The 72,089-nt window shown below is 36.0% G+C and overlaps 1 protein-coding gene and 1 pseudogene across 1 annotated transcript; both read right to left on the reverse strand.

Moving 5' to 3' along the window:
* Window positions 1–17,034: 17,034 nt before the first annotated feature.
* On the reverse strand, window positions 17,035–23,784 carry LOC131642121 (probable LRR receptor-like serine/threonine-protein kinase At3g47570; annotated as a pseudogene).
* A 31,517-nt stretch (window positions 23,785–55,301) lies between these two features.
* LOC131642122 (serine/threonine-protein phosphatase 7 long form homolog) lies at window positions 55,302–56,454 on the reverse strand. The gene is made up of 3 exons (XM_058912406.1): window positions 55,932–56,454; window positions 55,393–55,852; window positions 55,302–55,309 (listed from the first exon to the last, which is right to left on the reverse strand). The coding sequence occupies exons 1-3, from the start codon at window positions 56,103–56,105 to the stop codon at window positions 55,302–55,304; spliced, it is 642 nt and encodes a 213-aa protein (XP_058768389.1). The 5' UTR covers window positions 56,106–56,454.
* Window positions 56,455–72,089: the final 15,635 nt, after the last annotated feature.

Below are 72,089 nucleotides of genomic sequence, written 5' to 3' on the forward strand. Positions count from 1 at the left end.
TTGAATAACCTCCATACACTGATTCATGTCAATCTCCATTTAGTTTCTCATCTCAGTCAAAACCCCACGGAGTTGTTCCATTATTAAATTTCAAGCACATAGCGGTGAGAAGTCAATTTTGTTGCTGAAGTCAGAATCTAATGAAGAAAGGGCCCGCACAAGCTTCTGATAGAACAATGAAATGCATGATAGTATGAATGCATGTTTCATTTCAGGGGAATCCTAAAGTCTTTTCACACTTTTGTTTCCCTTTTCTTCTCTTTCTTTTTCTTTTTTCTATTTTTGAAAACAAAGCTTTGTTTTGTATGGAAAATCATTTATTTTCTCTTTATGTTTATTTATTTCTTTTTTTTGGAAATAGACTTTAGGATCCCCCATAAATGAAGTGGATGAAGCAACGATATTATGCAAAGCAAAATCATGGGATCAAAGTCCATATAATCTTAGTAACCACTGTAGAATCCTCTGAATAACTGATGTAAAGCCTCTGCAAGTCAAATATCACAGGATCAAAGGTCGGACGCCTTTTTCAATACCAGGAAAACCAATAGTCACCAATAGAACATGTGCCTATACCTATAAAGAATATGATTCCCTCCCCACTCACGGGTGAATCTAGGTTAGGGTAGGTCAAAAGGCAACCAGCGTTAAGAGTTCTCCTGAAATACCATCATCGTTGCATCTACATGCCAATGACGATACCCCATTCGAACCTCAACTGGGCGTGGGTCTCATGATCGCACTAGACAAAACCTGACATCTCACCGGCGTCATGACTATCCACTCTATCCTAGATATCCTATGTGTCAACTCTGGCCTGGGTATTGGGCCTTTTACCTCATAGAACATCCCACCCACCTGCAAACAGAGAAATATGTGGCCCCCACGAAGGCCTAGTAGTGTAGTCCAGAATGCAAGAAAGTAAATATGATATGCAAGAAGAAAATAAACATGATAAGAAAACATATATATACAGGATGTAAACATATAAACAAACAAAGAAACACCCAATAAACGAAACAAACAAAGGCTAGGGTCGACTCGCTAAGTACGGACCCGCAATAGGTCGACGTCCCCAACAGAGTCGCCAGCTGTCGCACACTCGCGAAAAATAATCAGAGTTTCCACTAATATATTTATCCTATCGAGGGAAAGGAATATCAGAAAACCTAACTCGAAGAATAAGAACAAGGTTTTACGACCAGAGAACTGGGTACGGGAGTCAGTTACGCAAGGGGAAGGTACTAGCACCCCTCATGCCCATCGTACTCGATGGTATCCACCTATGTTTGTTTCTATCTAAAGGGTGTGATCTATATCTAAGCCTATATGTGAATGAATGCAAAAGAAACACGTGGAAAAGAAGAAATTATTTACAATTGTGCTCGCTTAGGCCCCGCGACCCAATGCCTACGTATCCTTTTCAGGAATCCGAGCGTCGTAGTTTGACTCACATGTTTTTTTTGTTTTGTGTTTTTTAGTTGGGCGGAGGTAACGTTCGCGCTCTTGCATAATGGGACGACCTACGATGCGATCGAGCGGAAATAACATGCCCTTAGATGTCTACGAGGCAAAAAGAAAAAGAAAGGATTTGGTTTGTATCTTTTAGCGTAATTCCATGATGAACAAAACCTACTACAAGGCTTTGCATCACTTCCTTACTTTGTTTGAATTTGAACCTTTATTAAGTATTTGTAGTGTTTTTGATTGGAGTCTTTTAAGGGGAATTTATGTGTGACTTTGATCATACCAAAAATGTTTAAGTATTTAGAGAAATACACCAAGGTCTACACCTCGATCATTTCTCTAAGTAGTAGTCAAGAAATACACCAAGGTCTACACCTCGATCATTTCTTTCCCACTAAGTAGAAAAGAAATACATCGGGGCGTACGCCCCAATCATTTCTTTCCCACTATAAAAGAAATAGTAGTATGATACTCGTCGATATTTATTAGGTTTTTTAAAGTTGAAAAAGAAAAAGGAATGAATAAGGGAGACTGTCCTAATCCACTAACCTAATTGTTATTTATAAAAGTCTAAATCTTAATTAAGAAATCTAATATCCTAAGGGAAAATACTAAGGGTAAAGGATGTGAAAAAGTCATTTAAGTTGACCAAAGTCAACTTTAACAACTAGGGGTATTTTGGGCATTTCACAAAGTATAGAAAACATTCACAAAATAAAAGAAATTAAATTCTAAACTAATAAGAAAAAAAATCACATGCACATAGTTATTTTCCCAAGTTTAGAACTATTTTCATGAATTAAAACTAAAACTAAAAACAATGTATTTTTTAATTAATAGAACCAATCAAAATTTAAAGAAAATAACAAAACCAATCTATAAAAAAACCTAAAATAAAATCTAAGTATTCTAAAAGTCCTAATTGGTCAAGAAACTATTTTTTATCATTTTTTATTTCTTGGAAATTGCATTAATCAAACAAAAATTAAAAGGAAAAAACAATTTTTAAAACAAATAAAAAACTGCTACAAACATGGTGGTGAATTAGCAAATGAAATATGAACTGAAATCTAGTTTATTGGCACAATGGGCCAGGATCAGGGAGTGTAAAAAGTAATTAGTGCTAGGCCCATACATCAAAAGTGTGTTGCAATCAGCAATATAGGGGTAAGGTCTGCAAAACGAACACGAGCCGAATTACCATCCAATTCGTGGCCCAACAACACAACTACTCCACCAATTATTCCCATTTATTCTATTTTTATTATTTTGAATTCACATATTTACAGCATGCATTTATTCATATCATATGGTTTTTATTCATGGAAAAATAAATAAAACGTGACAGTAAATGCAGAATGATGGTATCAATTGGTCAATTGGAGTATTAAGTGACTAGCAAACAGAATGAACTCTGAACCAATAAGAGCACACCATCTCATCCGGTAATCATTTGAATAGGACAAACTTGCAGTAAGATGGGAATAGGGACCGGTACATGTGCGCCACGTCATCACAGTGGAAGAGAAAAAGAAAAGAGACTCAGATGCCGGAGACTGAGCTCCGGTCGTCTTCTCCGGTGGTTGTAGCGGCGGTGATAAACTATTTTTCCAGAAACACAAAAAGCTGACACTTTCTTGCTCAAAAATTCTTGCTGGTTCCGAATATGAGTTTATTTTCTTCTAAATCTCACTCTACAATGCTAATCGAACCATATTCGAAAGCCCTAACATGAAAAATCCTCATCAAAATGCAAAGTAAACACAATCAACACGATCCTGGTGCAATGTAGAAAATGAACTTGCGATTTAAACACATAAACACGCATTATTTCAAATAAGCAGAATAAAATCCACGAATGAGAAAAAATGCACATAACTACATCAACCACACCATTACATATTGATGATGACCTATCCACGTGTTACTAGCATGTTTAGAGGATTCAGAAACTTACCTGCTTGTATCTTGAAAAAAAGAGATGAAAGAAAGATCCACGAATCCTGAAGATCCTTGGTGATGATGATGAACACTTATGGAGTAGATACAATTCTCTGAGAAATAAACTCAGAGAATCTCCTTCTTCTTGATGCTTGCAAACCGAGGATATTAGTACTCTCCAAATGAAGATGATGATGAGTATTCACTGGCATAGGAGGTGGAGATTGCACCCATGGTGGTGACTAAGATGAAGTAGAGAGTGGTAGAGGGAGATATGTGATGAAGCTTGATGAAGATGGAGGTTATGGTGGTTGTTGTGGTTATGGAGTTGGTTGAAGTTTGTTAGAGTTTGTTATGGATCAGTGAAGATAGAGAGAGAGAGAGAGAGAGAGAGAGAGAGACAAGGGAGATGTGTAACTGAAAAATGGAGAAATGAATCGTGTAAAGGGAAATGAGAAGCTTTTGCTCTTATATTGTGTGAGTGTGCGTGGGCTTATGGTATGGTGTGTTGTAAGGTATGATTTCCTTAGACTTAGTGAACAAGTTGTTGTTACTTATGGCAAGTCTTTTGTGAGCTTTTCGTATGCAGCATAGTGCATGGTTATCATGGGAATGGTTGGGTTACAAGAGTTTGTAGATTGCTCATTAGAATCACACTCATGGTACCCACTTTGTGAGCTAATAACTCTATCTATAGGTCCTCAAATGGTTCAATCTTGGATCCAATTTAAAGAGTTCATGGCATAGAGTCACTTTGGTGTTTGGAAGTATCCAAAATAACTATTGGAAGGAGGAGAAAAATGACTTGTAAAATGGTGTATTGTGGCTGCATATGGTACCTGGGTGCATGACCTGACCCTGGCTCATATTCTTCGAAAAACGTGACTTGGTCAGGGCATGACTTTCAGTCTTCATATCTTGATCAATACATGTTCAATTATCACACTCCCTAGCTTATTGGAAAGAGGACATGGCAAGGATTAGTTTGGCACAAAGATTGGCCCTAATGGATATTTGTAGCTCTCTAAAATGAATGTCCAAAATGGCATGCCAGGTGTTTGTGAGGATACACGCGCGTGTCCTGGAATTCTGCCCAGCCAGATGCCCAACTTTGATCAATGTGAGGGTGTGACTTTGGAGCTTCATAATTGATCCAATACTCATCCAAATGATTCAATTCTTGGCTTGTTGTGTAGAGGGCATGGGGGAAAATAGATTGATACCAAGTTTGAACCTAATGGATGCTTGTAGGTCCCTATAATTAATCTTAAAGTCAGCACACCAAGTGTTTAATAAAATGATTGTGTTGCCCAGAATTCTTGCCCAACATCCTGACTAGAACCAAATTAAAACTTCCAACCTTTTTTATCTCTTCAACCAAGCTTCAAAAGAAAAAGTGTTCAACTACAAATTTGTTCTCCTCCATGAGAGGAACAACTTTGATGTTGGATTTTTCCAAAAAAAATCTTCTAGCCACGTGTAAATTTGTGGTGAAGTTGACAGATCAACAAAGTTTCCAAACTTCGAAAAAAATATTCTAAGTGTCAAACTTTCCCTTTTTGGAAATTTCCTATTTCAACTACCTTTCACTTTTGGTAACTTTTGCATATTCTTGATTTTTCTTATTTTGTTGACTTTCTTTGATCAATTTTCCACCAAAAGTCAGTATCTGAGAGTTGACCCTGATTTTGACCAAAAAGTCAACTGTTTGACTTTTTCAGCTTCAGATGAATTTTCTGATTAATCGATCTCCAATCTCACTTCAAATCAATCATCAACCAAAGAAAATCAACTGCACACTTCTCCATGAGTCTCATTCCATCTCACACTATAGAATCATCTCCCGAATAAGTGTTGACCAAAAAGTCAACTATATTGACTTTGGTCAAAACCCTGATTTGGGAAGACCAGATGAACTTCAAGCCTACATTCTCCAATCAATGCCTTAAGGTGAAGATTGTGAAACCCTAATTCCAAGAGACTCTCAATGGAGACAACTCCACACAAATAGACCTCAGATCCACCTTTTTATCAGGAATCTCCTTCAATGGAACTCCCTTTCTTGTCAATTCTTTGAGCAGTGATCATGAAATGAATGAATGTATGGGAAGAATGACCTATATGAAATATGCACATGACTGTAAGCCAGATAAATAGGGTAGGACAAATTTGGGGTATGACAATATGCATACTGTTATAACATGATTGGATGGTTTCAAGTGTTATAGTCTGATGATGTGTTGTTGTTGTTGATGAATGTTTTTCTCAAAATCTGAATATATTATGATTGGGTGATTAATATGCTCATGAAATGTTATTGTTTATGAGTTCATAACATTTGTTAATTTTGATGAGACTCACCCTTACTGTTGATGTTTTTCAGATTAAAGGGTAGCTGCTTTAACTTTGGTGAGGATAGCTTATAGGCTAGTCCGTTATTCGTAGTGTCGGTGTCATGCTCTGATATGTAACACTGAGGATCGCTTGCTTGAGAGTTGTTTAATAACTCTTAATTTTATTTTGGTTGAATAACTTGTTAAGTTTTGGAGAAGATGAATGATGGTTTAATGTTATTCAAACTTTGAATCTTTTTCGCTGTGTTAACATATTTTCGATGAATGTTATTGATTGAGTTCCTCATGTTTGCATGACATGTGTTTTAAAAATATGTTTTGTAGAATTGTAGCATCCTTTCACATGTTACTCTTAACTAATTAATATATTCCTCGGGGTTTATAAGGGTGTAACAATAGTGGTATCAGAGCATAGTCGCTCGGTGTGACCAGAGTGTTGTTATTACTCCCTTGTATATGACTAGTGTGAGTTGACACTGTCGATACTTTTGTTCTAATGGAAATTGTTTTGTGAATGAGCAGAACAGTGGCTGGAACAGGTGGAAGGAATGATGATGATATTGCAGAGGCTCTGGGCATGATTGTTGGTGTGCTAGAAGGGAATGCCAATGGAGCTGGGATTGGTGCTAACAGGCAGTTGGGGGAATTTTAGAGGAACAATCTTCCATTGTTCAAAGGCACTCACGACCTTGATGGTGCTCATAAGTGGCTAAAGGAAACTGAAAGGATTTTCCGAGTTATCGATTACGCTGAGAATCTAAAGGTGGCTTATGGTAAGCATATGTTGTCTGAGGAAGCTAATGACTGGTGGGTTGCTACTAGAGCTGAACTGGATGCCGATGGTGTAGCAATCACTTGGGCTATTTTTCAGAAGAGAATTTCTAAGGCGTTACTTTTCGGAAGATGTTCGGGGAAGGAAAGAGATTGAGTTTTTGGAGATGAAGCAAGGTAATATGACTGTGCTGGAGTATGCTTCCAAGTTTGTTGAGCAGGCGAAGTACTACACCCACTACAACAATGATGAGGCGAGTGAATTCTCGAAATATATCAAATTCGAGAATGGCCTTCGCGACGAGATCAAACAAGGTATCAGGTACCAGAGGATTCGTCGGTTTGCTGATTTAATGGACTGTAGCAGAATTTTCGAAGAGGATAACGTTAAGCTGAAGTCATCTCACTCTCGCGAGTTGGTTGACAAGAAAGGTAAGAAGCCTATGGATCGAGGTAAGCCATATGGTAGAGGAAATCCTAAAGCCGGTGACTAGAATAAGTCTAGTAGGGGAGACTCTAGTGCTTTTGTTAGGTGCTATAACTGTGGGGAAGTCAGACATCGTAGGAATGAGTGTAAGGTTGAACAGAAAAAGTGCTTCAAGTGTGGTAAAGTGGGTCATGTTGTTTCTGATTGTAGAATGAAGACCGTGACTTTCTACAATTGCGGTGAAGAGGGTCACATCAGTCCACAGTACACAAAACCAAAGAAGAACCAATCTGGTGGAAAGGATTTTGCGTTGTCTGGGTTAGAAACTACTCTTGAGGATCAATTGATTAAAGGTACGTGTTTCATCCATGGCACACCTTTAATTGCAATTATAGATACTGGAGCAACTCGTTCTTTTATTTCTTTGGATTGTGCTAAGAGATTGAGCTTAGAAATATCTGATATAAATGGAAGTATGGTTATTGACACTCCTGCATCGGGTTTAGTGACTACTTCGTCTGCTTGCTTAAACTATCTGATTTCTATTTTTGGTAGAGAGTTCAGAATGGACTTAGTATGCCTTCTGTTGGAACAAGTTGATGTCATCCTGGGAATGAACTGGTTGGAATTCAACCGGGTTCATATTAATTGTTTTACGAAGACGGTTATTTTTCCTGAAGTTGTGAGTGTCGAGGATTTGGCAATGACTGCTAGACAGGTGAATGAAGCGGTTAAAGACGGGGCTGCCGTGTTCATGTTGTTTGCATTAATGGAAGGGAAAGGAAAAGCGGTGAGTAGTGACTTACCGATAGTACGTGACTATCCGGAAGTATTTCCAGAAGATGTTAGAGAGTTGCCACCTGAGAGGGAAGTGGAGTTTGCTATTGATCTAATTCCTGGAACTAGTCTTGTGTCAATGGCGCCTTATCGCATGTCGGTATCTGAATTGGCTGAATTGAAGAGTCAATTAGAAGAGTTTCTTGATAAGGAATTTATTCGTCCTAGTGTTTCGCCATGGGGTGCGCCGGTGTTGTTAGTAAAGAAGAAAGAAGGCTCCATGAGATTGTGCATGGACTACAGACAGCTGAATAAGGTTACTATCAAGAATCGGTATTTGTTGCCGAGGATTGATGATTTGATGGATCAGCTGGTTGGAGCATATGTATTCAGTAAGATTGATCTGAGGTCTAGATATCGTCAAATTCGTGTGAAGGCAGACGATTTTCAGAAGACTGCGTTCAGAACAAGGTATGTTCGTTACGAGTATACCGTGATGCCATTTGGAGTAACTAATGCGCCTAGTGTCTTTATGGAGTATATGAATAGGATCTTTCATCCTTATCTCGACAAATTTGTAGTGGTGTTTATAGATAATATTCTGATATACTCCAAAGGCGAAGAAGAGCATGCGGATCATCTTAGAGTTGTGTTGGAATTGTTGAAAGAGAATAAGCTTTATGCGAAGTTGTCAAAGTGTGAGTTCTGGTTAAATGAAGTAATTTTTCTTGGCCATGTGATTTCCAAGAATGGTATTGTCGTAGATCCTACGAAGGTAGAAGCAGTATCTTAGTGGGAAGCTCCGAAGTCAGTTTCTAAGATTCATAGTTTTCTTGGTCTTGCAGGTTACTACCGAAAGTTTATAAAAGGATTTTCGAAGTTAGTATTGTCGTTAACTAAATTGAAAAGGAACGGTCAAGCATTTATTTGGGATTCTAAGTGTAAAGAAGGATTCCAAGAGCTAAGGAGAAGGTTGACTAGTGCGCCGATCTTAATTTTGCCGAATCTGGTAGAATCTTTCGTAGTTTATTGTGATGCTTTGTTAATGGGATTAGGTGGTGTATTGATGCAGAATCAACAGGTAGTGGCTTATGCGTCGAGACAACTCAAGGTTCATGAAAGGAATTATCCGACTCATGATTTAGAGTTAGCAGTGGTAGTCTTTGTGTTGAAGTTATGGAGACACTATTTATACGGTTCGAGGTTTGAAGTGTTTAGTGATCACAAGAGTTTGAAGTATCTCTTTGATCAGAAAGAACTCGATATGAGGCAGAGGAGGTGGTTTAGAGTTTCTTAAGGATTATGATTTTGGGTTGAATTACCATCCGGGTAAAGCAAATGTTGTGGCTGACGCTTTGAGTAGGAAGTCCTTACATATGTCTATGCTAATGGTAAGAGAATTGGATTTGACTGAACAATTCAGAGACTTGAGTTTGGTATGTGAAGGTACTCCTAATAGTGTTAAATTGGGTATGTTGAGGCTGACAAGTAATATTCTTGATGATATTAGAGCGGGTCAGAAATCTGATGTTGATTTGGTTGATAAATTGACTTTAATTAACCAAGGTAAAGGAGGTGATTTCAGAATTGACGAGAATGGTGTTACAAGGTTTGGTGACCGAGTTTGTGTTCCTGATGTTGCTGAGATTAGGAAGAGTATTCTTAAAGAAGGACACCATAGTGGATTGAGTATTCTTCCTGGTAGTACCAAGATGTATCATGATTTGAAAAAGTTGTTTTGGTGGCCTGGAATGAAGAAGGAGATTGCCGAGTTTGTTTATTCTTGTTTGACTTACCAGAAGTCGAAGATTGAACATCATAAGCCGTATGGATTTATGCAGCCGTTGTTTATTCCGGAATGGAAGTGGGACATCATATCTATGGATTTTGTTTCTGGTTTGCCAAGGACAGTTAAGAACTGTGAAGCTATTTGGGTTATCGTGGATAGACTGGCGAAATTTGCTCACTTTATACCAGTGAGAATGGATTATGCGATGGAGAAGTTAGCTCATTTGTGTATTGAGAAGATAGTTAGTCTACATGGTATTCCTTCGAGTATTGTGTCTGATAGAGATCCAAGGTTTACATCCAAATTCTGGGAAGGTTTGTAGAAAGCTTTGTGTACTAACCTGAGATTGAGTTCTGCTTATCATCTGCAGACTGATGGTTAGACAAAGAGGACGATTCAATGGTTGGAAGACTTGTTGCATGCTTGTGTGTTAGAGAAAGGTGGTACTTGGGATAGTTACCTGCCTTTGATTGAGTTTACCTACAACAATAGTTTTCAATCGAGCATTGGTATGGCTCCGTTCGAGGCTTTATATGGTAGAAGATGTAGGACGCCATTATGCTGGTATTAGTCTAGTGAGAGTGCAGTGGTTGGACCGAAAATTATGCAAGAGACTACAGAAAAGATTAAGATGATTCAAGAGAAGATGAAAGCTTCTCAGAGTCGTCAGAAGAGCTATCATGATAAGAGGAGAAGGACACTTGAATTTCAAGAGGGAGATCATCTATTTCTGAGAGTGACTCCTATGACTGGTGTTGGTTGAGCACTGAAGTCAAAGAAGTTGATGCCTGCAAATTTGCACGATGTATTTCATGTGTCTCAGTTGAGGAAATACATTGCGGACCCTTCTCATGTGATCCAAGTGGATGATATATAAGTGAAGTACAACTTAACTATTGAGACATTGCCTGTGATAATTGAAGACCAAAAGTTGAAGCAGTTGCGGGGTAAAGAAATAGCATTGGTTAGCGTAGCATGGGGAGGACCAGCAGGTGAAAATGTTATGTGAGAGCTGGAGAGTAAGATGAAGGAATCTTATCTTGAGCTATTTACCTGAGGTATATTTTCGAGGACGAAAACTCTTTTAGTGGGGTAGATTTGTAACACCCCATATTTCAATTTATTAATTTAAGGTTAAATTACTCCCAAGGTCATTTAAGTTATTTAATTGTAATAGTTTGGTCCTTCAAGTTTTTTTTGTAACAACTTGGTCCTTTTGGGTGATAACTGCCTCATTTTTCTCTCATTTTAATCATTTAGAAATGTTTATTGTTGTGTTATTTTAAGCACTTCATCATTTTTACATCCCTCAAAATAGTTGCATCCACAATTATCACATTTCCTCGGTTTAAAAAAGATATTGGTGCACACATTTGATAACATAAAGGACCTAGTTGTAACAAAAATAACATGAAGGACCAAACTGTTACAATTAAATAACTTAAAGGACCTTTGGAGTAATTTAACCTTAATTTAATTAGAATTAAATTAATTATTGGAATTATTTGGCTTTATTGAATTATTGGAGATTTTTAGAAAATAATGTTGTTGGGCTTGTGGTGTAGTTAGTAGAAGGGAGGTTCTATTTGGATAGGCATTTACTAACTAATGACTCTAATTTCATAAAACAAGAAAGGAAGGAAAAATTGGAAAATTGGAAATCAAAAGAGTCAGAGAAGAGAAGAAAAGTACGTGAAAGAGAGCCTTGAAGGAAGAATGGAAAGAACCAAGAACACTTGCTAAGGTAAGGGGGAACTCTCCAATTATCATCTTTTATGTTTTCATAACTAATAGGATTGATTGGGTAGATTAGTTCTCTTAATTATATATGTTCTAGGTTTTGGGATTTTGAGGTTTTAGGTTCAATTGTGTGTTTTGATGCAATAGAATGTGTATGAAATGATTATGGATGTTAGGTATAATTGTGTTATGTTTGAATTATGTCAAATTGTTGTAACCGGGTAGTGCCCATGCTGTAACCTGTTACACCTTATGCTGTTTTGAAAAATATTTTATAAAATTCATATCTTTTGAACTGTGTGTCCGTTTTGAGCGCTGTTTCAAGCGTTGTGTCATTAATTAAAATTTTTATCTAATTAAATGACGTTTGGGGCAGTAGCCGATTTTATTTTGAAACTCCGGTTAAATTATTTTGGTGATGTTATACATTGTAGGCATAGGTGGTTATATGTAACAATGTGATTGATGTGGCTATAATATAATGGTGTTGTGATTGTGGTGATTGTTGTAATTGATATATGATTGATTATTGAATGATACGGTAACATGTACATACTTTATTGGTGACGATAATAGCGAGTTATGATGAGACGATGTAATTCATCGGATCGGTGATGTTGTAAGTATGTTATATGTGTGCATTCATTCATAAATCATTTTGGTGACTGAATCCAAGTGATGTTTGGATCCGTGGGTGGCATAATTCCCATTGTGCGGATTTTCTGCTGGTAGGGCCGTATCTTGGTGATGTTTGGATTGGTCAGATGGGTTGATACCATATTTGGTACCACATGCATAGTGTTAGTACATTGCATATGCATACTGTTATAACATGATTGGATGGTTTCCAGTGTTATAGTCTGGTGATGTGTTGTTGTTGATGAATGTTTTTCTGAAAATCTGAATATATTATGATTAGGTGATTAATATGCTCATGAAATGTTATTGTTTATGAGTTCATAACATTTGTTAATTGTGATGAGACTCACCCTTACTGTTGATGTTTTTCAGATTGAAGGGTAGCTGCTTTTGCTTTGGTGAGGATAACTTATAGGCTAGTCCGTTATTCGTAGTGTCGGTGTCATGCTCTAATATGTAACACTGGGGAACGTTTGCTTGAGAGTTGTTTAATAACTCTTAATTTTATTTTGGTTGAATAACTTGTTAAGTTTTAGAGATGATGAACGATGGTTTAATGTTATTCAAACTTTGAATCTTCTCCTCTGTGTTAACATGTTTTCGGTGAATGTTATTGACTGAGTTCCTCATGTTGGCATGACATGTGTTTTAAAAATATGTTTTGTAGAATTGTAGCATCCTTTCACATGTTACTCTAAATTAATTAATATATTCTGCGGGTTTTAGAAGGGTGTTACAAAATGAATCTCAAGGGCATGGAGAAATTTCGGCCAAGTGGTGAGAAAATGGTTGGAATAAAGCCACTTGAACCCACTCAGTGCGGGACCCTGAAGGAATAACGGGATTAAGATGAGCCGGCAAGGTGGTGGTGTTTCGGCGAGGTCAAAATAGTTCTCAGCCTTGAAGATCCAGTCAAGCGGATCTTTTCCATCAAAAGATGATAGGGTTATTTTGGGTAATCTAAGAGTTGACAATGGGTCGGGTCGGGTGCCCGAGTGGAATCCGGGCTGGGAATTGATCTTTTCTTTGATGAGGAAGGGTAATTGGGAAATGAAAAAGTCTTAGAAATCAGATTATTGTTTAGTGACTTATGTGACACTGATTTGGACTTGACGAAGTTAAGATGTGACATCCTCAACATCATTTTCAATTTTGATATCATGGCGCGAAGCCATTGTACAACAGTGAAAGCACCAATGATAGTGCTAAGAAAAGGTAAATTAGTACTTTTGAACAATACCATCTCCAAGAATAAAGGGAGAAAGAAATTTGTATTAATTTTGTTGTACCTTTTCAAATGATTATATCAATGATATTTTATAGATTGATTTCCTTTCCTAGCCTATCAGATCACTTGCCACATGTACCAAGATCCTACAATTGTGGTAACAAAATTTTCTAAAGGCTAAGGAATACAACAGATATTTTTAAGGGAATTTATTTTTCTACCTCAATACCTTTTTAGGGGCTTTTGGTGCAATTTTTTTTATCCCAAGAATTCGGAGATGCATCTCCGAACGCACCACATTTTATTTTTTTAAGAGGTGTTTTCGGAGATGCATCTCCGAATTCACCCATTGATGGATTTCGGTGTTACATCTCCGAAATAATGATTTTCAGAAACAAAACCGAAAAACCAGAAACTCTTAACATAAATTTAACATAGATGTTCAAAATTACATAGATATTGAAACAAAAATTTAACATTACATATTGCTATAAATGGGTTGCTGAGGACGTTTCAACATTTTAATGACATCATCTCCAAATCTACGAATCTCTACATCGACTTCAATCAGACCCTTAGTGGAGTATCGATGAAAATTACTCCACATAACCTTTAAATTGTCATTTGTCTCTAGTGCAAACTAGGTGAACTACACATTTCCTTAAGTGTAAAGTGATGGTGAACGATACTCAACCTTAATAACCTTCCAATTTTCTAGATATTGCAGGAGATAATTGAGTATGGTTATCAGCTCGGCGAACGACGGCCCTCGGAAAACCTAAATTGAAGTGACGGTTTCGCACTATTGAAATAAATAAAAGCAAGGTGAAGATAAGTTTGGGTTAGAGACATATTTCTGATATGTGGTGTGTGGTGTTGAAGAATTGGTTAGAGACCCTATTTATAGAAGATTTGGAGCAATTTGGTCCCATGATTTCTTATCTTGTGTCAGGGCATGTGTCGGAAATACACTTCTGAATTCACCTCTTATTTTTTAACAAAAAGGGTTTTTTTGGATATGCATATACGAAACATTCCCTGATGGTTTTTATAAACAATTTGGAAATATATTTTCAAGTTATGCAAAACCAAAAGCATATATTAGTTTGGCAGAATCAGCACCATTGAAACGTAAAATCAATTAAATTGGTAAAAGAAAGCAGCAGTAAAATGTTGAATAGATATATTATATATGTATTGAATCGTATTTACATTGTGCCTGACAATACATACAAAAAATGGTTAGATTACATTCTAAATTATACCGAAAAAATTGTCACCGCTTAAATCTAAAAATGGTTCTTTCTTCGACTTCGTGAATTGTTCCATTCTTTCCAAAAAGTGATCTGGCCAACTTTCTCCCTCTTTTGTGGAATATGTCGTCCGCTCCACTGGCGTAGCCCGAATAGGACACCCTGATTTCAAATAAACCTGAACAAAATGGAGCGACTAAGACACCCAATACAAATGATACGGTCGAATGGGTCTTGAGGTGGGCGACTCCGATGTGGGAAAAATGTCTCCAAAAAACCATATCTCGTCAGATTGATAACACCCTATCATATGCACTTTCTATAAGATGATCCATTTTAAGGAAGCACATCCACTTTTCAGGTGGTGCGGAACCGGTAACACATGGAATAAGAGCATTGTGAATTTTATCGAATCATTCCTTATTATCATATAGTCGTGTGTAAGCTTCCCTATGCACCGTCAACTCCGAAATAAGTGTATGTCGCACAAGAGTGTGACTCTCTTCTCCTTTACCAAGTAAATCAGACACGGTCCGAAACCACAATCACCATCACCCCCACATCTACAATCCTTTCAATGTGTTTCTGCATAAAAATCGACATCTCATCAATGTGAATAATCGGTGGTGGAATTAGTTCTTTCTTACTCGGAGGTGTACGAGGTGGTTTGGAAACGCGAGCTCCTTTGAAAACACTTTTTGGGATTTTGAGGTTGGAGAATCCGGAAAATATGAATCAATAACTTCATGGTAAGACGAAGTCCGCTTTATTGAACTGTCATCTTGTGTAATTTTCACTCTTTTTTGGGACACCCTTGGTTTTTACCGGCTGCGAAGGAGGTTTGAAATGAGTGGTTTTTGGAAAGGAGATTTTTCAGAGTTGTTAATTAATGTGCAATCTCATAGTGTCATCCGCTTTAGAAAATTTATCCATGATCACTTCCAACATGACTACGATGATTATACTCGATGTATTGTCCTTAGTCGGATCGTAATCATCAACTCAGAGTCTTTTCCAATGAGTGTATACCTCGTCCATGTGTACGGTTATGTTTACCTGTAATTGAAGCTTTTTATACTTTCTTTGACATGATAAAACACTTGAAACTTTGTTTGAAGCCAAAAAATGGATTGATAATGGATGGATTTTTTTGGAGGGTTTTTGGTTGTGGAGTGAAAAGAGGAGAATGAAATAGTTTATCAGCAAGGTAGTATATATTGAATTATTTCAGAAATACATATCAAAAATACCCTTGAATATTTAAATTTAACGCTCAAATAAAAATAGAGTGTTTTCAAAGATGCATCTCCGAACGCCATAAAATTTAGTATGAGATGTGTTCAGAGATGCATCTCCAAAGAATAATTTTGGCATTTTCAGAGGTAAATAAAGAAAAACCTTATTTTTAATACTCAAGTGCAAATGTGACACCTACATAATCACGTGCTCAAACTGGATTTTTCCTTTCTCTTTGAAGTCTTGGGCTTTTTTTTTTGTTCCACTTTGTTAGACCCAATATTTTCTTTTGACCCAGCATCTCTTTGCACCTCCCTAACATTTTACTAACAAATTCATTGTCATTAATGGTCAAGAATTTTAAAGCATCAGGTCTTTCTATCACGATTTGAACAAGCTCTTTAAAGAGTTTGTACTAAATCTCAAGATTGTATCCACTGTTGGAAGAAAAAAATTCTCATTAAATTTCAAAATCAAACCTCAATGTCTTCACCCCATACACGTCTTTACAACCACACATCATATTTTCTTTTTCCTAATGTTTAATTAATGGCCACGATAGGTAAATATTTCTCAATTTGGATTGGTATAAATGTTGTGTTATTTATTGCAGTTGTCTCTGTGTGAATTAATCAAAATTAATTTTTATCATAAAAACACTAAATAACGGTATTAATATCAACATATTTTGATACTATCATGTAGTGGCCATTTTTGCAGTAACAAACTTTTTCTTTCTAAAATGTTGCTTATTTCTACTCCATACAATTTATTTTAAAAAATTAAAAAATAAAAATTAAACTGATTTCATTACCTGCAGTGGAAACAAAATGCACTGTATTCTTTGCAAATCACCTACAATATTATCTCAACATTAATTCATTTCCAACAAACATATAATTCTACTATTTTTTAATCACAAACATATTCACACTTATCATAGATATGTATTTAAGATTCATAGCTTTAACCCTACCTCTAAATTATATTTGAGAATTATAACTTGAAGAAACTTGTGAAAGAAAGGAAATATCATCTTAGTTTTTTTTTTCTTTCTATTTTATATCATTTAGTGTTCTTAATATTCTTTACAAAACTTTAGCTTAACTTACCAATCAAGTTTGTTATTATGCACAATTATGTAGCCATCTAGGAAGTAGTAGCAATCTAAAATGCCATAGAAGAAAAAAATATGAACAACATTATAGCAATGTTTGCAATAGAAGACCATCAAACCCGACTTTGTTACATGTATATATCAGCTGGTGCGCACAACTTGAATCTTTTAAAATCAAAGGGATATATATTAATGGTACAATGTACTTCAATCTAAACAACAATATAAAAATTTAAGAGGACAAGCTGGAAGGAGCAACATAATTCAAAAAAAAATATTGAAAACTTCCCTTACACACATTAGAAAATAAAAAGAAATACCTAAAGAAACATTCCAATGAAGTAACAAATATTAGAAAAAGAAAAAAAATACATTCCAGTAAATTAACAAACCAATTGCACAAACGAAAATAACTATATCCTTCCTCTGCCAAAAATCGAAGTCTTGATTTTGATTAGCGTTGCTTTAACATCTACCATATTGATTCTTGCTTCAGGTGAATGTTCACAACAATTCAAGGCTAAACCAAAAATAGGTGACATGTGTGTCAATATGCCATCCATTTGTTCTCCGTTTTGTTGGACTAAATTAGGATCCAAGACCTCCAAAATTGAATTAGGCTGTGATCCACTGATCCATGTTTTCATAGTTAGATCTCCAACAAATATATCATCTGTTGGTTTTCTTCTTGTGAAAATCTCCATTAACATTATCCCATAGCTGTATACATCCCCTTTGACAGAAACAATTCCCTCGAATCCATACTCTGCATGTGTATATATAAGTACTAATAGTTATCAAATATTCTTAAGTATAATAAAAGTTAGTTAATTTAAAGAAACAAATTATAACTGCCAACTTGTTTTTTTATTTTTTATTTTTTTCAACTTTTTCTTTTAATGTACTCCCTCCGTCCCAAATTATAAGAAAAATTCACTTTTTAGATTCATTAAATAATTAATGTATCTGGTCTATATATAAATCAGATACATTAATTATTCATTAAATCAAAAATGTGAATTTCTCTTATAATTTAGGACAGATGGAGTACATATATACTATTGTATTTAATATAAATTATATAACAATTTGTGATAATTAAAAATTTATACTCGTGATCTATAACTTTTCATTTCACTACAAGGAAGGGCTTAAAATTCAAGAAGCACCATTATATATTTGCACAACCTCAAAAGGAAGAGTAGAAATTAAAATTTATTTTTTATAAGACTATGTCATACTCTTATTTATGTGGATCATGCCATGCTTTATCCACCAATCCTTTGAAGATTGTAAATTGTAATGAGTTGTTTGATGATATAACAATTTGTGATTGTTTATTATGAATAAAGGATACTGTTATTTTGAAATATTCAATATCTTTTTGTATGATATTTTTTGCTAAATAACAGATACAAAGTAGATAAGTTGGTTTGGGGAGTGATATATAGATGATGAATCAACAAGGAAGTACATTATGAGTTCAAAAATCAAATATAGCTTAACAAAATAATTATTGATAGTCACTATGGAATTTTTTGATTGCAAAATATAATAATGTGGTTAGGAATAAAAGCATAAAGAAGAAAATGTTTATAAGTAACAGAGATCAAGAAATGACCTGGTGCAAGGTAACCAATAGTAGCCAAAGTCTGTGTATGAGTTTTAGATTGTCCTTCATCCATGAGCTTTGCAATACCGAAATCGCTAACATGTGCAACCATATCTTCATCTAACAACACATTAGTAGGCTTTAGATCACAATGTACCACTGGTATTGAAGAACCATGATGGAGATATTCCAATGCAGATGCAACATCTATCATTATATTTAACCTTTGCAAGAAATTTAAACAAAAGTTATTTGAATATAACCATTTTTCTACACTTCCATTTGACATGAACTCCATCACCAGCGACTTGAAATCAAGATTTGAACAACTGCTGATAATCTTAATTAGATTTCGATGTCGTAGATTTCTCATTGCATTACATTCTGCATCAAAGCTCTTTGATTTTTCCTCCGACTGCAAATCAATTACTTTGACAGCAATCATCTCACCATCACGAAGTTTTCCTTGATACACAGAGCCAAAGCCACCCCTTCCAAGTAAATTACCCTCATTGAATCCATTTGTTGCTTGCACAAGTTCATAATAAGAAATTCTTCTTGGAGCTCCTAAAGTTGATAAACCTCTTTCAAGAGTATTTTTGACCTTTTTTCTTTTATTAACTTTCAAAACTATTATGCTTCCAACAATGAAAATGATTGACACAACTATGGGAACCATGCATTTGAGTAATAGCTTCTTTGCCTTTGAACTTTTCTTAACAAGTTTAAGACATGGAGGTACTTGTAGGCGAGGATTTCCGCAAAGAGCTTCATTGTGCATAAAAGATTGAGCTGTCCAATTTTTGAAAAGTCCACCATCAGGGATCTCTCCTTGTAATCTATTATAAGAAAAGTTGATGTTTTAAAGATACAAAAGTGATTCAATTGATTTCGGAATAACACCGGTTAGCATATTATGAGATAATTCCAAGGTGGTCAAGCTTACCATGTCACCAAGTGAAGTAGGAATTGACCCATACAATTTGTGATGATCTAAAGAGAGATTCTGCAATGTCTTTAAGAAAGTGATGGTTGTAGGAATGCTGCTGGAAATATGGTTTCTTGATAGATCTAATGCTAAAATTGCTCTTAAATTCCCAATCTCTGGTGGAAGTTTACCAATCAAAGCATTGGAGGACAAATCTACCGCTAAGATATATGTGAGACTCCAAAGAGAGGAAGGTATCTTAGAGTTCAATTTGTTATATCCTATGTTTAAATTTCTAAGCAAACTCATATTTCCCAAGCATGAGGGTAAAACTCCTGAAAGATTGTTATGTTCTAGATGCAAATCACCTAAACCCTGAATTTCACAAAGCTCCTCGATAAATGATCCTTCTAGTTCATTGAAGCTAAGATCCAAGTACTAAAGTTCATGCAATCCTTTAAAAATTCTAGGTATGGGTCCATTTACATTATTCCCAAACATAGAAAATAAGATCAAGTTGCTCATGTTTCCAATAACCACAGGAATATTGCCACCAATTCCACAGTAGTCTGCCATAAAGGATATTGCAGTTATGTTTCCAATTGATTTAGGAAGGTTGGATGGTATATGATTTTTTGATAAGTGTAGAGATTTCAAATATCTACAACTCGTCAAAGAAGTAAAGAATTGAACAGAATCATTTATTGTCATATCATTTTTAGATATGCGAAAAGATTCGAGGAGTCTTAAATTTCCAAAAGCAATATTGGGAAAAGATCCACTAAATGCATTGGAATTAAGTTGAAATTCAACGACTTTAGAAGCGTTGAATATACTCGCTGGAATATTTCCAACAAAATTGTTTCTATTCAGGTGAAGTACTTGTAGGTTGGGAAGGCTATATCCTGTATTTGATGGAATAATGCCAAAGAGATTATTTCGTTCAAGATACAAGCCTTCCAATGACGACATGTTAAGGAGTTTGGAAGGAATGGATCCAGTAAGTCTATTGTCTGATAATACTAAATACTTAAGTTTATAAAGATAGTTGATCTCCTCGGGTATTGAACCTGAAAATGAATAAGATCAGCATTGTGATTAGAGGATTGCTATCCTAACACTGGATTTTTTACATCATGTATAGCATGTGTGTTTTTTTTATTAAAAAAATTGAACAATTATTATTAAATATAGTAAAAGGAATCTAACCGTATAAAAATACGGTATAGTTGTATCATTTAGTGTAGGATTATCATTTCTCTTGTGATTATGATGTATTTATTGTGGACTAGGGATCATTATTAAGTTTAATAAAATAATAGCTCCTTTGATTTTTTTTCTTCTTATTACTCACCCGTTTCTTTTCAATTGTCAATTTTAAATTTTATATATATATATATATATATATATATATATATATATATATATATATATATATATATATATATATATATATATATATATATATATATATATATATATATATATATATATATATATATATATATATATATATATATATATATTAAGAAAACTAATAATTTTTTTATACAATAATTCTTTTATCTACAATACTCTTAATTATTTGTCATATACATTTAGTTTTTTCTCTCTACAATATATAATTAAGAGTAATTTTAACAAAAATGCAATTAAGGTTACTTTGAACTTTACAAGAGACAATTATAAACAAATTAAAATTGTTCTAAAAGTGATACTTAAAAAGAACGGAGGAAGTAAGAGTTAGTCATTTATCTATATTTTTTTAACTAATTGGTCTTTTTTTCTTCTCTATATTCTACCACTAAAATTTGGGGTTAAATATTGATGAATGAATAAAGTAAAGTGTCCATGTGACAATGAGACATGCAAAACTCTTAATATTTTCCTAAAAATCAATACTATAACTCGCAAAACTCAGAGTTAAAGTCATATTTAAATTAGAATCATTTAAACATTTAAAATAATATTAAAATAAAATTATAAATTAGAATTGCTTAATCTTTAAAAATAATATTCAATTTTATATTTTTCAATATTTTAAAACGGTTTGTGATTTTAATTTGTATCAATTTTTATTTCAACTTTTTTTTAAATGTCTAATCACTGATAAAATTGACCTATGCTTTATTGTATTTTTTGCAGTCGAAGCAAGACATTTGAGATCAATCGTGTTGATCGCTATTTTTAAGGTTTTGTTGTATCTCAATGGTGGTTTTAGAATCATTCCTTCCATCACCATCATACTCCTTCATCCGATACTTTTGAAGTTGCATCTTGTATTCTTTTTGCAAGTAATTGACCTACTTATCAAATTAATATATATATATATATATATATATATATATATATATATATATATATATATATATATATATATATATATATATATATATATATATATATAGGGCGTACCATATGAGAATGACATATTTATATAAGAATGTGAGAATGAATCTGAACCATTGAATTTTAAAATAAATGGTGGAGATTATGAGTGAATCTTTTTTCTCTCTCTCCTACATCATTTATTTCAAAATGTAGGAGAGAGAAAAAAAAGATTCATCCATAATCCCCACCATTTATTTTAAAATCCAATGGTTCAGATTCATTCTCACATTCTCATATGATATGCCCTATATATATATATATATATATATATATATATATATATATATATATATATATATATATATATATATATATATATATATATATATATATATATATATTAAATAGAAGACTCTTTTATTTTTTGTTGCTGTTATTTTTATAATTTTTTAAATTTCCAATATATTAAATATTTTTTATCCGTATATATCTAATAATCTTACATTTTTTGTATTTGCAATGAATATTATAAAGATGTAAAATTACATAAATAATCATTCAACTTAATCGTACATGAAACTTTCTTTATTCCTTTTAGAGAGTGTCCATATATATTCTTCGTTCATATGGACAAAAGCATAAGAGAGAGAAAGGGGAAAAGTACCTGAAAAATAGTTAGACCATTTACAATGGTTGAAAAACTCAACACCCACTTTTTCAACTCCCAACACTCCACATCATTTTCTCTTTCTTCCACCTAATAACTCAACACCCATTCAACTTTTACCCTCTCCAATGGTTTTTCACTCAACACCCTACCCCACCACTTTTTATTTTCATATTCTTATTTAAATTTTATTTTTATTTTTATGATTACATAAAATTACAATTATCGATTAAAATTAAATTAAAATAATAAATACTTAATAATTTATTTTTAATTTTTTGTAATAAAATCAAAATTTATTTAAATAATTGGATACGATACAAATCATCTTAAAAAAAGACACTTAACTTAAAAAAAAACACTAATAGAAAGATAATAATAGAGAAAGATAGTGAAAAACTTGGTTTTTTTTCTGTGTCCAAATCAAATGAACCAAGTCTCTATTTATAGAGAAAAAAATCATGAATTTTGGTATAAAAAATAAAAAATAAAAAATTAATTTGCAACGAAATAATTGAGTTCAAAGTATTAAATGGATAAAAATCTGGCCAGCCAATCAAAACCAGCCACGTGGCTGCACTTATCACCTTTCCCTTTCTCTCTCCGCGTGCATGCTTTCACCCACTCTCACTCCAGCGCGTGGCCCACACGCGCCAGCCTTCAGCCAACCAATTTCTGCCACGTCATCCCCTTGGACAGTTTACATAGTGTTGAGTTTTCTCAACATCTCTCTCCTCCAACACACACTCAACACTCCACTACACACCCCATTGCACTTGATTTTGTGGTGTTGAGTTTAATTAAACTCACCATTGTAAATGGTCTTAGAAGGTAAATACATTCCTTTAAGCGAAGACATGTTGGAGATTTCTTTGGGTATGAGTCCCGACATCTTGTTGTTACTACTAATCCAAAATTTCAATCGATATAGTTGACGAATCATTGGTGGAATGGTTCCTTCGATTGAGTTTTGTCCGCAGATGAAGTCTTCCAACTTAGACAAATTGTATATAGATTGAGGGATAAAACCACTGAAATTATTAAAGCCGATATCTAAATATTTAAGTTGTGATAATTCTCCCAAGGCCGTAGGAATTCCTTCATTTAACTTGTTATTATTCAAATAAAGAATCCTTAATCGGCGCAACCAACATATCTCTTTGGGAAACTGCCCACTAAAACTATTGTTGGAGAGATCAAGTATAACAAGAAACGACAAATTCCCTAAAGTTGGGGAAAGAGTGCCTCTAAGACCCATGCTTGCGAGATTCAAACTATGAACTCTGTTGTGTTTCTTATCACAACTCACACCAACCCAATTGCATACAGAAGATGAAGTTGACCAATTATTAGCCAACATACTATAGGGGTCGGAAGTTACGAGGGATTTAAATGCTACAAGAGAAGATTCATCAGTCCTAATATTTTTTATGTCTGCAGTTGAGTAAGCAATGAAACAATAAAGTGAAAAAGAAAAAAGAAAGTGATGAGATAATAGATTCATCATTGTGTAGTTGTGTGTATGAGAAACGAGATAAGAGACTCACATGGATATTATATAGTAGTTTGAAATCGATATTCCTACGCTATAACTTTGATTAATGTTAGAACAAGATTTGTTCTGATCAATATTCTTAGTTTTGATGATAACAAGGATATGAATTTTGTGTGAGATAATGTGGTACTCTAATACATTGCAATTTCCCTTTCAGGAAATATATAAGGAGTATGCACAAATCAGCGCTCAGAAGCTTTGTCTCAGAAGGTTCAGCATGCAACATCAGAACATGGTCTGGCAAGACATCAGAAGATGGTCAAGGCAGAATCAGAACATGGGTCTATGGAAGCATCAGAAGAACTTGAGATCAGAAGCAGAAGCACTGAAGTTCTCATGGTATCACGCTCAGAAGCACTTCAAGGTCAGAAGACAAGAAGATGCTATGCACCAAGCTGTTTGACTCTGATGATATTCAAATATTATATTCACAAACATCAGATCAGAAGAAAGTACAGGTGGCAGGCTACGCTGACTGACAAAAGGAACGTTGGAAGCTATTAAAGGCAACGTCAGTAGACACAGCGTGAACAAGGCTCGAGGTAGTTGACAAAAGCGTGAAACATTAAATGCAAAGATGTACGGAACATGCAAATCATTAAATGCGCTCAACGGTCATCTTCTCAAACGCCTATAAATATGAAGTTCTGATGAGAAGCAAGGTTACCAATTCTGAACAAAATTATTCTGAAAGACTTGCTGAAACGCTGTTCAAATTCAAAGCTCAGAAACTTCATCTTCATCAAAGCTCACTACATTGCTGTTGTAATATATTAGTGAGATTAAGCTTAAACGTTAAGAGAAATATCACTGTTGTGATTATAGCTTTTCAGAAGCATTTGTAATACTCTTAGAATTGATTACATTAATTTGTAAGTAACTAGAGTGATCAAGTGTTGATCAGGAAAATCTAGGAAGTCTTAGCTTGTGTCTAAGCAGTTGTAATTAGAGTGATCACGTGGTGGTCAGGATACTCTAAGAAAGTCTTAGCTTGTGTCTAAGCATTTGTTCCTGGAGTGATCAGGTTGTGATCAGGATACTCTAGAAGACTTAGTCGCGGACTAAGTGGAAAACCATTGTAATCTGTTGCGATTAGTGGATTAAATCCTCAGGTGAGGTAAATCACTCCGTGGGGGTGGACTGGAGTAGTTTAGTTAACAACGAACCAGGATAAAAATAACTGTGCAATTTATTTTTATCGTTCAAGTTTTTAAGACTACACTTATTCAAACCCCCCCCCTCTTTCTAAGTGTTTTTCTATCCTTCAATTGGCATCAGAGCGCCGGTTCTAAGGTGCAAGCACTTAACCGTGTTTAGAAAAGATTCAGGAAGAGAAAAACGCTTCAGTAAAAGATGGCTGGTGAAATCCCAACAAATCCAGCTGCATCTACATCTGGCTCTGCTGAGCAATACAATGGTAACAATGGTTATACTAGACCACCAGTATTTGATGGTGAAAACTTTGAATACTGGAAAGATAAACTGGAAAGTTACTTTCTTGGTCTAGATGCTGATCTATGGGATCTTCTACTGGATGGTTACAAACATCCTGTTAAAGCTACGGGTGTAAGGCTCACGAGAAGCGAAATGAATGATGATCAAAAGAAAGATTTCAAAAATCATCACAAATGCAGGACTGTTTTGCTGAATGCTATCTCTCATGCTGAGTATGAGAAGATATCTAACAGGTAAACGGCCCATGACATATATGAGTCCTTGAAGATGACTCATGAAGGAAATGCTCAAGTCAAGGAGACCAAAGCTCTTGCTCTAATCCAGAAATATGAAGCCTTCAAGATGGAGGATGATGAAGACATTGAGAAGATGTTTTCAAGATTTCAAACTCTGACTGCTGGATTGAGAGTTCTCGATAAAGGCTACACCAAGGCTGATCATGTAAAGAAGATTATTAGAAGCTTACCCAGAAGATGGGGTCCAATGGTAACAGCATTCAAGATTGCCAAGAATCTGAATGAAGTTTCTTTGGAAGAGCTTATCAGTGCCTTGAGAAGCCATGAAATAGAGCTGGACGCAAACGAGCCTCAGAAGAAAGGTAAGTCTATTGCATTAAAATCTAATGTTAAAAAATGCACTAACGCTTTTCAGGCTAGAGAAGAAGATCCTGAAGAATCAGAATCTGAAGAAGAAGATGAACTGTCCATGATCTCCAGAAGGGTAAACCAACTCTGGAAGAGCAAGCAAAGGAAGTTCAGAGGCTTTAGAAGTTTAAAGAAATTTGAACGAGGAGAATCTTCTAGTGACAGAAGATCTGACAAGAAGAAGGCTGTCTGCTATGAGTGCAATGAGCCTGGACATTACAAGAACGAGTGTCCAAAACTTCAGAAGGAGAATCCCAAGAAGAAGTTTCATAAGAAGAAAGGTCTTATGGCAACATGGGATGATTCTGAATCAGAATCAGGATCAGACTCTGAAGGAGAGCAGGCAAACTTTGCGCTGATGGCGACAGAAGATGATGGATCAGAATCTACATCAGAATCAGATTCTGAAGAGGTATTTTCTGAACTATCTAGAGAAGAGTTAGTTTCCAGTCTAACAGAGCTTCTTGAATTAAAAGCTCATCTTAGTATCAAATACAAAAAGCTGAAAAAGCAATTTGAATTTGAAACTAAGAAGCTTGAGTTGGAAAATTCTGAATTAAAAGAAAAAGTTTTAAAATTATCCAATAATGTTGGATCTCCTTCTGATTCAGAAAAATCCACGCCCAGTCTGAATCATATTCTGAAAGAATATGATTTAAGTTTTAGGAAGTTCTTATCTAGAAGTATTGGCAGAAGTCAGCTAGCTTCTATGATATATGCTGTGTCTGGGAACAAGAGAGTTGGCATTGGTTATAAGGGTGAAATCCCATACAAGCTTGAATCTGTGGATGATATGAAAATATCATACAAGCCTCTGTATAACCAATTTAAATTTGGCCACTCCCATGATATTAAGCACACATCACATGCACAAAGTTTTCACATAACACACACCAAGAAGCATGTGACACAACCTAAGAAATATCATGGAACTCAGAATAAGGAATATCATGTTGTTCCTCCTGTTAAATATTTTGCTAAACCCAAGTTCAATCAGAACTTGAGAAGAACTAACAAGAAAGGACCCAAGAAATTGTGGGTACCTAAGGAAAAGATTATTCCTATTGCAGATATCCTTGGCGGAAAAGAGGACAGAAAGCAAAATGTCATGGTACCTGGACTCTGGGTGCTCGCGACACATGACGGGAAGAAGGTCTACATTCCAAGACCTGGTGCTTAAACCAGGTGGAGAAGTCAAGTTTGGAGGAGATCAGAAGGGCAAAATCATTGGCTCTGGAACCATAAGTCTTGGGAACTCTCCTTCCATAACTAATGTACTTCTTGTAGAAGGTTTAACGCATAACTTATTGTCCATAAGTCAATTAAGTGACAATGGTTATGATATAATCTTCAATCAAAAGTCTTGCAAGGCTGTAAGTCAGAAGGATGGCTCAATCCTATTTACAGACAAGAGGAAGAACAACATTTATAAGATTGATCTTTCTGATCTTGAGAAGCAGAAGGTGACTTGTCTTATGTCTGTTTCTGAAGAGCAATGGGTCTGGCACAGAAGATTAGGACATGCTAGTTTGAGAAAGATTTCTCAGATTAACAAACTAAATCTGGTCAGAGGACTCCCAAATCTGAAATACAAATCAGATGCTCTTTGTGAAGCATGTCAGAAGGGCAAGTTCTCCAGACCTGCATTCAAGTCTAAGAATGTTGTTTCTACCTCAAGGCCGTTAGAACTCTTGCACATTGATCTGTTTGGCCCAGTCAAAACAGCATCTGTCAGAGGGAAGAAATATGGATTAGTCATCGTTGATGATTATAGCCGCTGGACATGGGTAAAGTTCTTGAAACACAAGGATGAGTCTCATTCAGTGTTCTTTGAATTCTGCACTCAGATCCAATCTGAGAAGGAGTGCAAAATCATAAAGGTCATAAGTGATCATGGTGGCGAATTTGAGAACAGATTCTTTGAGGAGTTCTTCAAAGAAAATGGTATTGCCCATGATTTCTCTTGTCCTAGAACTCCACAGCAAAATGGAGCTGTAGAACGAAAGAATAAGACTCTACAAGAAATGGCCAGAACCATGATCAATGAAACCAATATGGCTAAGCATTTCTGGGCAGAAGCAATAAACACTGCATGCTATATTCAGAATAGAATCTCTATCAGACCTATTCTAAATAAGACTCCTTATGAATTGTGGAAGAACTGAAAGCCCAACATTTCATATTTCCATCCTTTTGGATGTGTATGTTTTATTCTGAATACTAAAGATCATCTTGGTAAGTTTGATTCTAAAGCACAAAAGTGTTTCCTTCTTGGATATTCTGAACGCTCTAAAGGCTACAGAGTATACAATACTGAAACATTGATTGTAGAAGAATCAATCAATATCAGGTTTGATGATAAGCTTGGTCTTGAAAAACCAAAGCAGTTTGAGAATTTTGCAGATTTTGATATTGATATATCAGAAGCAGTAGAACCAAGAAGCAAAGCTGCAGAAGCTGGCAGTCTCAGAAGCAATGGATCAGAAGATCAAGTTGCTGCATCTTTAGAGAATCTTAGGATTTCTGAAGAACCAACAGTCAGAAGATCACCTAGACTTGCATCAGCTCATTCAGAAGATGTGATCCTTGGAAAGAAAGATGATCCCATCAGAACAAGGGCATTCCTTAAGAACAATGCAAAATGTCAATTAGGTCTTGTTTCTTTGATCGAGCCAACTTCTGTTGATCAAGCTCTAGAAGATCCAGACTGGATAATTGCCATGCAAGAAGAACTAAATCAGTTTACAAGGAATGATGTATGGGACTTGGTTCCTAGACCAAAAGGATTTAACATCATCGGTACTAAGTGGGTTTTCAGAAACAAGCTAAGTGAGAAAGGTGAAGTGGTAAGAAACAAAGCCAGACTGGTTGCTCAGGGTTATAGTCAGCAAGAAGGGATTGATTATACAGAAACCTTTGCACCAGTGGCCAGGTTAGAATCTATTCGTCTATTAATTTCTTTTGCCACTCAACACAACATCACTCTTTATCAGATGGATGTTAAGAGTGCCTTCTTAAATGGTTACATAGATGAAGAAGTTTATGTCCATCAACCTCCTGGTTTTGAAGACTCCATGTCTCCAAATCATGTTTTCAAATTAAAGAAATCATTATACGGATTGAAACAAGCTCCCAGAGCTTGGTATGAACGTTTGAGTTCTTTCCTTCTGGAAAATGGTTTCACTAGAGGAAAAGTGGACACTACTCTCTTTTGTAAAACATTTAAAAAGGATATTTTAATTTGTCAAATATATGTTGATGATATTATCTTTGGAACATCTAATGCTACACTTGGAAAGGAGTTTGCTGAGTCTATGCAGGCTGAATTTGAAATGAGCATGATGGGAGAACTCAAGTACTTCCTTGGGATTCAAATCAACCAAACTTCCGATGGAACCTATGTTCATCAAACGAAGTATGTGAAAGAACTTCTGAAGAAGTTTAATCTTTCTGAAAGCAAAGAAGCCAAAACTCCTATGCATCCAACATGTGTACTGGGTAAGGATGAGGTAAGTAAGAAGGTAGATCAGAAGTTGTACAGAGGTATGATTGGATCTCTTCTATATCTAACTGCTTCTAGACCTGACATTCTCTTTAGTGTTTGTTTGTGTGCTCGATTCCAATCAGATCCAAGAGAATCTCATTTAACAGCGGTTAAGAGAATTCTAAGGTATCTGAAAGGTACTACTAATGTTGGTTTAGTTTACAGAAGATCTAAAGACTACAACTTAGTAGGATTCTGTGATGCTGACTATGCTGGAGATAGAATAGAAAGAAAGAGCACTTCTGGAAGTTGTCAATTTCTTGGAAGTCATCTGATCTCATGGTACAGCAAGAAGCAAGCTACTATTGCCCTCTCAACAACAGAAGCAGAATATGTTGTTGCTGCTGGTTGTAGCACACAAATACTCTGGATGAGAAGTCAGCTGGAAGTTTATCAGATATATGAGAGTAACATTCCTATTTTCTGTGATAATACTTCTGCTATATGTTTATCTAAGAATCCTATTTTACATTCAAAAGCTAAACATATGGAGATTAAACATCATTTCATAAGGGACTATGTTCAAAAGGGTGTTATATCTCTAAACTTTGTGGATACAGATCATCAATGGGCTGATATCTTTACAAAACCCCTTGCTGAAGATAGGTTTAAGTTCATTCTGAAGAATATCAGTATGGATTTATGCCCAGAATGAGAAGATGAGAAGATCTTATGTATGAGTATCTTCTGAAATGAAATTGGATTTTTGTTTATAAGAAGTTCTGATTGAAATCAATTAGAAATTGTGATTCAGTTCTTACTAACGTTTCATTGTCTAAGTTGTTTCAGAATCTCTTTAAAAGCAAAACAGCTGTAACTGGCTATCCAGATGGTAAACACGTGTTCACTATTTCTGGACAAGCGTGCGTGCAGTTGAGGGGACGTCTACTTAGGTAACTGTGCAAATCTCGTCTTTTGTCATTATTATCTCTCCTCACGTCACGTAACATTAAATGTTATCCATTATTTACTCTTTTTCAGTTTTCTTTTTATACTCTTCAAACGTTTCTTTTCCCTCTTATATTTCTCTCACTTTGCATTCAGTTTCTTTTTTCGCTCTCTCTCTATGCATTCATATCATAAACCCTAGCAGTTTTCAATATCTGCAACTTCATCATGAATCCATCGTCAAGCTCTGGAAATCAAGAAAATGATCGAAAACAAAAGAGAAAGGCAACTGATGAACAAGAAACCAAACCAAAAATAGTAAGGATCACCTATGACCCTCTCAAAATGAACCCGTTTGAAGCTATGATGTCTGGAAACTACTCTAGACGTGTGTATCAACCTCTCGACGGTACCCCTCAATCACCTCCCTCTTCACAGACCTCCACCACCTCTTCCTCCTCATTCATCCTTTCGGAACCACCTTCTTCACAATCTGATATCTCCTCTCCTTCAACCCATCCCTCAGATATTTCTTCATCTCTCTCACACCCTTTTCCCACCAGAACACCTAACCCCTACAGTGTTGTTTTTCCCGACTCCAGGTTCACTGTCAACCCTCCAACCCCTACCACTCAATCATTTCTAGAGCTTTTACATTCTGATGTAAATAGCTGGTTGGAGATTCTGGGTACTGCTCACCTTAACCATCTGGATGAGTATGCTACATGCAACCTTTGGGATACCTTTCGTCAGGATTTTCTAGTTAGGGCTACAGACACTCAGAGAAGGATCATGTCTGAAGCACCGGGTGTTCGTGGTCTTCGGTTGGAAGTTGGTGAAAGCAGCTATCACCATCTCATCAGGAACAGAAGAGTTCTTGAAGAGAGGATACCTGCAGATGAGTTGGAAGAAGAAAATCCCTGCAGAGACATCGTGGTGTGGAGACCATGGTATCCTGTGCTGACTGGAGATTTTCAGTGGCTGTTTAACTGGTTCAGAATGAACCCTTCTGAAAAAGCACCTCACATGGTCTTTCCAGTAGTGGTTTATCCTGCTGAAGTTGCTGGTCCTACTCCTCCAACAAACCTAGCAGCTATTCTTCAAGCGTTGGAAGTTGGAACTTCTGAGCTGCCTGAACCAGAATATGTTGAGGCTACTTATGAGTCAGACTAAGATGTGGAGATGGAAGATGCACAAGCTGAAGACCTTCCAGAAGATCGCCCTGCTGAGATTGCTGTCCCTTTTGGCAGAAATTCTGGTGCCTCTTCTTCTGGTGAAACCTCAGCACTGATGGAGACCTTGGAAGCTCTTCATCAGAATCAAGCTATGCTGGCTTCTCGTTTGGACACGCAAGAAGCAGCCAATGCTGAGTTTCGCTCTTTTATGGCAAGGCAAGCTACAAGCACTGACGGGATTCATGATGTTCTGGCGCGGATTTTGCGTAGGCTAGGGTCTTAGTCCTTTGGTCTTTGTAGTTTTCTTTCCTTGTTGCATCTGTTTTCCTGCATTCCTCTTTTGTAATCCTACTTGAAATCAATGAAAAGCTTATTCTGCATAACTCTTGTACTTCTTCTTTTTATCAATGATTATTTGTTTTTCTTTCCTTTTGTCTCTTGCTTCACATCTGAATCTTTTCTGTTTTTTGATGTTATGACAAAAAGGGGGAGAAATATATGATAAATGATCTGATTAATATTATCAGTTACCGAGTAAAAAGACCCCACATTTACTAACAGAAGCTGCAAGCTTCATATGTTTCTAAGTTGTGCTGTTGCAGGAATCAAAGATTCAAGATCAACATGAGGAGCAACAAGATGAATCAAGTTCTTGGATTCTTGAAGCAAGCTGAGTGCTAGGAAGCTTCAGAATCAGAAGCAAGAAGGAAGAAATGATCAGAGATAGCTCTTGGATTCTTGAAGCAAGCTGAGTGCTAGGAAGCTTCAGAATCAGAAGGAAGAATGATCAAAAATTCTGATAATAGAATATGATCCAAATCATTGTCTATTTGCTCTGATACATTGTCTATTGGATCTGATATATTCTATATGGCTTATATGGCTCTGATACATATTTTGTGTTCTGATACACACTTTATGTTCTAACTCATTCATGCTGACTTTTGTCGTTTAGTTTTGTTCTGTAACATTTCAGGATGTAGAGATGCTCTGATGATGCTCTGGTACATTCAACAATGTTCTGATACAATCTAGCATGAAGTGATGTAAGAAGAAATTCAAAGCTCTGAAGCTATCCGAGGGAAGCAGAAATCAGAACCTGTGAATGTTCTAAAGATCCAGAAAACTCAAGTTCTGAAGCTGTCCTAAATGGAAGCATGAATCAGAAGCTGTGAATGTTCTGAAGATCAAAGAAATTCAAGTTCTGAAGCTGTCCTAAATGGAAGCAGGAATCAGAAGCTGTGAATGTTCTAAAGATCAAAGAAATTCAAGTTCTGAAGCTGTCCTAAATGGAAGCAGGAATCAGAAGCTGTGAGTGTTCTAGGGATCTAAAGAAATTCAAGTTCTGAAGCTGTCCAATGGAAGCAGAAGTCAGAAGCTATGAATTATCAGAAGACAAAAGCTTATGTGATCGTCTCTACCGAAATAATCAGGGAAGTCTTTTAGTATTAAAAGTTCTTCGAGTATTTATTTCAGGGGGAGATTATTCATCTCAGGGGGAGATTGTTAATCTCAGGGGGAGACATATTCACATGCTTATGCTATAGTTGTGTAATTTGTCTTTAGCCGTCTGCTCTTTCTGATCGCAAATTCATATCATTTATATATGTTTTTGTCATCATCAAAAAGGGGGAGATTGTTAGAACAAGATTTGTTCTGATCAATATTCTTAGTTTTGATGATAACAAGGATATGAATTTTGTGTGAGATAATGTGGTACTCTAATACATTGCAATTTCCCTTTCAGGAAATATATAAGGAGTATGCACAAATCAGCGCTCAGAAGCTTTGTCTCAGAAGGTTCAGCATGCAACATCAGAACATGGTCTGGCAAGACATCAGAAGATGGTCAAGGCAGAATCAGAACATGGGTCTATGGAAGCATCAGAAGAACTTGAGATCAGAAGCAGAAGCACTGAAGTTCTCATGGTATCACGCTCAGAAGCACTTCAAGGTCAGAAGACAAGAAGATGCTATGCACCAAGCTGTTTGACTCTGATGATATTCAAATATTATATTCACAAACATCAGATCAGAAGAAAGTACAGGTGGCAGGCTACGCTGACTGACAAAAGGAACGTTGGAAGCTATTAAAGGCAACGTCAGTAGACACAGCGTGAACAAGGCTCGAGGTAGTTGACAAAAGCGTGAAACATTAAATGCAAAGCTGTACGGAACACGCAAATCATTAAATGCGCTCAACGGTCATCTTCTCAAACGCCTATAAATATGAAGTTCTGATGAGAAGCAAGGTTACCAATTCTGAACGAAATTATTCTGAAAGACTTGCTGAAACGCTGTTCAAATTCAAAGCTCAGAAACTTCATCTTCATCAAAGCTCACTACATTGTTGTTGTAATATATTAGTGAGATTAAGCTTAAACGTTAAGAGAAATATCACTGTTGTGATTATAGCTTTTCAGAAGCATTTGTAATACTCTTAGAATTGATTCATTAATTTGTAAGTAACTAGAGTGATCAAGTGTTGATCAGGAAACTCTAGGAAGTCTTAGCTTGTGTCTAAGCAGTTGTAATTAGAGTGATCACGTGGTGGTCAGGATACTCTAAGAAAGTCTTAGCTTGTGTCTAAGCATTTGTTCCTGGAGTGATCAGGTTGTGATCAGGATACTCTAGAAGACTTAGTCGCGGACTAAGTGGAAAACCATTGTAATCTGTTGCGATTAGTGGATTAAATCCTCAGGTGAGGTAAATCACTCCGTGGGGGTGGACTGGAGTAGTTTAGTTAACAACGAACCAGGATAAAAATAATCGTGCAATTTATTTTTATCGTTCAAGTTTTTAAGACTACACTTATTCAAACCCCCCCTTTCTAAGTGTTTTTCTATCCTTCAATTAATATTCATAACGTTTATTTCACTCACCTCTTTCTATCGTTTTGTCTAAACATGGAAGATTTTAAGAGAGATATAATATGACTGGATGCGGTAATGTGGTTCAATTCAACCACATCTAGATAGATAGGCATTGAAGTTCTATACAAAATAAAATTAAGGCTAAGTGATGGCACGTCATTTATGTTTATGATAGACAAATGGTTAAACCATTTTTTATTTTAACTAGACGTACACCCGGTTGATGCACGGATATGTTTTATTTAAATATTATTACTAATTATGAGAATTAGATCAAACTCAAGTGGATTGAAGAGGAGCTTCTGATTCGACGGGATTTATGTATGTCGTCGAAGTATGATCACATGTTGGTGTCAAAGACCTACATGCTATAGTCGAAGTCACTACAAGAAAATTAGTGTTTTACGACACAAAAATTGCGACAGTTACTTGATAACTGTCGTAACTCTAATATAGAGACGGTGTCATGACGGTATACACCTACCGTCTTAATTTTTTCTAAGTATTTTAAATTGGACTTGTTTTAAGTGTGTTTGAGTATGTGGGTGTCGAAATGTTAGGGTTGTTAGCATTTTAAATTGGACTTGTTTGTTATGTCCAATTGTTTAAGTTAGCTTGTACCCTAGGTTGGCTTGTAATGGGTATTTGTGAAAACGCTCATTAGTTTAGTATGTTAGGTTTATTATAAATAGCATACTAGTCTCTCATCATTGCATACAACAAATCTTAATTTAGGGTGAAAGGGTTATTTGTTATTCTTGTAACACTTGTAATCTTGATTTAAAGAGAAAGTAAATAATAGCAATTATACCAAATTCCTTGTTGTTGTTATCGCTTTCCATTGTGTTCCCTATTATATTTTGTTCTTGGCATCATTTTCACAACAAATTGGTGCAGTGAGCATGGAGAAGATGTCTTTAACAAAGTATGAGATTGAAAAGTTCACCAGAGTGAACGGTTTTGGTCTGTGGCACTTGAAGATGAAAGTCCTATTGGTCCAACAAGGTTGTTTGGAAGCGTTGAAGGGAGCGACAACTATGGACATTGCGTAACGGAAAGAGAAAAGACGGCCATGGTCGAGAAACCCCACAGCGCAATTCTGTTGAGCCTTGGTGATAAGGTTCTTCGATAGGGATCAAAGGAGACGATGACATCATGCTAAAGGGTGAAACTTAAAAGTCTGTACTTGACCAAATCGCTGGTAAACCGGCTCTACCTGAAGTAAGATTTGTATTCATTCAAGATGATTGAAGATAAAGTGTTAGCTCAGCAGTTGGATATGTTCAACAAGCTGATTCTTGATCTTAAAAATATTGATGTGAAGATTGATGATGAAGATCAAGCGTTGTTGTTGTTGTGCGTTTTGCGTAGGTCACATGCTCACTTCAAAGAAACTCTCTTGTATGGAAGGGATTCTTTGACCTTCGAAGAAGTTCAATTAGCCTTGTATTCTAAGGACTTGAACAAACGAAAGGAGCACAAACCTCCGACGGTTGGTGAAGATTTGGCTGTTAAGGGAAAATTCTTGCAAAAGGATGGTATGTTTGACAAGAAGAAGGAAAAAGGTCAGCAAAAGTCTTACAATGGCGAAGCATCTGGTATTTGATGATATCATTGTAAGAAGTAATGTCACATAAGAAAGGTGTGCCCTGAACTCCTGAAAGATCATGGAGGTAAAAATAATGGCAACACAACCATTATTCAAGATGATTTCGAATCATCTGACGTTCTTGTGGTTTCAAGTAGTGACTCAAGTAAGGAATGGATTATGGATTCAGGTTTCCTTGGCACATGGCTCCAAACAAAGACTTGTTTAAGGAATTATGTGATCAAGATGGTGGATCTATATTGAAGGGAAACAACAAAGCTTGCAATATTGCAGGTGTTGGATCTGTGAGATTCAAGCTCCATGATGAGTCAATACGGTTGTTGACTGAAGTCAGGTATGTTCCTGATTTGAAGAGAAATTTGATTTCTCTTGGTGAATTCGACAAGAAAGGATATGTTTTCACAAGAGAGAAAATTATCCTAGCATTCATGAAGGGATACTTTTCTCTTGAGAGGCGTGAAGAAACAAGGCTTGTATTCCCTTGAAGCTGAAGTTGTAAGTGGTTCGACAAATGTTGCATCCACGAAACCCTTGTTGAAGACATCAATTTGGCACATAAGATTGGGCCATATCAGTGAAAGGGGTCTGTTCAAATTGAGAAAACAAAATCTGCTTGGTGGAGACAAATTTGAAAAGCTGAAGTTTTGTGAAACCTGTGTACTTGGAAAATCTTGCAGGATAAAGTTCAACAAAGGCAAGCAAAGAATACATGGATCCCTTGCTTACATCCATGCTGATCTTTGGGGGCCTGCAAGGTGTCCATTGTAAATTCATCAACGGTAATTTAATAAAATCAAAGTAAATTATCTTTCAAAATAAAATACAACAATTAGGATACTACACGTCACCAACGATAAAAACCTGTTCAAACATGCATACATAGATAATTCAATCAAAAGGAGTTCTTATTACTCCAATAAATTAAAAATTCAACATAATAAATCAAATAAACATTCATCCCCCTGGTGTTACATATCAGAGCGTAGACGCCGACTCATAAAATAAGAAGAACAATCTCTTAAGGACCTTACTACCTCGAACTAATCCAATTATCTGCATGTTATCTACGTAGAGGAAACATTCAAACATACGGGGTGAGATATGTTAGAACAAGATTTGTTTTGATCAATATTCTTAACAATGTATATGAATTTTGCTTGAGATAATGTGGTACTCTAATCCTATGCAATTTCCATTTTAGGAAACATATAAAGAGTATGCACAAAATCAGCGCAAGAAGCACTGACTCAGAAGGTTCAAGTATGCAACATCAGAACATGCTCTCGCAAGACATCAAAAGATGGTCAAGCAGAATCAGAACATGGTCTATTGAAGAATCAGAAGAACTTGATATCAGAAGCAGAAGCACTGAAGTTCTCATGGTATCACGCTAGAAGCACTTCAAGGTCAGAAGACAAGAAGATGCTCTGCACCAAGCTGTTTGACTCTGATGATATTCAAACGTTGTTTATACAAACATCAGATCAGAAGCAAGTACAAGATGGCAGGCTACGCTGACTGACAAAAGGAACATTAGAAGCTATTAAAGGCAACGTCAGTTAAAGCAGGAAAAGCAAGGCTCGAGGTAGTTGACAAAAGAGTGAAACATTAAATGCAATGTTGTACGGATCACGCAATGCATTAAATGCTCCCAATGGTCATCTTCTCAAACGCCTATAAATAGAAGTTCTGATGAGAAGGTGAATACAACACTTTGCGCAAACATACAGAAACACTGTCAAATTCAAAAAGCTCTCAAACTTCATCTTCAACCTCACTTCATTACTGTTGTAATATCTTAGTGAGATTAAGCTTAAACTTTAAGAGAAATATCACATTTGTGATTATAGCTTTTAAGAAGCATTGTAATACTCTTGTAAGAATTTGTTTACATTTATTTGTAAAGAAATAGAGGAGATCAAGTTGTGATCGGATTCTCTAGAAAGTCTTAGAGGATATCTAAGCATTGTGTTCCTAGAGTGATCAGGTTGTGATCAGAATACTCTAGAAGACTTAGAGGTTATCTAAGTGGAAAACCATTGTAATCTTGTGTGATTAGTGGATTAAATCCTTAGGTGAGGTAAATCACTCCAAGGGGGTGGACTGGAGTAGTTTAGTTAACAACGAACCAGGATAAAAATCATTGTGCAAATTGTTTTTATCTTAAGAGTTTTAAAGCTACACTTATTCAAACCCCCCCTTTCTAAGTGCTTTTCTATCCTTCAATTGGTATCAGAGCGCCGGTTCTAAGGTGCAAGCACATAACCGTGTTTAGAAAAGATTCAGGAAGAGAAAAACGCTTAAGTCAAAATGGCTGGTGAAACTCCAACACCTACATCTACATCTGGCTCTGCTGAGCAATACAATGGAAATGGTAACAATGGCTAAACTAGACCACCAATATTCGATGGTGAAAACTTTGAATATTGGAAAGATAAACTCGAAAGTTACTTTCTTGGTTTAGATGGTGACTTATGGGATCTTCTGGTGTATGGTTACAAACATCCAGTGAAAGCTAGTGGTGTAAAGCTCTCAAGACAAGAGATGAGTGATGATCAAAAGAAGCTATTCAAAAATCATCACAAGTGTAGGACTCTTTTGCTGAATGCTATCTCTCATGCTGAATATGAGAAGATATCTAATAGGGAAACGGCCTATGATATATATATGAGTCATTGAAAATGACTCATGAAGGAAACGCCCAAGTCAAGGAGACCAAAGCTCTTGCCTTGATCCAGAAATATGAAGCCTTCAAGATGGAGGATGATGAAAACATTGAGAAAATGTTCTTAAGATTTCAAATGCTAACTGATGGATTAAGAGTTCTTGACAAGGGATACACCAAGGCCGATCATGTCAAGAAGATCATCAGAAGCTTGCCAAGAAGATGGGGTCCTATGGTGACTGCTTTCAAAATTGCAAAGAATCTGAATGAAGTCTCTCTTGAAGAATTGATCAGTGCCCTGAGGAGTCATGAAATAGAGCTGGATGCTAATGAACCTCAGAAGAAAGGTAAGTCTATTGCATTAAAATCCAATTATGAAAAATGCACTAACGCTTTTCAGGCAGAAGAACAAGATTCTGAAGAATCAGAATCAGAAGAAGAAGATGAACTATCCATAATCTCCAGAAGGGTAAACCAACTCTGGAAAAGCAAGCATAGGAAGTTCAAGAACTTCAGAAGTTCTAAGAAGCTTGAAAAAGGAGAATCTTCGGGAAGCAGAAGATCTGACAAGAAGAAAGTCACATGCTATGAATGCAATGAGCCTGGTCACTACAAGAATGAGTGTCCAAAACTTCAGAAGGAGAATCCCAAGAAGAAGTTTCATAAGAAGAAAGGTCTTATGGCAACATGGGAAGATTCAGATTCAGAATCAGAATCAGACTCTGAAGGCGAGCAGGCAAACATTGCACTGATGGCCACAGTTGATGATGGATCAGAATCTACATCAGAATCAGATTCTAAAGAGGTATTTTCTGAACTATCTAGAGAAGAGTTAGTTTCCAGTTTAACAAAACTTCTGGAACTCAAGGCTCATCTTAGTATCAAATACAAAAAGCTGAAAAAAGCTATTTGATTCTGAAACTAAGAAGCTGGAAGTGGAAAATTCTGAACTGAAGGAAAAAGTTTTAAAATTATCCAAAGATGTTGGATCTCCTTCTGACTCAGAAAAGTCCATTCCTAGTCTCAATCATATTCTGAAAGAATATGACTCGAGTTTTAGAAAGTTTTTATCGAGAAGTATTGGCAGAAGTCATCTTGCTTCTATGATATATGGTGTTTATGGAAACAAAAAGATTGGCGTTGGCTATGAGGGTGATACCCCACACAAATTTGAACCTGTAGATGATATGAAAATCACATACAAGCCATTGTATGATCAGTTCAAATATGGCCACTCACATGATATTAGGCTCACTTCACATGCCAAAAGCTTTCATGCTACACACACTAAGAAGCATGCGACACAACCTAGAAAATATCATGCTGCTAAACCTAAGGAATATCATGATGTACCTCCTGTTGTTTATTATGCTAAACCCAAGTTCAATTAGAACTTGAGGAAAACTAACAAGAAAGGACCCAAGAAGTTGTGGGTACCTAAGGAGAAGATAATTTCTGTTGCAGATATCCTTGGCAGCAAAGAAGACAAAGCACAACATGTCATGGTACCTAGACTCTGGGTGCTCGCGACACATGACAGGAAGAAGGTCTATGTTCCAAGACCTGGTGCTTAAGTCTGGTGGAGAAGTCAAGTTTGGAGGAGATCAGAAGGGCAAGATAATTGGCTCTGGAACCATAAGTACTGGCAACTCTCCTTCCATATCTAATGTACTTCTTGTAGAAGGATTAGCGCATAACTTATTGTCCATAAGTCAATTAAGTGACAATGGTTATGACATAATCTTCAATCAAAAGTCTTGCAAGGCTGTAAGTCAGAAGGATGGCTCAATCCTATTTACAGGCAAGAGAAAGAACAACATATAAGATTAATCTTTCTGATCTTGAGAAGCAGAAGGTGACTTGCCTTATGTCTGTTTCTGAAGAGCAATGGGTCTGGCACAGAAGATTAGGCCATGCTAGTTTGAGAAACATTTCTCATATTAACAAACTAAATTTGGTCAGAGGACTCCAAAATATGAAATACAAATCAGATGCTCTTTGCGAAGCATGTCAGAAGGGCAAGTTCTCCAAACCTGCATTCAAATCTAAGAATGTTGTCTCTTCCTCTAGGCCGCTAGAACTTCTGCACATTGATCTGTTTGGACCAGTCAAAACAGCATCTGTCAGAGGGAAGAAATATGGATTAGTCATCGTAGATGATTATAGCCGCTGGACATGGGTAAAGTTCTTAAAACACAAGGATGAGTCTCATTCAGTGTTCTTTGAATTCTGCACTCAGATTCAATCTGAGAAGGAGTGCAAAATCATAAAGGTCAGAAGTGATCATGGTGGTGAATTTGAGAACAGATTCTTTGAGGAGTTCTTCAAAGAAAATGGTATTTCCCATGATTTCTCTTGCCCTAGAACTCCACAGGAAAATGGAGTTGTAGAGCGAAAGAATATGACTCTACAAGAAATGGCCAGAACCATGATCAACGAAATCAATATGGCTAAGCACTTCTGGGTAGAAGCAATAAATACTGCATGTTATATTCGGAATAGAATCTCTATCAGACCTATTCTAAATAAGACTCCTTATGAATTGTTGAAGAACAGAAAGCCCAACATTTCATATTTTCATCCTTTTGGATGTGTTTGTTTCATTCTGAATACTAAAGATCATCTTGTTAAGTTTGATTCTAAGGCACAAAAGTGTTTCCTTCTTGGATATTCTGAACGCTCTAAAGGCTACAGAGTATACAATAGAAGAATCAATCAATATCAAATTTGATGATAAGCTTGGTCTTGAAAAGTCAAAGCAGTTTGAGAATTTTGCAGATTTAGATATTGATATATCAGAAGCTGAAGAACCAAGAAGCAAAGTATCAGAAGCTGAAGATCTCAGAAGCAAAGGATCAGAAGATCAAGTTGCTGCATCTTTAGAGAATCTCAGAATTTCTGAAGAACCAACGGTCAGAAGATCTTATAGACTCACCTCTGCTCATTCAGAAGATGTCATTCTTGGAAAGAAGGATGATCCTATCAGAACTAGATCATTCCTGAAGAACAACGCAGAAGGTCAATTAGGTCTCGTTTCTTTGATTGAGCCAACTTCTGTTGATCAAGCTCTAGAAGATCCAGACTGGATAATTGCCATGCAAGAAGAGCTAAATCAGTTTACAAGGAATGATGTATGGGATCTGGTTCCTAGACCAAAAGGATTCAACATCATTGGAACCAAGTGGGTCTTTAGAAACAAGTTAAGCGAAAAAGGAGAAGTTGTAAGAAACAAAGCCAGACTGGTTGCTCAGGGCTATAGTCATCGAGAAGGGATTGACTATACAGAAACCTTTGCACCAGTGGCCATGTTAGAATCTATTCGCTTATTAATTTCTTTTGCCACTCAACACAACATCACTCTATATCAGATGGATGTTAAGAGTTCCTTCTTAAATGGTTATATAGATGAAGAAGTTTATGTCCACCAACCTCCTGGTTTTGAAGACTCTAAGTCTCCAGAACATGTTTTCAAATTAAAGAAATCATTGTATGGATTGAAGCAAGCTCCTAGAGCTTGGTATGAAAGATTAAGTTCTTTCCTTCTAAACAATGGTTTCACTAGAGGACAAGTGGATACTACTCTCTTCTGTAAAACATTTAAGAAAGATATTTTAATTTGTCAAATTTATGTTGATGATATTATCTTTGGAACATCTAATGCTACACTTGGAAAGGAGTTTGCTAAGTCTATGCAGGCTGAGTTCGAGATGAGTATGATGGGAGAACTCAAGTACTTCCTTGGGATTCAAATCAATCAAACTTCTGATGGAACATATGTTCATCAAACGAGATATGTGAAAGAACTTCTGAAGAAGTTTAATCTTTCTAAAAGAAAAGAAGCCAAAACTCCTATGCATCTAACATGTGTCCTAGGTAAGGATGAGGTAAGTAAGAAGGTTGATCAGAAGTTGTACAGAGGTATGATTGGATCTCTTCTATACTTGACTGCTTCTAGGCCTGACATTTTATTCAGTGTTTGTTTGTGTGCAAGATTCCAATCAGATCCTAGAGAATCTCACTTAATAGCTGTTAAGAGAATTCTGAGGTATCTGAAAGGTACTACTAATGTTGGTTTAGTCTACAGAAGATTTAAAGAGTACAACTTAGTTGGATTTTGTGATGCTCACTATGCTGGAGATAGAATTGAAAGGAAAAGCACTTCTGGAAGTTGTCAATTTCTTGGAAGTCACCTGATCTCCTGGTTCAGCAAGAAGCAAGCTACTATTGCCCTCTCAACAACAGAAGCAGAATATGTTGTTGTGCTGGTTGTAGCACACAGATGCTCTGGATGAAGAGTCTGTTAGAATATTATCAGATTTATAAGAGTAACATTCCTATCTTCTGTGATAATACTTCTGCTATATGCTTATCTAAGAATCCAATCTTACATTCCAAAGCTAAACATATTGAAATTAAACATCATTTCATTAGGGACTATGTTAAGAAGGGTGTTCTTTCTTTAAACTTTGTGGATACAGACCATCAATGGGTTGATATCTTTACAAAACCCCTTGCTGAAGATAGGTTTAAGTTCATTCTGAAAAATATCAGTATGGATCTATGCCCAGAATGAGAAGATGAGAAGTTCTGATGTATGGATTAGTTCTGAAATGATCTTGTTTTATCTTCTTATAAGAAGTTATGATGATGATCAATTAGAAGTTCTGATTCTGTTATTACTAACGCTTCATTATCTAAGTTGATTCAGAATCTCTTTTAAAGTAAAACAGCTGTCACCAATTGTTCCAGAAGATGAACACGTGTTCACTCTTTTTGGACAAGCATGCGTACAGTTGAGGAGACGCCGCCCTAGGTAACTGTGCAAATCATTTCAAATTTCACATTATCTCTCCTAACGTCATCTCTCATTAAATGCATTTGATTCCAGGTTTTCTGTAATCATGTTCATTCAAACTCGTATTGCATTTCATTTCAAATCCGTCCCTTTATATACTCATCTCCTTATTCATTTCATTTTTTTACTCTCTCTCTTCATTCATCTCTCTCTCTCTCTCTTTCTATTTTTCTCATTGTAAACCCTAGTTCGTAACCGAACCTCAGTGCATCTTCATGCTTTCTTCATCAAGTTCTTCAAGAAAAGAAGTGTCTTCTGCTCATCTTGTTCGTCTCAAGTATGGTTACACTCCTCTGAAGACATGCTCTATTCTGTCAACAGAACTGGAAGTTCTTTGTGAATCATCAGTAGATTTTGAAAATCTAAGGATACATGGTTTCAATACTAATGCTGAAACAATGGAACAGGATTGGTCAAACTACCTTGGTAGACTGGTTGGACCAATATATTCTGATTTAGTAAAGGATTTCTGGGTTTATGCAACGGTTACTCCAACAGCTATCATCTCTTTCATATTAGGGCATGAGGTTGTGATAACTGAGAAGCTGATCAGAAAGCTGTAAAACTTAGAGGATGAAGACGGAAGCACAGGTGCTCTTCCTGGTAGAGTTGATTGGGAAACAGTTGATAAAGAAATATCCACTGCTTCTGGTATTGCATCTCATCAAACTGGTCGGTTGAAACCATTCTACAAAGTTTGGGCTAAGATTATTCTAGGATCTCTCTATCATAGAAAGCGATCCTTCACCTCAACATACATCAATCAGGATCAGAAGTATGCTCTCTACTACATTGGTAAAGGGCTTGAAGTCAATATCTCAGGCATTCTTTTTCAACAGTTGAAAACAAATATTGAAGAATCACGAGATGAAGAGCGCAAGAAGTTTCCAGACTTTAAGAAGAATGTTGTTCCTTTCGCCAGAATGATTTCAGACATTCTGATAGAAAGTGACATGTTGGAACCTCTGAGAACTGTTTGAACGCCAAGGTTCTTTAGTGTCATTCAAGGACACGTTCTGAATGCTTTTGACCTTCAAAGGTTGCGTCTGATTGAGAAGGTAACTTATGTTCCAAGAATATTTCCAAATATTCTGACCAGAAGAATCCCGGTTGAAGGCTTTGCTCTCTTGTCCCCCAACACCTTCTGATATTCCATCTTCCTCAACCTTCACCACTGATTCTACACTTTCTCTATCCCATCCCTTACCCTCCAGAAAATCCAAACCCTATTGCCTTCTGTACCCTGACTACAAATTCACCTTCAATCCTCCTGAACCACCTATTGATATAGATTTTGAGCTGTTTAAGCTTAGCTTCAACAAGAGGATGGCTATCTTGAAAGCAGCATATGACTCCAAGCTGGATCAAACTGCTACTAAGAGATTATGGAGACTCTTTAGAAGGGATTTTCAGTTGGATGCTATGAACATCCAGAGAAGATGCGTTGCTGAAGCTTCTGGATCTTCTGGTCACTGCTTGGATCTTGATGATGGAAAGTACTATCATCCCATCAGAAACTGGAGAGCTCTTGAGGAGAAGAAGTTTGTGGATGAATTGGAAGATGAACCATGTCTGACTATGGTTGTATGGAAGCCTCTGTATCCGGTTCTGACTGGAGATTTTCAATGGCTATTCAACTGGCTAAGGATGAATCCTTCTAAGGAAGCACCAGATTTGGTCATTCCTGAAGTTGTCTACCCTTCAGAAGTTGCTGCTCCCATTCCTCCAAAGAATCTTGCTGAGATTCTTAAAGCTTTGGAGAGTGAAGATTCTGAGATCCCTGATCCAGAATATGCTGAAGATGTTTCTGAGTCAGACTCAGATGTTGAGATGGAAGTTGTTGAGAATCATCCTGCTGAAGATGATATTCTCACTTTGGATGCTGCTGCTGGAAATGCTATCCTTTTGAATGATAGTCGTGCATCTTCTTCTGCTGAACCCTCCGTTCTGGTGAATGCTATCAAGGCTCTTCAACAGAATCAAGATGTTCTTGCTTCTCGCCTGGATAAGCATGATGAAGCACATGAAGAGTTCAGAGCCTTCATGAAGAAGCAAAATGAAAGCACTGCTGGGATTCACGACATACTGGCCAAGATCATGTCTAAGCTAGGCTAGTCGTAGTCTTTTGAGTCTTAGTTGTCTCTTGTTCTTGCATCTGTCTTCTTGCATTGTTTCTTGTATATTCTGATAATTTTTCTGATGAAATCAATGAAAATTATCTTCTTTTCTCATATTGTTTGTTTTTTTCATCTGAATCTTTTATGTTTTTTGATGTTATGACAAAAAGGGGGAGAAAATGTGATAAATGATATGATTTATATTATCAGTTGCTGGGAGTAAGTCTCCACATTTCTAACAGAATTTGCAAATTCTATGTTCTTGAGATTTTTGCAGGATTGAAGACATTCTAAAAAGCTCAACATGAGAAGCAAAGACATGGGGAAAAGCAATTCTATATAGAAACATGCTCATGGGATTTGAAGCAAGCTTAGTGCTGTGAAGCTTCAAGATCAGAAGCAAGAAGGAAGAATGTTCTGCTATTCTTGTGATAGAATATGCTCCAACACATTCTTATCCCTTATATGTTCTGATACATTTTTTTGTTTTGTGCTCTGATACATACTATATGTTCTGATACATATTTTATGTTCTGATTCATTCATGCCTTGACTTTTGTCGTTTAGTTTGTTCTGAAACATTTCAGGATGTAGAGATGCTCTGATGATGCTCTGGTACATTCAACAATGTTCTGATACAATCTAGCATGCAATGATTCAAGAAGAAATTCAAAGCTCTGAAGCTGTCCTATGGAAGCAAGAAGCAGAAGCTCTAAATGTTCTGAAGTTCTAAGCATATGTGATCGTCTCAACTGAAATGGAAAATACTCAGGGAAGTTTTTTAATTATAAATTTCTTCCAGTATTTATTTCAGGGGGAGATTATTTATCTCAGGGGGGGATTGTTTATCTCAGGGGGAGACATATTCACACTATGTTTATATGCTTATGCTATAACTGTGTAATTGTCTTTAGCCGTCTGATATTCTGATTGCAAATTCATATCATTTATATATGTTTTTGTCATCATCAAAAAGGGGGAGATTGTTAGAACAAGATTTGTTCTGATCAATATTCTTAGTTTTGATGATAACAATGTATATGAATTTTGCTTGAGATAATGTGGTACTCTAATCCTATGCAATTTCCATTTCAGGAAACGTATAAAGAGTATGCACAAAATCAGCACAAGAAGCACTGACTCAGAAGGTTCAAGTATGCAACATCAGAACATGCTCTCGCAAGACATCAGAAGATGGTCAAGTAGAATCAGAACATGGTCTATTGAAGCATCAGAAGAACTTGAGATCAGAAGAAGAAGCACTGAAGTTCTCATGGTATCACGCTAGAAGCATTTCAAGGTCAGAAGACAAGAAGATGCTCTGCACCAAGCTGTTTGACTCTGATGATATTCAAACGTTGTTTATACAAACATCAGATCAGAAGCAAGTACAAGATGGCAGGCTACGCTGACTGACAAAAGGAACGTTAGAAGCTATTAAAGGCAACGTCAGTTAAAGCAGGATAAGCAAGGCTCGAGGTAGTTGACAAAAGAGTGAAACATTAAATGCAATGCTGTACGGATCACGCAATGCATTAAATGCTCCCAACGGTCATCTTCTCAAACGCCTATAAATAGAAGTTCTGATGAGAAGCTGAATACAACACTTTGCGCAAACATACAGAAACGTTGTCAAATTCAAAAAGCTCTCAAACTTCATCTTCAACCACACTTCATTACTGTTGTAATATCTTAGTGAGATTAAGCTTAAACTTTAAGAGAAATATCACAGTTGTGATTATAGCTTTTAAGAAGCATTGTAATACTCTTGTAAGAATTTGTTTACATTTATTTGTAAAGAACTAGAGGAGATCAAGTTGTGATCGGATTCTCTAGAAAGTCTTAGAGGGTATCTAAGCGTTGTGTTCCTAGAGTGATCAGGTTGTGATCAGAATACTCTAGAAGACTTAGAGGTTATCTAAGTGGAAAACCATTGTAATCTTGTGTGATTAGTGGATTAAATCCTCAGGTGAGGTAAATCACTCCAAGGGGGTGGACTGGAGTAGTTTAGTTAACAACGAACCAGGATAAAAATCATTGTGCAAATTGTTTTTATCTTAAGAGTTTTAAAGCTACACTTATTCAAACCCCCCCCCCCCCCCCCCCTTTCTAAGTGTTTTTCTATCCTTCAAGATATCATAATAATGTAATAAGTTATATAGTAATAACTATACAGTAGATATCTCATGCATGCTACCACGATTCAGGCCTCACTAACTTATACCATCATCAAAAATTTAAATACACATTAATATACACAAGCACACACAATTCATCATTCAGATCAGCATATAATTCATGCCTCAACCGTACAGCTCAATCATCATGCAAATCATACACTTTCTTGTTATGGAACTGACTCAACTTCATGCATGTGGTACCAACAGGGAATAAGTCCTCTCCAAATTTCCAGATAATGGGAAATAACAGGGCATGAGCCCTCAGCAACGGAGCATAAGCCCTCAACAATTTTGTCAATCCAGGACAACAACAAGGCATAAGCCTTCAACCATGAATGCATGCGACATTGATATGCAACAACATAATTATACAATTCCAAAGCATGAGCTTTTAACATCCTGCCATTCCAGGCCAACAAACATAAACATTGTTATGGATTATATCATGCAATTTATTAAATCATCATTCATGCAACATCATCGTTAAAACACAACAAATACGTCGCACTTGGTACGACATCGACATGCAAGGCATAAGTCTCCTGCAGAAAAATATCGTTTTCAAATATCAAAATCATTATCATGTTAAAGAGAATATTTTTAGCTTTATAACAGTCCAAATGCCGCGTCAAACGGACACCCGAGTCAAAAGATATGAATTTCAAAGTTTAGAAAAATAGTTTTCGTCCTAGAGTAACCGATTACTTCATTTCAGGTAACCAGTAACTTCAACCCAGTTACGCCTCTGTTAGGCAAAATTGTCTGAGGTAATCGGTTACTTCATTTCAAGTAACCGGTTACTTCAACTTACACTAGCCACTATTTTCAAATTCTAAGTCATGTAACCAGTTTCTTCATTTCAAGTAACTGGTTACTTCACTGTATCAATGGAAAAATCTACTATTTTCAGGTTGCAATTTTGAAATCCTTCAACCCAAAACTCCCCAAAGTTGCATCAAAATAGATACTCATTGTTTACAAATTGTTACTACACATTATACTACATGTTTAATCAATCCATAACATCAACTACATACCAATTTAATTAAAATTATATAAAACCTTCATCAAATGCACTCAAACACACAAAAGCATTTTTCATGAATAAAATCCACAACAACCATGGAATCAAAATTCTCACATACCCATAATTATACCACCCATTATAGAGTTAGAACCCCTCCCTTATCTTGGTAAAGATTCTTCGAGTTCCTCTAATGGATGTTCTCTCAACCCTAGCCATGCTCCTTTCTTTCTCTAGACACGATCGTTCCAACAAAACTTCTCACCCCTTAATTTCCTTCTTTCCCTTCTTTAACCCCTGGACCCCTAATTTGATAATTTCGTATTACCCTCACTAACCTCCCTTTACTCTGATTTAAATAATTCTTAAAATTCTAAATAATTAATTTCTAAATTATTATTTCCCACCAATTTTATTTAATTAGACTAATTCTCCCAAAAATTGTTATTTCGACACTGTCCCACATAAAACAGCGACAGACAAGAATAGCCTCAAATAAATCACAAACAATAGATTAAAATTAATAAATAAAATATTTGGGACGTTACAACTCTCCCCCACTTAGAATATTTTTGTCCTCAAAAATTACCTCATTCGAACAATTCCAGATAAGACTCCTGCATCTTGCTCTCCAATTCCCACATCATACTTTCTCCGACAGCTCCTCCCCAAACTACCTTCACGAGAGAAATATCCTTGCCTCTCAACTTCTTTATCTCACGGTATTCGATCCTCACCGGTAACATCTCGACCATAAGGTTATCCTGCACTTGTACGTAATCCATTGAAATCACATGAGATAGATCTGAAATGTATTTCTGAAATTGTGAAACATGGAATACATCATGCAAAATTGAAAGGTTAGGTGGCAAGGCCACCCGATAAGCAATGGTTCCTACTCTTTCTAAAATCTAATACGGACCAATAAACCGAGATGTAAGCTTCTTTGATTTTAACGCACGCCCAACAGCGGTCACTAAAGTGACCCTAAAAAAATACATGATCTCCTTCCTCAAACTCAAGATCCTTCCTCCTTTTATCATGATAGCTCTTCTGCCCACTCTGTAAAGTTTTCATCTTTTCCCGAATTAGTTTCACTTTCTCCGTAGTTTGTTGGACAATCTCCGGCCTAAGTACTACACGTTCAACAGATTCATACCAACACAATAGAGTTCTACACCTTCGACTGTACAATGCCTCGAAAGGTGTCATTCCAATGCTAGAATAGAAAATATTGTTATAAGTGAATTCTATCAATGGAAGATAATTATCCCACGTACCTCCTTATTCAAGCACACAAGATCTCAAAAAATCTTATAACGATTAAATGGTTCTCTCTGTCTGTCCATCGGTCTACGGATGATACGCCGAACTCAATTCATCACATAGCTCGCAGAAACATAATTACATGTTATCGACAATTCATTCAAAACATGATTAGAGTCAATTTTATGAGAATCTAACATAAATCCTAACATTTTCAATTCCATAACTAAACCCATTATTTCACCATCAATGGTTTACCCACAACAAGCACAACAATCTAATGCACATAGATTATCAATTGCACACAACTTATCACATTTATATAATCACATTCCAACAAACCTTCAAATACCCAAAATTGCACATAGAAGAACATGGATATCAAGTATAGAATCTAACCACCATAACATACTATCATACAACCCTTTATCCTGAAAGAACTCCACCCTTACCTTGGTAAATTTGGACTTTTCACCATAGATCTAAGCTTTTCTCCAAAATAAATCCTTTCTAGCATCATTTGGAGACGCACCTAAAAACCAATTTGGAAATCAGCTTATCAGACGAACTTAAAAGCCTCAAAATGAAAATCGCTTCGGTCAGAACTTACCTTTACGAGTCAGGAACGCCGTGTCCAAGTATCGAAGCGATCCAACGGTTGGATTGAGAGATACGTCTGATTTGCCAAGGTGGTTTTCTGCTGAAACTTGCTGCGAAAATTGAGGCTTCTTCTATAAATTTTCTTCTTCCCTCAAGTGCTCTTCCCTTTGAGTTTTTCTCTCTTCTATTTCTTCTTTCTCCCCCAAAATGAGTTATGATTCTCCAACCCTAATCTCTACTCTTACTATCTCTTATCTTAATGGGCTTAACCCATAATCTATCTATTATGTTATATTCTACCACTTAGGCCCAAATCATTAAAACCTCTCTAATTACTTAATTAAGCCAAATAACACAAACACACAAATAATTAAATTCTTAAATAATATAATTATTAACAACATCAAATAATATAATTACTAAAATAATAGCGAATAAAATTGGGCTGTTACATGGATACTATAGCATTTCCATGGCATTATTGGCTAAGGAGAGGTGTCAGGTTACACTGAGGACATGGCTGCCGAGGACGTCCACTTCGAGGCGGAGGTGGGCCAGAGGCAGCAGAAAGGCGCAAGATGATGTCCGACACACAGTAGTGATGCCGGTGATTTATTTGATATATGTATTTTGATTTCATTTATGTATGAGGTTTTGACATATGTATTCGCCATTATTGACTGACGATTTATACGATGTATTTTTTTGGTGTACTATTTACTATTGCATTTAAATTGCATTACTTTAATTTAAGTCAAATGTATATCATTTGAAAATATAGCAGATTGTTCCGTAGGTGCATCTATGGAACACTCTGTCTAAACACGTTCCGTAGATGCACCTACGGAAAGAAGCAAATATTTTGAAAAAAAAGTACTTCAAAAAATGTATCTACGAAAACAGGGGACATAATTGAAATTTCGTCAAATGACTAAGAGATTCAAGGGGTGTAATTTTGCTATCTTAACTTACTTAAATATATCATTTGAAATTGAAGGATGGCTGAAGTGTAATGTTGATGCCGGTTTTAGTAGACATAATGAGAACGAATAGGAGTTGGTGTCTTCGAGATAATTTGGGAAGATTTATCATTGCAGGTGTAGCATGGGATACTGGCCTTATGTCTCCTTTAGAAGCAGAAGCTTTGGCCATGAAAGAAGCCATTCATAATGCTATTGCTATGAATCTGATCAAAGTGATTTTCGAAAGCGATTCTCAAGTGGTGATACATGGTATCAATTCTACGGTTACCGGTAATTCTGAGTTTAATACTATCATTATGTCTATTCAAAGATTGTTGAGTTCTGTTACAAACTTTGAGGTTAAGTTTATTAAGCGTCAAGCAAATATGGTTGCCGACTCGTTAGTCAAGGCGGCCAATTCTTGGTCTAGACGTAGTATTGTTAATGTTATTCCTCCTTGTATTGATACTCTGTTGTTTAATGAAATGAATTAAGTTTCTTCTTGTCAAAAAATATATATATATCATTTGAAAATAATTGAAATTTTGCTGTCTTAACTTACTTTTTTTTTTTTCTCTATAATAAATAATTGGATGTAATTTTGACAAACTTTGAAAATGAAAATGAAAAAGAAACATAGAATTTTTCATCAAAATGACCGTTCCAAAAGAACGGATGGAGTACGTTACATTTTTTTGTCTTTTAACTTTTCTTCTAGCTGTCTTATCATGTCTTACAGTTAAATGTCATTCTTTTAGTTGACTGACTTCAAAACATGGAAGACACTCATAAATAATAAATAATGAAAGTCTATTACTTCTTTTCTCTTTATATATAACACTTCATAACACATCTTATCAATGCTTTTTCTTGTAACTTTTATTAAATAAATATCTGTGTTTATGAATATAATTAATTTATTATTTATCTTTTAATATAACTTATCATCAATAGAAAATATATATAAAATAAATTAATAATATATCTTTATTTTATCAACTATCTATCCATCAAAGAAAGATGCTATCAAATACCCTATATTACCCTTTAATATTAATAATATTTACACTACATCAAGGACTTTTTAGTAATAACATAATGTATCTATTATTCTCATTATAAATCAACAAAAACATGACAAGTGGCTTCATTACTTGAATTTTTTTTTTGAATAACCATTTTTTTAAAAAAAATTTCAGAAATAACCAAGATTTCAAAATATTTACACAAATGTCATTTTTTTTTTAAAAAACACACGTTGTCGCCAGGGGGGGTGGCGACAACACTGGGCCTGCAATGCAGTCGCCAGTGGGCCTGGCGCCCATGTGTTAATTTTAGGTGTTGTCGCCACCCCCCCTGGCGACAACACCCCCCCTTTATTTTTTTTTTCTTTTTTTTTTTGTAATTTTTTTTTCTTTAACATATTGTCCTCCTAATTTTTTTCAGTATTTTTTTTTTAATAACTACAATGTTTTAATAATTTTTGTTAGTTTTTTTTTTTAGTTTTTTTTTTAACAACAATTTTTCAATAATTTTTTTATATTGTTTTTTTTATCTATCTTGTTAAAATTATTTTTGGAATATAAATGTTAATTAACTTATTTATAATTTAGTTTCTGAACATGGTTAATAATATATATTTTATTGGTCAATGAAGTAGTGGAAGTAGTTAATGAATTATAAGTAAAATAATTAATCAATAACTTATATTTTTGTGGTTAATATAGTTGTGAAGTTGGTTAGTAAAACAATGTTATATTTATATTATAAAATAAATTTTAAGATTATATAATATTGAAAAAAAATAATAATATTTTAAAAAATATTAAATACATTAAAATATAAGTTGGACATTCGTTAAAATAATTATATATTAAGATACAATAACGATACATTGACGATAGAAATACATTAAAATTAAAGACATTTCAAAAAACATTAACGATACAAATACATTATAATTAAAAACATTACAAAATACATTCAAGATACAAATAAAAATCTTATTGCGCGCCACGTGGCTCATGGTACGATCCACACTGAGGTTGTCGAATGGGTCGTGTAGATGGGTCACGAGTTGGTAATGCCCCCCTATTCCCGCGACGACGCCCCCCTCTATTTGGTACGTCTTGTGCCATAGTCGACGGTCCCTGAATGAAACCTGGGTCTTCAACATCTTGACCTATAGAATTCCCTCCATATGATAGGCGGGTGCCCGCGGCGCTGTCGAAGCTGTGTCTAGGCGGGTTAAAATTTCTCCTAGTGGGTGCAGCCTGGAAGTTTTGGAAGTCGGTGGTGGATCCGGTTTGGTTAAAATACAATGGTTGTGGCGGTGTGTTGAAGTCAAATTGTTGGCTGGGGTACTGTGATGTGTGTTGGTCGAATGTGGTGTATTGCGGGTATTCTTCTTCTATGCCCATGTCGGGGGTCATTGGTGGTGATCTTGAAGAGCCCCCCGCATGGAATTCCTGAAAATGTGATCTAGAAGAGCTCCCTGCATGGAATTCTTGATTTTGTGGTTGAGTTTGGGATGAAAAGAACGGGTGGAGTTGTTGGGAATGTTGTTGGTAAAAAGGTGTTTGTGGTTGCATTGGTTGTTGGTGGTAACTTTGTTGTTGTTGTTGTTGTTGGTGTTGTTGTGGGTAATGTTGTTGTTGGTAATTTGGTGGTGGTTGTTGTTGTTGTTGGTAATTTGGTGGCGGTGGGTGTTGTTGTTGTTGGTGGTAATTTGGTGGTGGTTGTTGTTGTCCTCCAAAATATGGAGGTTGTGCTCGCGGGTCAGCTAAATAGAAAGGGGCAGACACAATCATTTCTGGATTTGTGACGGTCCTGTACCAGTTTACATACTCGACAGTTGGCTTCATTTCTCCCGGCGCCACAGGAAATTCTAGAACCGTTTTTGATCGACGAGCCCATATTTTACGCTGCTCTATGGCAAAGGACTTGTAATTTTGTACGTACCACTGTTCGCTAACCTTCGCAAGATGCCAACGTCCCAAACAGTCAGGCTCAGGTGGGTCAGGGATACCTTGATGCATGCCGAATTGGAGCTTCACACGGTCACTCGGGTGCATCTCCACAGTGGTGAACCGTATGATGGGTGATTTTGCTGTCCAAATAGCCGCCTCGTCAAGGTCGGGTACGTGGTCCAATTCCAAGTAAGGACGCCAAATAAACTGCAAAGCAAATAATATTAATTTCAGAATATAGAAGATAGTTATTTTTAAAAATATATTTAGAAAATGGACATTTTTAGAGGTATTACTTCTTGGGGTCCTAGTCGATCTAATAGCTGGCGGTAGAAAATGATTTTGGAATCAGGCGTTTTGGACCAATCCATTCCGAGTGCATTGAACCTAAACACATTAAAAGATATAAATCAATATAGTTACAATGATGATGGAATAAAAAGCAATAATTAAAATAAGATCCAAACGTTACCTTGAAGCGTAAGGGAAGGCGTAACTGTTTGGATTTGCAGGGGCCAATATCGGCATCCTCCACCATGCCCATGTTTGTAGCAAGAATGCACATCCACTAAATGTACAAACATCCTTTTTTGCACATTTGCATAAGGAACTATATAGGTATGCCAACACAGCCGAACCCTAGCTATATGTCTTTATTGCATCAATGTCCCCAAGTAAACACAAGTACATAAAATTAACACTATTTCCCGTGCCTTCGGGAAATAGAAACCTACCAAACAACAACATAATATACATCCTAGTTTTCCGCAGTATAGTTTCTTCGTCAGAAAACTGATCCAATTGAATCCCAACATAAGCTTCCTGAAGGCCAGCAAGCTTTATACCTTGGCCCCTACCCCTTTGTTGCCCCTCACCCTCTATTAAATCCACACCCAACAATTCGACGCATAGGGCGTTTGGTTGTTGGACATTTCCATACACTGCCTTTCCATTTGTTCTGAGACCCAACAACATGTACACGTCCTCTAGAGTGACGGTACATTCACCCATTGGAAGGTGAAAAGTATGAGTCTCAGGCCTCCAACGCTCACACAATGCTAATATAAACTTCATATCAACTGAGGTATGTGTTAAGTTCATTACCTCACCAAATCCCGCACGTTTAACGTAGTCCACAATCAAAGGGTCAGGAGCAATCATCTTACCAGCACGGGTCCTAAATCTCGTGACATCCTATAAAAAAAACACCTCCCATAAGTATTTGAAATTAGTAAATTTAAGTAAAAAAAATTAAGTGTTTACTAAAACTTACATAGGTCGCAATGTTTGCAATGGTGCCTCGGTGCTCTTGACCCATAGTTAGGAGAGACATGTTTGTTGATGATGAAACACAAAGTTGCTCTGATGCTAAGTTGCTCTGATGATAGTATAAGAGGTGATGAAGAAAATGAACAAGTTTGGGAACATATTTATAGCCAAAATGCATAGGTTATTACGAGATTCCCTGCAGAGTCTTGTCACTTCATGTCGGTGGTGGGGACGAGATTCCCTGCAGAGTCTTGTCACTTTATGTCTGTGGTGGGGACGAGATTCCCTGCAGAGCCTTGTCCCGTCAAGTCTGTGGTGGGGACCAGATTCCCTGCAGAGTCTTGTCACTTCATGTCGGTGGTGGGGACGAGATTCCCTGCAGAGTCTTGTCACGTCATATACAGTGACTTGTGCAGAATTATTGGTTCATTTCTTGCATGCATTAGCCTTGTGTAATAGGTGGGGACGAGGTTCTCTTATGGCGTGCATTAGTCTGGTCTCTTCATATTTATGTTACATTTTGAAAATGTTATGTTATAATAGATTTTAATTCCATATCATAATTTGTGACATGCATTATCATTAGTGTGAATTCATTTAAAACATACAACTATAATAGCTTTTGAGACTTTTATATTAAAATAGCGCAGATATATATATGTTATGGAAAACATTAATTCATTCATTAATTAAAAAACTATTCTCTTTCCAACACTTTTTCACTTTTATTTTAATTTTCTCTCTTCATTTTTTCTTCTCTTTTTTATTTTTCTAAACAAAAATAAATAAATTAATTAAATTTTTTAATGGATTGAAACCAAAAACATAATTATTTTATGGTTATTAAAAATTATTATTTATAATTATTAAAAAAATATTTTAAATGTCAAAATTTCTATTTTTTTCACGGGCCACTATAAGCAAAATACATATTTTATTAACAATTGTCTTTATTTGAGACACAAAATTCTTACTTTTAAATGTTAAAGTTTCTATTTTTTTCACCGGTCATTATCACCAAAATATCTATTTCTTCTCTTTTATATTTTTCTATACAAAAATAAATAAATAAATTAAATTTTGTAATGGAATGAAATCAAAAACATAATTATTTTATGAATATTAAAAATCATTTTTAAATGTCAAAATTTCTATTTTCCTCATAGACCACTGTCACTAAAATATCTATTTTATTTTATTTAACAATTACCTTTATTTGAGACACAAAATTCTTATTTCAAATGTCAAAATTAAATTTATATTATTATTATTATTCATTTTATAATTAAATAATTCTTTTTAAATTTATATGTATATCATATCGTACTAAATAAATTTACTCGTGCGGACGCATGGGTATGTGGCTAGTTTATCAAGATATATAAGAGAGCTAATTGATTACTAAGAAAACAATTATAAGTATTAGTGTTTCAGTGTCAATATTTTATTTATAATTATTTAACAATATTCCGTTTCTTTTAAAATTTATTTATTATTTCTATTAATATTTTGAATAACTTTCATATAATTTTATAACATATATATGTATCCTTTTAAAAAAAATCGTAATTTAAAAATAGTATCTTATCATGATAACTATTAAAAGTGATACTTTTTATTTAAAATTGTATATAAATATCATACTTTTGTAAGTATAAGTATGTGGACTTTCAATATGTTCAAATATTAAAGTGATAATCAATATAGCTGTTTATCAATTTATATCTAACTACGACCCAAACTAGACCCTTGTCCTTCTTAGTTGACTGACTTCTAAATTGCTAAGTCGGCAATGTGGAAAATTTTAGTCTTTTATTTTGTGGCTAGGTGTTTAATCACGTCATCTCAATAAAAAGTCTATTACTCCCCTTTATTCATGATAATTGATATGACTAGGGATCGATAATCGGGAGGGACGATTCGGTCTCGGGCCCAAAACCTCAATCCGACCTAACCTTCTGTTGAAAATTGCTAGTCTATTTTGTTCGGTTCAACAATCGGTTAGTTTAAATTTGGTTTTTTTCGAATTCAGTTTATTAATTCGGTTTTTCGGATTTGACCCATTTGAAAACCAATCTAATTTTTTTTTAAACATTGTTCAGATTTAGATACCTCTAAAAGCTTCCACAACAATATTAAGTACGGTATCTTGAGAATCTAACCGTAATTGTATTTTTGGCCAAATAATAATGAATTGATACTTCGTTTGGAAGTATATTCTTATATTTTGTTCGCAATATGAATTAACATGAGATAGTATGATTTACTAGTGTTAATTGTATTTTGTGAATCATAATTTAATATTGTTTCTATTATGTGGATTGATATAAATGTGTTGTGAATGTTGTGTACAATTTGATATATAATTCATAGAGTTGAATTATTGTTGGTATGCGGTAAGTTAAGATTGATGAGACAATCTTAATTGCATAGTTGGTTGGTAATTGTACATTCATTAATGGCATAGTCGGCTTTATTGTGGAAATGGTGAAACTGTGGGTTCACATGGTAATAGACGGTGATCCTTGAATGGAAATAGACGTAGAATACGTTGATCCTTAATTGGAAACATGAGTGGTGGCTTTGATCTTGTCCAGATTGTAAGTGTGGCTTGGATTCTAGATATTGAATCAGAAAGCGGTGAAACATTTGGTTCACATTAAGGTACCACATGCATATCGTCACATATCTTGCATTGAGTCACATTAAAGTTATGCGGTAATTGAATATGTGAAATTGATGTAGTTGTGATATGTGTATGAGTTTGATAATTGAAATGGGTGATGCTTGGATGCATACTTGGTTAAATGTGTGAATATGTGATCATTATGGTTATGTGCATAATTGGAAATATAGTATTGAAATTGGAATATTATACTCTTTATACTTGTTGAATGCTTAATATATGTGAATATATTGATTAGTATTATTTTACATGATTAGGCATGGTGTAATAAATTCCTATAATTTTTGATTTTAACCATTGTATCTTATTATACTTTCTTCACAATGATTCGTATTCTCACCCTTCTGTTTTAATGTTGTCTCGTTTGGCGACATGCAGGTTCTGGCGTTTAGTAACTCGTGCGTGATCTAGTCGAAGTTTTCTTTCGTGTTTGTTGGAGATTAGGTAGTGAGTCGATGCTCTGGTCATGTAACACTGGGTGGACTAGTCGTGTTGAACTCATGTTTCTATTTGGTTATGTATTATGTTATGACTTGAGAGAACTTGTTATTTGGCTACTTGTTATTTGAGAGGCTTTTAAGCCAATATTCTGATTATGGTTTATTTTATGTTGAGATGATTATTGAGATATGATCATGGTATGAGACATGAATCATTTTATAAAATACATGAGTATTTAGTAGTTTCCGCTGTGAAATGCATATTCTGGATGAATTATGATTAAATGGGAGGTGTTATTTAAAATGACCAGGTGTATTGTATATTGTGGATGAATGTTGTCGGTTTTTAAAAGCTTTTAGTTTTTGAAAACGTCGATGTGACGCCCTTTTGTTTATATGCATGCTTATTCTCTCTAATTATATGTTAATTGTTTTGGGGTATAAAAGGGGTGTTACAAAAGTGACCTCATTATGCCTACCTCACTCTCTTACTATCTCAGTCTAATTTCCTATAAATAGAATACTCTTTCTCATTCAAAGACACACTAAAGCAACTTGGATCCTTGCTTTCTCCAATTTCCCTCTTTTCTCATTTTTTTCAAAAGATCTCTTGGCATGAAGAAGTGAATTCCTCAAACCAAAGCTTATCCATTGAAAGTGAGCATTCTAACACTTCATATGCACTACGTGGAAGTGATCCAAGTCTTCTTTCCAGCTCTGCAACCTCAGGATCACCATATCCACATTCAACTTGGAGCTTGGGCAGCTGGGTTTGGGCAGAAAGATTTAGGAGGTGTCAAACCAATCTGAGCACATCAACATCTTCCTTGAGGTCTAAGGAAGCTATCCAGATGCTCACATTACTTCTGTAGCAACTGAATCATCATTCTCCATTTTTACTTCAAGCTTTTGCAAGAGGAATCAGGTAGAGCAATTCAGAACCTTTCAAGGAGAAGTAAGCATTCCTTTAGCGTCCTTGAGGTCCCAGGAAGCTTTTCCAATCATTAAAATATTTCTAGAAGCCCTCTATCAGAGCCTTCGATTCCCAGTTTCAGAGGTTAGTAACTCAAAGTCAAACTCTATCATTCTTGCATCCTTTTTTATAAAACTCGATACCATCTTGTTCAGCATCATGAGAGGATCAAAAGCCCTCTATTAGCATTCATTATTCATCATGATCATCATTTAATTTTACTTTTGGGAATTAGGTTTCTTGAGATTTTCTAAGAAATTAGAGAGCCATAGTTAATATAGATTCAAATTATTTACATTTCTGAAATCGTGAGACAAATTAGAACAAGTTTTATGTTTGCAAGTTTGTCAAATAATGTCTTGATCTTGGTCTGAATTTGGAGTTCGAGAGGTAGAAGATGAAGTTCAATTTTTAAACTTTGGAACATGTTTTATAATATATATATATATATATATTTATGGAAGCATATTATATATTGGATGTATCACCACCCTAGTGGTTAATGCGCGTGTTATAAGTCTCTCTCTCTCTCTCTCTCTCTCTCTCTCTCTCTCTCTCTCTCTCTCTCTCTCTCTCTCTCCAAGGGCGTGGGTTCGAATCCCCTCTTTTGCCTTTTTGAGTTATTTTCCCATTTTTAAGACTTGCTCCCCTTATTATTCATTGTTTGCACACTCTGACTAGGCCAAGCGTGTGCCCAATGGCTAGTCTTTTGATTAATGAGTGTGAGGGCGTGGGTTCAAGCCCTTTAGGGGCCAAACCTTTTTTTATCACCATTTTCTCTCAATTTGTTTTACTAACTTCACACATTTATTTAGTATAGCAAAATTAATTATTTTCAATTGATTTTTTGCACACACCTTATTTATCAAACATATTTCATGATCATACCAAAAAATTACAAACAAAAGAAATTATTTATTCAACATATTTTATTAGGTTTAAAAGTGATTCCTTCTTAGTATTTTTAATACTTTAATAAATGAATTTCTCTTTCATTTCTCTTAACCTAATCATTTTCAAATAATCATGTGAATAAAACTTACTCCCCTAAGTCTCATCTAAGTATGAATAAAATTTTTTCATCTTAACTTAGTCAATCAGTTTGTTTTATAAAAACTCCCGATCAAGCAGATGCTCAGAGTTTTCAGTCAACAAAACTCTTCATTTTTAAATTTAAACTACTTTCATATCTTTTGGGCATCTCCTTAAGTATAACTCCTATCCTCTGTAAATATTTCATTGGGCTTCTCCATGAGTATAAGTCCCATTCCTTTTTTTTCCTCATCCCTCTTTTAATCTCCGGTACTAAGAGGAACATTATTCCCGTTGAAACTACTCTTAGACCATTGTGCCTCTCCTGGAGTTATAAGTCCCAAACCTTCTCTTCTGAAAATATTTTCATATGTTTTTTTCAAAACACTCTGGTACTAAGAGGAGCATTATTCCTGGTGAAACTACTCTTAGACCACTAGGCCTCTCTTTGAGTTATAAGTCCCAAACTCCTCTTCTTCTTTTTTCAAAACTTGAATCAAAACTTTCATCTGTTTTCAAATAAACTTCTTATCTGTTTTTATTCAAATCATTTGGGTTTCTCCTTGAGTATAAGTCCCATCCCTTATTTCTCATCTCAGATTCTTGGGCCTCTATTAAAGTATAAGACCCAACACCTTTTGTTCACACAGTAAATGATTCTTTGGGCCTCTCCTTGAGTTATAAGACCCAACACCTTTTCTTTTCAAAACATTCAACTGTTTAATAAGGCTCTATACACACATCAATCCTGGGCCTCCTCTTCAAACTGTTGTTGCTCAGGGGGAGTCATCAAATATGTTTTGTAGGTTACACAGGTCTCTTTATGGCCTTAAGCAATCTCCGAGAGCTTGGTTTGGCAGATTCAGCACTGTAGTACAACAATTTTGTATGGTCCATAGTGAAGCTGACCATTCTATCTTTTATCGTCACTCAGCCCAAGGTTGTGTTTATCTTATTGTGTATGTAGATGATATTGTCATAATTGGTAGTGATCAGCAGGGAATACTCCAGTTGAAACAACATCTTTTGAATCAATTTCAGGCAAAAGATCTTGGTCTGCTATTTCTTGGGTATTGAGGTATCCCAATCTAAAGATGGTTTGGTGATTTCTTAGAGGAAATATGCTATGGATATTTTGGAAGAAACGGGTTTGGTGAATGCTAAACCAGCTGATACTCCTATGAATCCAAGTGTCAATCTCTTACCCAATTAGGAGGAGCCTCTATCTAACTCAGGAAGGTATAAGAGATTGGTTGGAAAATTGAATTATCTAACTGTCACTCGTCCAGACATTTCTTTTGCAGTTAGTGTGGTAAGCCAATTCTTAAATTCTCCTTGCCAAGAACACATGGATGTTGTTGTCCAAATTCTGAGATACATCAAATGTGCTCCAGGAAAAGGCCTCGTGTATGAAGATAAAGGGCATACTCATATAGTTTGATACTCTAATGCTGATTGTGCAGGGTCACCCATTGATAGACGATCTACTTCTGGGTATTGTGTACTTGTTGGAGGAAACCTTATATCCTGGAAAAGTAAGAAACAAAATGTAATTGCAAGATCAAGCGCCAAGGTAGAGTATAGGGCCATGGAAATGGTAACATGTGAACTCATTTGATTAAAAAAGTTGCTCAAAGAACTTCAAATTGAAGAAGCAAAACCAATGACACTTGTTTGTGATAATCAAGCTGCATTGCACATTACTTCAAATCCAGTCTTCCATGAGAGGACAAAACATATTGAGATAGACTGTCACTTTGTCAGGGAGAAGATTGAATCATGCAACATTGTCATAAGCTTTGTCAACTCTAATGATCAATTAGCAGATATGTTTACAAAATCCCTACGAAGTCCTAGAACTAATTATATATGTGGCAAGTTTGGTGCATTTGACTTATATGCTCAAGCTTGAGGGGGAGTGTTGATATTTGTAAATATAGTGTTAAGAATATTTATATATAAAATAGTCCCACATCGACTATATCATGTAATTGTTGTGTCGTTTTCTTTACCTCCCCGTTTCACTTGGGAGGACGGCACGCTAAACCCTTCACGCGAAATTTGGAAGGAGAATGCGCCCGTGGTGGGATGAATTTTATTTCAGTTCTTCCTACGATTATCACACGAACTTTCTTATTTGTCCTACGAGTAGGAAAGGGAAAAAAAAGATCTCAACTAAACCCTAGGAGTTTGCTAAGTGTGGGGATTTACACCTAGACTGGAAATTCTGGAGTCCGGGAGGTCGGTTATACATAGGGAAGTGTTTAAACACCCTACATATCTGTAGTACTCTACAGGAACCTTCTCTGTGTCATTGTGTTTGTGTTTGCTGCTAATGATTAGGAAAGTTTCTCCTTTGTGTTAGGAGAGAGAATTGAATTGATTTGAAAAGACAGACAGACAGACAGACTGACTATTTTTGGTATTTTATTAGCTCGCTGAGATTCCTTGTGAACCTCATGCCTACATATCCCTAGTGGAAGTCAGAGCTTAATGTAGTTCGGAGAACTAACTAGGGAAATTAATGTTTTTGGTGCCTTGCTTGAAGCTCAAGGTTGAAGCTTGGAATTAAATCTCTGTTTACAGTAAAGAGACATGAAATTATCTCTACAGAGAGGTATTTGTACTATTCTACCACAAACATTTAAAGGAGTGACAGAATAACTGAATTCATTTCATTCAAGAGGGGGACCTTACTTGTGTGTGTGCAAGTATGCCAGTCAGATGCCTCTTAAATGAAAGAAAGATGCTCGTCCAAATTAGGGAAAGTGTACAAGTCTGGGGATGTGCCAGAGAATGTCTTTCAGAGTCCTAAATGGGAGACTTTGATTGAAATTGAAATTGAAATGTTTGTTTGTTTGAATGTGGTAGAGTAGTAAAAATATCTCTCTATAGAGATAAGCTATGTCTATCTACTGTATGAAAGATTTGACTTTAGCTGGCTTGTATGAGGCCCAAGCTTGAGGCTTTTTGAGTGATTAATTAATATTATTGACTCTGGGAGATGACTCTACTGAGGATTAATTACAGGGTATTTTTGTGTTCTGTACAAAGCCCAGAATTGAGGCTGACTCTACTTAGGGAGACTCTATTTGTGTGCCTTGTACAAAGCCCAAGGTTGTGGCTAACTTTAGCTAGGGAAAAACACTATTTTCTGCCTTGTACAAAGCCCAAGGTTGTGGCGGACTCTTAAATGAATTAAGTATGGATGACTATATGGGGAAAGATCCTAAGTGTTAGGAATCTTTGACACATGAAAGATATGGTTTATCTGCCTTGTACAAAGCCCAAGGTTGTGGCTACTGAGTGATGAAGGACTCACTGGGGAGACTCTATTATCTGCCTTGTACAATGCCCAAGGTTGAGGCTGACTCTTGACAGGGGAGTTTTATTGTTTGGGTGCCTTGTATGAAGCCCAAGGTTGAGGCTAACTGTTTTTGTTGTTTTTGACTCTATTGAGGAGATTTTATCTATTAAAAGACTGTTTTTTGATGGAAGCTAACCCTTTCCAGGGATTTGACTCAGCTGGTGAATTTGTCTGTTAAAAGACTGACTTTATCATGTTTTTTTGGAGGCTGACCCTTTCCAGGGGTTTTGACTCTTTTGGGGAAATTATCTCCTAAGAGAAATGAATCTATTTATTTTTTTTTGACATTTATTAATTGACTTTGGAGGCTAACCCTTTCCAGGGGTTTTGACTTTTTAGACAGATGTTGGAGGCTAACCCTTTCCAGGGGTTTTTATTGAAATGATGGATTGATTTTAATTGACTTTGGAGGCTAGTGGAGACTTCTTGTTTAAAGCCCAAGATGAAGGCTGACTCAATGCTGAGGATGACCAAAACATAGATCCTAGACTCTACTAAGGAGGATTGATGAAGATAAGGGTGACAGAGACTGTCCATGTCTCTCATTCCAAAAATGTACTCAATGTGAGATTGAGACAAACTTAGCTTGTTTTAAGTCTGGTTTAAATTGGAAGAAACTCACCAGGGTAGGCTAAAAGGTGACTAAAGACCTGTTCCTATGTTTATAAGAAACCTGATGGGTCCTTGTATACAAGCTCAAGAGGAAGCTGGAAATGCTTTTAAGAAGCCTGTGGGTCCTTGTACAAAGCCCAAGAGGAGGCTAATCGAGGGTCCTTGTTATAGCACAAGAGAAAGCTTATGTAGTTTTGAACTTATTTTGGCTCTAAGCAAATGGGTAAGAGGTTTCACCGGGAATAATTCCTCTTTGGGTGGATGTGTCCTATTTTTTTTTGGATTCTAAGGTTTTTGCCAAGATGTTTCACCGGGAATAATTCATCTTGGGGGTTTGAACTACAGATCTCTAATTAGGAAAGAGCCTTCACCGGGAAGACATTCTCAATCCTAGGTCATATTCCTATAATATATATATAGTTTAACTGTCCTAAGGTTTATACTCAAACGTAGTTCTAAACTAATATATGCACAGTTTATATTTGACAGTAATTTAAATAAAGACTGTAAATTGAAAGCTTGTAAAGCCTAACCTGGATGGAGTGGAGGCCATTGAAGAAGTATGTACAGAGCCTCAACAGTAATTTTTGTTGTTTTTGTTGATAACAGTTGAATGTATATGATAAACAGTTAATGGTTTTTGAAAACAGAAGAAGTGAAGATGGACAAAGGTCACATAGGTATCTGAAGAGTTTCACCGGGAATAATGCCCTTCAAATACCAGAAGAAAGTTTTTGAAAACAGAAAGAAGATTTTGAAAATACAGTTTTGAAAACAAGCTAAGAAGAGAAGGTTTTCGGGACTTACACTCTATTAGAGGCCCAGTACTTTACAGTACTGGTGTAAAAGCAATTTGAAAATGATTTGGAATGATACAAGGTTTTGTTGTTTGAAAACCTTAATCATCCGTTTAATCAGAGATTGAAAACAGTTTTGAGAATTGACAAAAGTCAACTTAATTAAGGCAAAGATGAAATCTATACCTAATTAAGACCTAAATAAATAGGGTTTTTAGCATAACATTATTCACAAAGTAATTAGGTTAAAACAAAATGAATATATATATTTTAAAGTATTTAAGAAAACATTTAAAACATACTATTTTAAACCTAATTAAAATACATGAAATAAATAATATTTTTATGATTTTTTTGATTATTTATAAAATATATATATTAATCAACAAGTGTTTAAAAAATGAAGTCAAAATGAATTAATTTGATAAGTTAAATAATTGGTTAAAGTTGTGAAAGAATTAAGTTAGAAAAGTGATAAAAAAATAGGTTTTGGTCCTAGCAAGGCTTGAACTCACGCCCTTATAGCCACACACTCAAAACAACACCACTGAGCCAAACGCCAGTTGGTGACTATAACACGCGCGCATTTGGTTTTGTTTTAAAACAAGTTAGAAAAATCTGAAAAAATAAAAGGATGAAAAAGTCTGGGGCGAGGGGGATTCGAACCCCAGACTTGTGGCATGATGATACTAAGGGCGCATGTGTGGCCACTAGGGCAAGTTGTTTAGTCGTTAATAAAACGCATACCATTCAAAATAAAATAAAACCTGCCCTGAGAATTCAAATTTGCGCGCCACCACCATCTTCGTCTTCAACCTCAAGCTCTCCATTTTTGGATTTCTGAACTCACTCGTTTCTCAACCATTTGTCATGATGTAAACACGAAACTTGCTCTAATTTCACTCACGATTCTAAATATGTAACTAACATGAACTATCATTAACTACATCTAACTAATTTATCAGAAATCGTGAAGAACCCTAAAATTTCAAAATCAAATTAAATGACTATACTGAAAGATAAATGGATGATGATAGAGGGTTTTCAATCCTCTGATGATGCTGAACAAGATAGAATCGAGCTATTTCACAAAAGATACTTAAATTAGAGAGGTGAAGTTCAGAAACTTACCTCTGAAAATGGAGATCGTGAGGATGATTGAGAGCACCTGGGTTTGAATGAATGATCTCAATAGCTTCCCTGAGACTCAATGATGCTAACTGGATGCTTATTGTAGCCTGAATCCTTCTGAATTGTTCTATGGACCTCCCTCGATTTGAACTTCAAGTGGACATGGAGGTTGTTGAATCCTGAGTTACAGATGAGCTGCAGCCATCTGGTTAGCTTCACTATGACCTGAGGAGTGTGTCTGGATGATTGGCTTGCCTTGAAACCTTCTGAATCACTCCATGGACCTCCAACTGCAAGTGCTCCAAAGTGAGAGCAACAATGGTGTTCCTCCACCTACAGAAGTGATCCAGGTGCTTGGATCACCTCAAATGACCTCCCTTGAGATGTTAGAATGCTCACTTCCCAAAGATAAGCTTTGGTTTGAAGAAATCGATTCTTCTTGCCAAAGAACTTTGAAAAACAATGAACAAGAGGAGAGAAGGAGAAAGCAAGTAATATGGTTGCTTTGGTGTGTTTTTGAATGAGGAATGCATCTGTATTTATAGGCAAATGGATCAGTATAGCTGCAGAGGAGTGAGCTTCCTTAGTGAAGTTGATTTGCTTTCTTAGCCATGAAGGAATTTTGCAAATATCTCTTATGCAATGATGAGAATTTTGATTCCATTTGATCAATCCCCTAGCCCTCGATTTTGCTTGATCTTAGGGGACAATTCTGAGCCAGAAATGAGCTCTAATTGGTTGGTGAGAAGATTCCTTGGGTGATTCATCAATTTGCCATAAATTCACAAATGTAATCATTACATAATCACATGTTCTTGTTTTTTTAGAATCTTCTTCAATCCTTATGGCATGGTGAAAATGAATGCATGGCATGGTTTCAGATGTGTTATGGGTCGTGTAGCATCCATAAGAGAGGTTATTTGCACAAAATTTGCAAAGTCCAAAAGTGTCCATGACCTATAATTTTACTTCATGAGGCCAACTTTGAACAAGCATAACTCCTAGCTCAAATTGAATTTGGAGAAGGTTGAACACAATTTGGAAAGCCCTAAACATCTACTTCAAATCATTAGTTTATGTCTTCTTCAGAATCATTTAGGAAATTTGTGAAAAATGAGCCTAAAGTTGGATGAAAACTAGGTTAAAACACTTAGAAAAATTTCTAAGTGTTTATGACCTAAACTTCAAAATTTCCAAAACTTCATAAATGGTTGATCTTTTGAAAAAAGTTCCTTTGTAAGATGTTGTTTTATTTTGCAAGATCTACAACTTTCATGTTGGAAGTTTTTTGAGTTGTGTAGGTGAAATTTTGAGATCTCACCATGCCTTCAAAAACCCTAATTCCCGACTTTTCGCTCCTTGATGAATTTCTTTGAATTTCTTTGGCCAAATGACTTTGACATCCATATATTGATGATATTGATCTTTGAAAGTCATTTTTTGACCAAAAACCTTAAAAGTCAATGATGATCCTTCACAGTTGACTTTTTCCTGACAAAGTGAATTTTTGGGCTTTTGTGTAGAAATAAGATCTTCTCCACAAATGGATGATATAAATGGATTATATGGAGGTAGTAGAGATCCTTGAATCATGTCTTGAGTTTTGGATTCATGCCCTGATCAGAAGTCAACTATCTTGGTGAATTAGGTCAAAACCCTAATTTGTCGACCATGTGAAAGTAATGACTGTAGACTTTGAATTGAAGTGTGATGTCCAGTAGACCTTGTAATATGAGTTATTTGAAGATGATTGATGTCTTTGAATGACCCTCTGAGGTTTTTTAGGGTTTCCCAAATGTGATCCCTGATTTCAGTCCTTGATAGGCTCAGAACCCTAGTCTGGCGACCTGAGTAAACCTGTACTCATATGACTGGATGTCTAATCAATCATAGATGAGAAAAGTGAAGTCTTTGAGCCTCATGATTGTATTAGGGACTAATCCTTGTATTGATTGATCCTTTGCCTGAGCTTTCTTGTCTTTGAGCATCCTCGATTAGGTACCAGATGGAGAAATGACTGCTCTGGGTACTTGTCTTGACCTGATGAAAAATCCTGAAGATATGTCATCTCAGGGGGGTCAAAAATTAGGGTATGACAGATGCCCCTATTTAAGTTTCTTTTATCTGGAGGGAGAGAGATTGAGATCTCGATCTCTCCTGCGTAAAAGAGACTTAAATATCAAAGAATGCCCGAATTTTGGGCGCTCCTGAGATGTTGTAATTGATAAAATCTTTGCATGATTTGATCCTGTTGTCGCGCTTGGCGGGGGATGAGGAGACAAACTCCTGTAGAAATACTTGATGTGGATTCTGGAGAATGGATGGCAATGTAGGATGCGCAATCCATCTTCTTTAACTAAGTGTTGATACTTAGAAAAAGGTAAACAACCTCCTCTCGTTCCGGATGTCCAAATCTCGAAACTGGTCTTAGTTGCGTTTGGACAATATCTCAGATAAAGAGAAAATCTCCAAAGGTCTGTTTCCTCATCAAACTTCTTACCAGCGCTTGGAGGTAAGATGCCATTTGACGGCTGTAGAGAAACTTCAAATGTTTGTTTCCTCGTCAAACTTCTTATCAGCGCTTGGAGATAAGATGCCATTCGACGGTAGTAAAGAAACTTCAAAGGTTTGTTTCCTCGTCAAACTTCCTATCAGTGCTTGGAGATAAGATGCCATTCGACGGTAGTAAAGAAACTTCACCATCTTCCCTTTTGACTTGACGTCTTTGAAAGATTGTCATATGGGCCCATGATCTTTTGAGGGGCTAATGACTTCGTTTGAAGGCGGACGAACTGTTTTCGGGGTGAAAACTGCCATTTGTCAACTGATGCCTGGGGAATCAACGAACTATTTTCCTAAGAGGAAAACTGCCATTCATCGACTCTGTGGGGAGTTAAACATCCCAGAAACAGACAAACTGTTTGAAGAAACTGCCATTTGTCGATCTCTTGAGTATTTAGCAGACAAACTGTCTTTTCTTGGGAAAAGACTGCCATTTGCCAATTGCTAGGGGAGCAAACTGTCTTCTACTGGGAGAGACTGCCGTTCGTCGACCCTGTCATGAAAGAAAGTGAGCAAACTGTCTTCTGCTGAAAGAGACTGCCATTTGCTGACTTTGTTGTGATAGAAAGTGAGCAAACTGTCTTCTGCTGAAAGAAACTGCCATTTGCTGACTTTGTTGTGATAGAAAGTGAGCAAACTGTCTTCTGCTGAAAGAGACTGCCATTTACTGACTTTGTTGGGATAGAAAGTGAGCAAACTGTCTTCTGCTGAAAGAGACTGCCATTTACTGACTTTGTTGGGATAGAAAGTGAGCAAACTGTCTTCTGCTGAAAGAGACTGCCATTTACTGACTTTGTTGGGGAATCTGAACTATCTTCTGGATGAAGACTATCATTTGCTGACTCCGCTGGGGAATCATTTGTAGATCTGCTGGTAGATTCTGAATTATTTTCTTTGACGAAAAAGAAGGTGGCATCTCTCGACCTTGCTGGGGAAATACCAGACCTGTAGGGAGTTCCGGAATGTGAAGCAGACTATCTTATCTGAAGAAGACTGTCGAATGTCGCTCTGCAGGAGATTCTCGGCTGAGGGATTCCAAAAGTGAACAAACTATCTCTTTGAGGGAGACCACCATTTATTGACTTGCTTGGGGAAACCTCTCTACATGGATCGTTGTCTTGAAGGAAAAAGTTTCTCCAGTGTTTGCAGGGGAAACTTGAGTTCATGCCCTCATGACTCGGGCATTCTCATGATTAAAAGCCTCAATTTAACTATGCAGTTGTGATGTAATGTATGCATGAATATTATGACAATTATAAAATGTAAAGTGAATGTGAATAGAATTGTCGCGGATGTGAAATCCTATGATACGACTGAAATTCTTGTGGATCAGAAGATGTCCTCTTCTTGGAGTTCGAACTCTCTCGGGAATATCTGGTTATCAGTTGTCCGCTGTTTGAAATGAGTAATATGAATTGAAGTGAAGATCCGTCATCGGGAGATGTTCGCAAAGCGACCTCATGGGGAAATCTTGGTTCCCGGAGTCTCCCCCGTTCTCGGAGCAACTGTTTGCATTCTTCCTATTGTTTGTAAGCCTTAGAAAGAACTTTCACCTTTATTTTTGCAAGTAAATTCATTTTTATTTTATGAAAACATTTGTTTCAAGAAATTGACTATTTAAACTTAAAATGCATTTCAAGAAACTGAATAAGACTAGATTGCAAAGGAAAGCACAAGGCTCAAATTATTATATATGGAATGGTAATCAGCCAAATGCTTGATTCCATTGAGTATTTACAAAGTTGGAAATTGGTAATTTTCGGGAAAAGGGCTACGATGAAACGTGACGACCGTTATCTTTCCCTTCCACTCCAAGTCGCGCTGTATTCGTGCTTCGTAGAAGATGACCTACTGCTGATGAACACTCCGCTATGGATTTTGAATGATCAAGTTTGTCCTGAACACAGTTACTTGCCATATATCCCTAACTTTTGCGTAAACTACCCCTTTCGGGTTTTAAGTTTACCGGGATTGATTATTTATTTTTTATGTCTCTAACTTTTGCCTGAATCGCCCTTTCGGGTTTTCGATTCACCGAGACGCTCTTTTTTGCCTAAGCCGCTCTTTGCGAGTTTTCAACTTAGCGAGCTGTTCTTTTATTTATTTAGGCGAAGTATTTCTTGACTGCGTCGACGTTCACAGGACGGGTGAATTCTTCTCCATCCATAGTCGTGAGTATTAAGGCTCCTCCTGAGAAAGCTCTCTTGACCACGTAGGGGCCGTCATAATTGGGAGTCCATTTCCCTCTCGAATCTGTGAGAAAAGATTGAATCTTTTTGAGTACAAGGTCGCCTTCTTTGATTGTGCGAGGTCGAACCTTTTTGTCGAAAGCTTTCTTCATTCTTTGTTGATATAGCTGTCCGTGGCATAAAGCTGTCATGCGCTTTTCTTCGATTAAGTTCAATTCATCGAATCTGCTTTGACACCACTCGGCTTCTGTTAATTTTGCCTCCATCAAGACTCTCATTGATGGAATCTCAACCTCTATTGGTAGGACTGCCTCCATGCCATATACAAGGGAGAAAGGAGTTGCTCCAGTCGAAGTACGTACTGATGTACGGT

The sequence above is a fragment of the Vicia villosa genome, unplaced genomic scaffold, assembly GCF_029867415.1.
Source record: "Vicia villosa cultivar HV-30 ecotype Madison, WI unplaced genomic scaffold, Vvil1.0 ctg.004516F_1_1, whole genome shotgun sequence".
In the NCBI taxonomy this organism is placed as follows: domain Eukaryota; kingdom Viridiplantae; phylum Streptophyta; class Magnoliopsida; order Fabales; family Fabaceae; genus Vicia; species Vicia villosa.

Coding starts and splice junctions, on each gene's coding strand:
- LOC131642122 (XM_058912406.1), bottom strand. CDS start 56,105: ATGCATTTTGGCTATAAATATGTTCCCAAACTTGTTCATTTTCTTCAT. Junction 55,853..55,931: donor TTGCAAACATTGCGACCTAT/GTAAGTTTTAGT, acceptor TTTTTTTTATAG/GATGTCACGAGATTTAGGAC.